The following is a 72,089-nucleotide window of genomic DNA, read 5'->3' on the forward strand; positions in this document are numbered from 1 at the left end:
TGAAATACTGTGATGAACAATGAAAGTCTTTTATGAGATCAATCAAAAAAACACTGTGGATCACTAACATATTTATAGTCAAAGAGCCGAAATCTTGAGAAATTTTTATCCTTCACAGATGCAGATGTTCAAAAAAGATATCTCTTTCATTTATTGAGGAAGCTTTAATGTTTTGAGTACACATATAATGTTTTCACACAAGGCACTGTTATGAGGTAAAATTTGAAAAAAATATGTAAAACACATTTGAGTCTTTAAAAGTTTACACACAAAGATATGAAAAATTATGCTCTATATGTGTAATAAGAATTGTAATGCATCCCGCTGTCATGTATTTAAAAAAATAAAATCAATTTAAAAAAATAATGCTGATAATTTAAAATAGTGGAATTAAATTTGATAAAACAAAATGTAAAAACTAAAAACAAAGTAGCATATGAAAGAGTGTTACAGAGAGAAATTATGGGCAATTACATGGAGGTAGTCTCTAATTGATGGTTGCCTTTCATGATCATTGATCATATTTTGAAATCTTACATCATATAAATAGGTACTTTTTAAATTTAGGCCATTCATGAGTAGGTTTAGGAAGAGGAAGGGGTAAATAAAAGATGATTCATCACTCTTTGTGGGACTAGGAGTAAAACTGCACTCTCAGTTGTAATAAGATGAATATTACGAATAGAAACAGGATGAGTGGAAAAGATATTTACCACTGGAATATTTGTAAGGAATTAATATTTAAAGGAATGTTTACATATTTATGGAATGAACTGGTGAGAAGACACATATCCAGCCAGTTATTGAAAATGTTGATTTGGTGTTCAGAAGCAGGATGAGTGTTTGGGTTGTCCTCCTGTGAGACAGGCATTAGGAGGGAAGTATTTGATGATTTTCATGGTGTAGAGAATTTCACCATGGCCAGTTTAAAACTGCCAGTACTTGGACAAGTGTTTAGGTTAATTTGTCTAAACACTTGCAAAATTCATGAAAATATTATATTTGGGAGCTGATAAAAGTTGGCTTCAAAACAACTTCAGGAAAGAATAATTATTATGGTTAAAATTGCAAATACCTTTGTGAACTCATCTTTATGGATATACATGTATTTGTAAATATGTAAATGCATTTATATTATATAGATTATATTATATAGCTTATGTAGATTATATTATATAGATTCATGTTTATGTATAAATTTATATATTTATAAATGTGCTGTAAATATATATTTGTAAATATCTGTGTGTATGTATCTATACAGATACTTCCTGGTTCTTTACATTGACTGGGCCTGGTAACACAATATCCCAATAAGATGAGTTTACTTTTTGTCCAGATGTTGGTTTCCTAATTCCACCTAACATTAAGGAATGAGCAGTTCTCTGACAGATGTTTGATTCGGGAGTTTGGGCCAAAAAATGTACAAGATGATTCTGGTACCTTTTTGATCCATAAAATAAAGCCATGTCTACAGGATGAAAGGGATATGTGAAAAATCCCCCAAAGCCAACTAAAAGAGGCTCAAATTAGTCAGTTCTGGGATGATTTCAGCATCCTCTAAAATGACAGTAGCCATATTACAACCCATTGAATAAAATAGGGAAGTATGATTTGATTCTGATATAAATAAATAAATGAGAAGGAGGAGATGTTACCATAGTTTCAAAACAAAGTATTTATTAAGTGCAAATAGCAAAAAGCTAACCTCACTGTAAATGATCTTAAAAGTAAGATCATTAGTTTCGTTGGTGTAGTGTGTCCCGGGGGAAGGCCACGTGCATGGCATTCGCGGGAGTTTTGGAAATAAAGTTTGTTCCTGCTTGAGTGGCTCGTGATTTTGTGCCCAGCCAGACTGTGGCACATTTGCAGGATCACTAGGCAATGCTGAGCTGACGTGGATCTGGGGCGAACAGTCTGGACCTCTCAGAACACACACCAAGCCCGGATTGGCTGAATTCAAGCTCCCGTTTGCCTGTGTCTCGCAGACAAACTGCTGTGACTCAGCACTAAAAGACCCCGCTGAAACAACTTGTCGGCCCTTCTGAACCTGCGGAGGTTAATACCAACCGAACCTTCATAGGCAGTGGCCACAGGATTGAGACGGGGCTTGGGAGAGCAAGTCAGGACCCACCCGTTGCATTGGACACCTGGCAAATGGAACGAACTGTCACCATTTGCATGGGATACCACCATGGCAGAGAACTGACGTCATCAGAATGTGGCGGAGGAGATAACTTCATTGAAACCGGCGGCAACAGGTGTGTAACCCCCTAGCCCTTCCTCTCCACACAGCGGGGAAACCTTAAGGGCCCCTCCCAGCTCTCCCATGAGCGCGATAGTCAGACCGAGGGAATCAGGAGTGGCGCAGGACCCGCAGCACGGAACCCGCGGCTACCACTCCCACCGGTGCTGACAACTGAGGTCTCTTGCACCAGCTACCAGGGGGATGGCTACTGGAGGGCAAGCAAAATTTCGCTGAGGGTTCTCAGCCCCAAGCTCCACAAACTTAGGGTCTGAGGGAATGGCAAATGGGGAGAGTGTGCCCAGTTGTTCAAGAAAATAGGGCTCCTGGGAGCAGCAGACCTGGTGTGTAGCCAGTATTGTGGTGAGCATCACCGGTGAGCGGGGCCTGGCTTGAGGAAAAGTGGAGAAGTGACTAGACACAAGAGAAGGCCCTAGGCACTCAGGACTGGAGACGGGCTCAGTCTGGGAGGAGGAGCTGCTGCACAGTGATTGGTTCCCGCGTATTAAGAGGAGAAGCTTGGCCCAGTAGGCACAGCTCCACCTACTGGAAGAGAAGTTAATCAAACTCTAAGACTGCATTTATTAATTTTTTTTGGGGGGGGGGTTCATTTTCATTTTTTTTATTTTTTAAATTTTTTTATTATTATTTTTTTAATTTTAATTTTGTTTTTGATTATTTTTTTAATTTTTTTTTCTTTTTTTCTTTTCTATTTTTTTTCTTTTGTCTTTTCATTTCTTTTCAATTTCCTTATTCCCCCTTCCTTGAATTCTACCTGCTTACTCTCATTCTCTTTAGTGACTTCTTCCCTTCCCTTCTAATACCTTTCCTCCCAAGCATCAAATAAATTTATAGGAGTAAACAGTAACTCAGCAGTCAAACAGAACAAGAAGTAACATGAGCAGCATGAAAAGGCAAGGAAGAAAAGGAGTACAAACAATGCAGGACAGCCTAAATATTCAGGAGGACCTCGAGGCATCAGAAAAATGGCCAAATGAAGAACTCAGGAATACCTTAGACAGATGGAATGGAATCTTAAAGAGGATATGAGACAGCAAATTCAAACAGTGAAAGAACACATAGAAAATGAATTACATAAACAGATAAAAGAAGCAAATAAGCATCTTTATCAGGAGATAGAGATTATAAAAAAATCAAACAATAATTCTAGAAATGCAGGAAACTATAAACCAAATTAAAAACTCAAATGAGAGTATCACTAACAGAGTGGAGCAAGTAGAAGCCAGAACATCAGATAATGAAGACAAAATATATCATCTTGAAAAGAGTCTAGCCAACTCAGAAAGGCTGGTAAAAAATCACTAGAAAAACATTCAAGATATATGGGATAACATTAAAAAACCAAACTTAAGAGTCATCGGGATAGAGGAAGGTATAGAGGTTCAAACCAAGGGAATGAACAACCTGCTGAATGAAATAATTATAGAAAACTTTCCAGAAATAAAAAAGGAAACGGATATACAAATTGTCAATGCATACAGGACACCAAGCATACAAAATCACAGTAGACCAATGCCAAGACACATTGTTATGAAGATATCCAATATACAGAACAAAGAGAAAATATTAAAAGCTACAAGAGAAAGGAGGCAGATTACATTCAGGGGTAAACCAATAAGGTTAACAACGGATTTTTCGTCACAGACGCTGAAAGTGAGAAGATCCTGGAACAATGTATTTCAAACACTGAAAGACAATGGATGCCAACCAAGAATTTTGTATCCAGCAAAATTAAGCTTCAGGTACGACAACGAAATAAAAATCTTTCATGATAAACAAAAGTTAAAAGAATTTGCAGCCAGAAAACCAGCACTGCAAAGCATCTTGAGCAAAACACTACACGAGGAAGAAATGAAAAACAATAACCAAAACCAACAGTGGGAAGTACCTCAGTAAAGACAGAGGGTGGGGGGAAAGCTAATCATGGAGAAACAAACTAAATTTAAAAAAAAAGATAAATAATCAAACATGGCTGGAAGTACAAACCATATATCAATAGTAACTCTAAACGTTAATGGCTTAAACTCTCCAATAAAGTGACATAGGCTGGTAACATGGATTAAAAAAACAAATCCAACAATATGCTGCCTCCAGGAGACACATCTGATTGGAAAAGACATACACAGGCTGAAGGTGAAAGGTTGGGGAAAAATATACCATGCACATGGTCCTCATAAGCAAGCAGTGGGTGGCCATCCTCATATCGAATAAAATCGACTTCAAGACTAAGTTAATCAAAAGGGATAAGGAAGGACATTATATACTGTTAAAAGGAACCATTCACCAACAAGACATAACAATTATCAATATTTATGCACCAAATAAGGGTGCTGTGACGTTCATAAAACAAACTCTCCTCAAGTTCAAGAATCAAATAGACCACAACACAATAATTATGGGTGACTTCAACACACCTCTCTCACCATTGGACAGATCCTCCAAACCAAAGTTGAATAAAGAAACTATAGAACTCAATATCACAATCAATAACCTAGACTTAACTGACATATATAGAATACATCAACCATCATCAAGTGGATATACTTTTTTCTCAGTAGCACATGGATCCTTCTCAAAAATAGACCATATATTATGCCATAGGGCAACCCTCAGTAAATATAAAGGGGTGGAGATAATACCATGCATTTTATCTGATCATAATGGAATGAAACTGGAAATCAATGATAAAAGAAGGAAGGAAAAATCCTACATCACATGGAAAATGAACAATATGATACTGAATGATCAATGGGTTACAGAAGATATAAAAGAGGAAATCAAAAAATTCTTAGAGATAAATGAAAATACAGACACAACATATCAGAATCTATGGGACACAATGAAAGCAGTTTTAAGAGGGAAATTCATCGCCTTGAGGTCATTCCTCACAAAAAGGAAAAAGCAACAAATAAATGAGCTCACACTTCATCTCAAAGCCTTAGAAAAGGAAGAGCAAAACAACAGCAAATGTAGCAGAAGACAAGAAATAATTAAAATCAGAGCGGAAATCAACGAAATTGAAACAAAAGAAACTATTGAAAAAATTGACAAAACTAAAAGTTGGTTCTTTTAGTTTTAGCAGGGAGGAAGAGCAGGAGGAAAAGATTAACATTAAACAGAGACATGAGGTGGGAGGGAAAGGGAGAGAAAAGGGAAATTGCATGGATATGGAAGAAGACCCTCATTGTTACACAAAATTACATATAAGAGGTTGTGAGGGGAATGGGAAAAAAACAAGGAGAGAAATGAATTACAGTAGATGGGGTAGAGAGAGAAGATGGGAGGGGAGGGGAGGGGAGGGGGGATAGCAGAGGATAGGAAAGGTAGCAGAATACCACAGTTACTAATATGGCATTATGTAAAAATGTGGATGTGTAACCAATGTGATTCTGCAATCTGTATTTGGGGTAAAAATGGGAGTAAAAAAAGTAAAAAAGTGGGTAAAAAAACCCACTTGAATCTAATGTATGAAATATGATATGTCAAGAGCTTTGTAATGTTTTGAACAACCAATAAAAAAAATAAAAATTAAAAAAAAATAAAAATAAAAAATGGAGATTAAAAAAAAAGTAAGATCATTGTTGATAAAATGGTGGAAATGAGCATCTCTAGTAGTGGTGGAAATTGAAAACATGAACCACTTGATAGAATATGATGAGAAGCACCCTGCCACTCCATAATATTTCTGTAAGAGACAAATTAACCTAAACACAATTATAAGGCAGTGTTAAGAAAACCGAACTTAACTGTGGAACAAAATTGGTCAAACTAGATTGTTACATCGTGTATATGTACTAATATGTAACAACAAATCCCACCATTATGTACAACAGTAATGAGCCAATAAAAATGTGGAAAAAAAAGAAAGCAAACCCAATTTGCAAAATTAAATAGCTTGAAAGTTTCATGAATGTAAAGGTCATAAAAGTCAGTGAAAACTGACAAATTTCTTAAAACCAAAGTCAATTAATGAGACATAATTAGTAAATGTAATGTGTGATTTTGGTTTGGATTCTTTTGTTATAAAGGATATCATGAAACAGTTGGTAAAAATTGGATGAGATCTGATGACTAGACAGGAGTGATATCTTTGTTTGAATTTCTTGATTATTATGAATGCTTTTTATACTTTTAGACTGTCATTTTTGTTGTAAATATACACAAAAGTATCTGAAGATAATGGAGCATTCAGTTAGCATTCTCTCACGCAGTTCAGAAAAAAAAGTTTTTTTGTTTTTTGTTTTTTGTATCGTATTTGCAACTGTATTTCTTTTCTTATATGTTGAGAATTATTTTAAAATACTCATTGGTACTTTATACATCTAGTTTTTATAATACAATCATAATATACTAAATTAGCTTTGCAAGTTAACTATTTTATTGCACATAACACTTTAAATTAATATTATTCTTTACATATAATTTTAAATTTTTCCTAATTTGCCTTCCTCATTATAGTTATTCTCACACCAACCAAAAGTAGAATGTAAATCAACTCACCATCCCTGAATAGCTAAAATTAGTCAAAAACAGTTTACAAATGAACATTCACTATATATATATAATTAACTGTTAATATATAATTAACTGTTCAATATATAAGGGACACAGATATAACATAAAACACCATACCATGCATCTCAGAGTTGTGAGCATCAATACTGAACAAGAATTTGAGGCCATCCAATATTCATCTTGTGTTCTGACTACTTGTTATCACAAACAGGTTCCACATCAGCTACCAACTGCATTCAGTCGTCAGTGACTGCCTAGGAGGGCTTCCTTAGTAGGGATAAAGAGCCTGAGTAGTTTCTTGGGGAAAAATGCTTTGTCTGATCATCCAAAACTGTGGGAGGCTGGATGGAAGCAAAATACCTGCATTTTGACTACAAAATGTTACTTTCTTAAAAATTAAATCTAACCTCAAGTGAAACTAAGGCAAAAGACAGATTTAGGACCACATCCCTGGATTCCTATGAAATCAATTCAAAAGGACAGCCAAATAAATCTAGCACTTAAAGAAGCTTGTAAGAAATATAATATCACCCTCTATTATTGCATGTTTATTGTCTTCCAATCACAATATTAGGCACCAAGTAGGAAAATATTCCTATAACCCTCGCCCATGAATTCACAATGTAGAAATGAACCCAGGAGCCATATGCAAGAGATGGATAAATCATACAGGGAGTAGTAGAACATGGACACTTCTTGTCAAAGACAATTGGACAAGGCAACCAGTCATTCAACCTGTTTCTGAAATGTTGAATTTGTCAGTTGAAGGGGGAGACAACGCCTGAAATAGAGGAAATCATATGCTACAGGCAAAATCATGAAAAGATCTAGCATGTGGGAATGTTGGTATGTTACAGCAGTGTGTGTGAGTGTGTGTATATGTGTGTGTGTGTGTGTGTGTGTGTGTGTGTGAGAGAGAGAGAGAGAGAGAGAGAGAGAATGGAATGTGTATGCAATGACTCTGACATGGGAGAAAAAAAGAGGCAAGAAGTTAAAATAGATATGGACGAGAATGTGAAGGGATTTACTGCCAAGTTAAAAATTTTTTAATGTTATTCCAAAGACAGAATAACATGGGAGCCCACAGGTTTATTAGGTACTAGAAAAGGTCAATATCTTGATGTACATTGAAGAATGGCTAGATAGAAGAGGGGAGAGACCAGAAGTAGGGCTGTCTATTCAGTGCACAAGGAGGCCAGAACCAAGACAAGTTTAGAGGTTTAGAAGATAGTTAGAGGCCACAATGAGGTTTCATTGAACATCAGAATTATGTGTTAACTGACATGATAAAAATATAAGAGAAGAGGAAGAGCAGAGAATGACATGAAGACATTATCATCTAGAGGGAAAGTAATTTAAAATGGGTCACAAAAAGGATAAACATGTTAAGGGATGATCCATAAAAGCAATAACTCTCAAGTAGTATGCTAGGCTCCTTAAATTCAATCTCAATTCAATCTCATTATAAACCCATTTGACACCCGAGGGAATGGAAACTTGGGAGAGTTGAGTTCCCCTTTCTTAAAATCATAAATTTGGTAAGTGTGAATATTTTGCAATATTTTGAACATATTAAATGTGTGATGGCTCTTAGACAAGCAGGTGGGGAAACCTAAAAGGAAGTTAGAAATGTGGATCTGAAGTTAGAGTGAGAGCTTGGGGTTAGAGATATAGGTACGGAGTCCCCAGTTTGAAGCCATAGAAGTGGGAGATCACCCAAAGAGAGAATTAAAAAAAAAAAGAACCAAAAGGAGCCTCTACATTAGGGGACCAACAATGAAAAAGTCATTGAAAGAAACAGAAGTAATAACTTAGAGAGATCAAAAAAAATCAGATTAGAAAGTCCAAATTCTAGAATCAGGGGTTAAAAAAAAGAGTCAAATGCTAGAAAAATATGGAATGAAACAGGGATTCTGGAATTTGGAAATTAGAACCCTGAGAGAATTGGTGAATAATTTTTGAAAACTCTTAAATATACACATCCATAGCATGACTATAAAAATGTTGAGGCAGAAGGAGAGACCAATCCAACACATTCCTTTAACAAAATAGTCAAAATGGAGCCCAAACACCATGACTATAAAATGTCTACAAAGGAACAGCAATAGCTCTGAATCTAGAACATTCAAATTTTATGGGAAGGTTCAGCTCTACTTTCTGAACACTACCACTATGGTGGTGTGGTACGGGAATAATAGCATCAGGAAGAACTACGTTTCAGTCTTGAGCCTTCAGGTTGATGAATATATCACAGCACCTCTTGGGTTTTCAGTTTTCACATGTATAAGATGATAATCTCTGAATTCCCTTCCAACAATAAAAAGTTTTGATTCCATTACAGAAGTAAGACAATGTTAATCAGCTGTCCTAAAGAACAGTTGATATTTCACAGGATAATTAGGAAGCCTGAAACAAAATGTCTTTTAGCTACTATTTTAAATTAATGTCATTTTCATTTGCCAATTTAAAGACTCTTTTTGACTTACCTACAGATTTATTGCTCTTGAAGTGAAACTTTTTAAGAGAATCCTTTGCTTCTGCCACCTAGTTTTATGCTGGAAACTTCCATTTTGAACACTTCTTTCTTTCTCCTTATATGATAGAGAAACTGGCTTAATACCTAATGCCCTAGGGAAAGGCTTCTACCTTTCATGGACATCTCCACTCAATCTTTCAATTTCAATAATTTCATTGGCAAAAGAAAGCATATTAGAAGCTGCCAAAATTAACATGTAACTAATATGTCAAGCGTATCTTTAGTTTCTATTGGACAAGCCAACATCTGTGTAGAAAAAAATTGGGGTGGGGAATATAGAAGGAGACAGAAAATGAAAATGGTGAATTTTAAACTAAAATAATACCATGTCTTTAAGAGTACACAATAAAACAACCAACAAAACACCAATTATGAATTAGGCATAATAAAAAAAGAGTGAAGTAACAAACTATTTTGAAATGATCCTTAAAACAAATTTAAAATAAAATGTAAAAGCATCAGATTTTCTCACAACTTCTTAAATGAAAAAAAAAAAAAAAGCCCCAGAGGCTCTGAACTAAAATTATTGGCAAAAACATAAGTCTCTTATGGGCATTTTGCCCAAACTATGACTTCTTCAAAACAGGATGTCCACTACGCTTCATAGAACTATTAATTCTATTCCCAGTATAGACATCACATATGGTTTCACAATCAATCCAAAACAAAAGGTCTAAATAATAACACAAGGTAATGCACATAACTAGAGGACAGTGCAAAGAAGAAAAATATTTTAAAATAATACTTTACATTTTTAAAAAGTCCACTCCATGTTTCAAATGAAATTTCTCAGCTATGTTCTAAGACACTGAGAAATCAGAAAGGAAAGGATAAAGGATTCATAGGGGAATTAATAGGATTTGCAGGAAAATGGTAGTGAGCATGTTGACCAAACTGTATAGTGTTGGGGCCATAAATGGTTTTTCACCTTATTTCTTCTTAATGAGGAAGAATTAGGAAAGTGATTTTAGTTTGGGGAAAGAGGTCAAACAATTATCCAACTGGTCCAGTTTTTTGCTAGTTCTCTTCTAGGAGGGAGGAGCTTGGTCTGCCTAAGTCTTAGTCTCCATCACCCTATCATCACTAGTATTAACACTCTCTGGGTGGGCAGCATGTAATGATTATTACTGTGGTTTGAGTGCATGTGTCCTTCCAAAATTCCTATGTTGGAATTTAAATCCTGAGATGATGGTATGAAGAGATGCACTCTTCTGGAAAATAATTGTTATGAGGGCTCTGTTGAACAAAAAGAGGTTGAGTCAAGTCTCCTGGTGACTTTTGCCCTCCTTCTTCAAGCATATGAGATGGAACAACAAGGCATGACCTTGAAGCAGAGAGCAAACTTTCAGCAGATAATGAATCTGCTGGTGCCTTGATCTTGGACCTCCAGGTCTCCAGAGGTGTGGGAAGTGAATTTCTGTTGTTTTTTTTTTTTTATATTCTATCTGGTCTATGGTATTTGCTACCGCAGCAGAAATGGACTAAGACAACTGCACATGCATTTTCACTGAGTGTTAAAGAAAGGAAATTCACAATTCCTGTTATCAGAGAAGAGGTAAATCATTAGAGGTTTGGCTGGTTCACTGGGAAGATCAGAGAGGAAGTGTGCATCGTACCACTTAGGGAAGAAAAGCAGCAGCTGGGCCCTCCTGTAGTATATCATGCCAACATAAAGCCATTGGAAGATGGCAGTAAAAGGCCTCAAAGCTTTATTTCGCTTTGTGATGTTTTCTTTACAGTGTGTCCTGCCTTCTTTCGGGGAGCTTTCATCCTTCCTCAGGGGATCTCCGGGAACAATTTTCCATGGGAAACTATGGATAGAACATTGACTTTGATTCAGGCTTATATTGTCCTAGATTGAGTTTTCAATGCTGATGAGGCTGATCTTCTGAAGAGCAAGGAACTAACCCTCCAAAATCTGAACTAATTCTTGTAAGAAGCTGCCATGAAGCTCAAAATGGAAACGTGTGGTTCACTGCATGGAGGTTCCCCCCTCCCCAAAGTCCATGATGCTGATTCATTCCTCTTTCTCTCATGGATATTAACTGGATTAAGGAGAACAATAACTAAGGATCAGGTGACATCTTTCTCCTCCCATGGGGGAATAAAGGTCATACATCTCTCAAATATTTTGAGAAATGTTGGGAAGGGAAGGAATTCCATCTTTTGTGGCTCTGGTGCATACTGGAACCTGATTTACCATCCAACTGGGTCCCAAGGGATGATAGTATGCCCAAATTTTACTTATGGGGTTTGGGTAGAGTTCACAGGGGTAAGGGAATGAGGGTTGTGCCCTCTGTGTTGATTCAATGTTTTGTTGTTTTGACTTCCACTGCTAAAAGCATAAATGGTATTGATGTTTGACATTCCTATACTGTGAATGCTTATAAATATGTGGGAAGAGCCAGATGTAGACAGGCACTAATACAGCTGGGGCCCTACTTCTTCAGTGATTCCTTTGAGTTACAAATCTCTATGACTGATAAGATAAACCATGGAAGACTTTTTCAAAGGGAGGTGGTTTCCCATTTGGACGTGCTCCTCAAGATTGGATTCTGCCTCTTTGATGCAGCCTCAGTTACACTTCTTTTTAAAAATAATTGTTCATTTACTGTTGGGTTTTTGCTGAAGCTGAGCACCTTGCCCCAGAGGAACTGTGACTTTCTAGTCTGTTGATCCCATTTTTAAGGGATCAACTCAGATTCAATGGCTAATGGTATGAACAAAGGGTCCAAAATTTCTCAGTATCAAAATGCAAATAGTAAATTCAAGAATACAGCCAGCTTTGCCTCAGTAGCATCTTGGTGCCCCATGACAAAATGGTAACTTGACCATTCATACAAAAGCTGGTCCCTGATTTATAGAGGTTACCCATAATGTATGGGCCTGACTCATCGATGATTTGGCTAAGCTGAAATCTGATGGTATGCCCTGAGTGGCTCAGGAGCAACAATTTAGGACTGAAAATGAACATAGTCACTCCACTGAGTGGACAGAACTAAGGCCATTTTGTAGTTATGTCAAATACTACCCTTGATAAATCTTATTATATTTTTATCGATGTTTGAGTTGTGGCCATGACCTGATTTTTTGAACTGTCACATGGAAAACTATAGACTGGCAGATTTAACAACATTCCTCTTTAGCATTGCAAACCAAGGAAACACATAATTAACTGTGAATTGAGCCATTTGGGTCATTCATACAGATAAAACTGACTGGAATCAAGTGCTGATGGAGATTGCACATCCCACATTACCACCACTGCTAACCTGAACTACCAGAGATGGTGACTCATTGACCATCATATTGGACACAAAATAAAAGACTGTGTTTTTGATGCATAGGCTACTACCACTGCATGCCAGATATTTGATTCCTACTAAAAGTTGACTTTTTTTGCAGTAAGGGCAGCCACAAGACATGGAGCATTCCCTGTACCTGTTCCTGACACATTAATTGTCTCTGTTCTTTGACTTATAAGGATTATAAAATTGGCCTCACACTAGCAAGTTACATGTTGCTATTCCAGACTGATAACCTTATTTTAACCACTATTGTTTTCCATGAAGCTAATCTGTTGTATTTTTTACTTTCTGAGCCATTTAGAGTCTAACAACAGTATGTCTTCAAAACACCTCAATAATGAGCTCATATTCAGGTATTCCATAGGCCATTCATGTACTCTGTAACTCACAGGTATCTAGTATTGTTGATCCCTGGCACATTCCCCTCAAAAATTGATTCAAAAGATATCTGGCTCTACCTGCCTCACTTCTGGATTATGTACCTTAGTAAGGCAGATGGGCTAATGAAAGCAGCTGTCCCCAGAAAGGAATCATCACCTTTTAGCTATTATTTGGGTAAATATCAGAATGAAAGTATTGGGAGATTATATACAGCTATTTGGAAAATTTAGTATTCCACCTGACTATTCCTGGGAATGATCCCTTTTCTTTCCTGAGGCTGATCTGGTTGACATATCTTCTGGAAGCCTGCTGAGCCACAAGGAGGAAGGTTATTCAAACTTAATCCTGGTTTACCCATATAAATTTACTTGTTGCACTGACATGATCATAGATCAAGATGATAATGGCCAATTGATTGACTACATTGCTTATACATTGCTTGTCACATCTCCCTACAGTGGTCCATGTGGGCCAAGGTGGGGTGGCATAATAGGTCTCTAGATTTTATAAAAATTACCTTGCCCCTTTTGTACCAAATCCTTCTGGATGAAGGTCTAGATTGGTATGTGAATGAATACCTTAAATTTAAGCCAAAGCACTTCGAATTTGACTGCTGGGTCTGCCAAACCTCAGCAGATGATTAAATATTTGCTCACCATTCTCTTTAACCTGTCTGAGAAGCCTATAGGATATACAGCAAAGGATATCTCTGTCTTCTGTGCCCTCCTTCCCCATATCTATTCCCATAGACATCACTTATTCACACTTATTCATTCTTGTTATGGACAAATGTAATCCAGTTGGTGTGTCTGGGCTGACTTCCTCTGGGTTTCCCTGCAAAAATGAAGGACTAGACTTCATCGTTTGACCTAAACTTGGAAATCTGAGGCTATCAGCTGGCTAGGAGGTAAATATATTGTCACCTGTTCCCTTGACTGACATGGGGCTACTTGAGGGGACTAGCAAGTATAATGTATATGAGACCTTTATATGAGTCTCATGTTTTGGGAAATACCACAAGTAGCTCATGTAGACTTCGGGCAACTGCAGGGAATCTCTCAATAATAAGGCTTCCTTTGATTACTCAGGAAGGCTTTCTGGAGAAATACATCTAAATAACCCAAGATCTCTACAATGAAAATCATTTAATTAAAAAATTGGTTTTAAGTCTGTGCCTATCTTTGGTTAAAATGATCAATGATAACATCATGGCTCTAGAAGCATTCAGCTCCATTTTAATTTACTTGTCCTAGGTGTTATGGATGAAACATTGTCTTAGACTCACTTCATATGGGCCAAGGTGGAGTCTGTAATTGTTCATACATGGTGGGATGCCTAGATCAATGTTTTGGATTAGGAAGGAAGGTCAATACGGAAACTTTTGGAGAAAGGAAGCTGGCCTTCTAAGGTACATCCTAATAGTCTGTAGTATTTATTCGGTTGAGGGGGACCAATACTTTGTGGGACAAAGTTGAAAGCAGTGCTATAGGTTGGCCTCATTCTGGTAGTTGAAGACCTGTTTGTAGTATTCTTAATTTTATGCTACATGAAACAAATTGATTTTATTTCAGCTACATGGCAGAATTTAGAAAGAAGAGAAATATCACATGCATGGGCCTACACATTACCCTTATAAAAAGGATACACTGAGGCTACACATCTGCTTTGGAAGAGTTTACATGTGTGCAAGCACATAAACACCTTTCTAAAGGGTACATTAGAAAGTAGAATCAAAACATAGATAACAGCATATTTATTCTCTGTGTTAAAATTAATCAGTCTGTTGAACTGTAGTCTTATTGTTCATATAATCTGAATTTTCTTGAAATATTTATATGCTTGAAAATAAAATGTTTGTGTGTCTTGGTAATTCTGTTCTCTTATCGTATATAAAGACATTATTTTTCTAGAACATAGACTTAATGTTTAAATATAATATCTGGATATATCAAAGTACTGAATGTTCTCAATTATAACAAACCTGCTTCACAGTTTGTTCTAATTTATTTTGCTATACTTCAATTGAAATACTCAATTGCCTACAGAGAATAGAGTTAATGTTTTTTTAATCAGTTATGAGCATCTTCTATTCTAAAAAAAGTATAAACATATTCTCTTTAAGAATTATAAAAGTAACAAAGCTTGTTATAAAAATTCAAACATAATAAATGTAGAACAAAAAGTGAAAGTCTCCTGCCACTCACATCTGAACCTTTTCTCTCCTCTTTGCAAATTACAGTTACCACAACATATAAACATACAAAATTTATGGTGATATTGACTGATGTTTTCTTATTACTGCAATATTTCCTCATTTATGTAAGAACATATCAAGACTATTTCAACTTCCTTGCCTTAGCAAATTTTTTATGGCAAAGCAACATAAAAGGATTAGAGTGGGACATGAGGAGAATGACTGAGTGTTCCAAGCCTTAGCAAAGATTTTTCAGGCTTATATACCTGGTTTGAAAGGAAACACACATATGGACGATATGCATCTCAAGATGAATGGATGAGTACTAGATACTGGAAGATCTCTACTGAATATATTTCCCTCTGCAAAGGGCCCAGACCTTGCAGAATTTAGAATGAGGTAAAAAAGCTCCCATTATTGAGACTGGATATTCTATTACCAAAATGAAAAGGGGACTGGAATTAAGAATAGCTATACAAAATATTTTGGTATATCTTCCATGCATTAGTCAGTGAACAAAGATTTATAACCATTATATTACAAACACATCTCTACTTTTGGTAAACAATACTAATAATACCTTGAATTTGTTTAACTTTACATTTTCTTAAAGGCTTTTATATACTATATATGTAAACTATATAACTTGATCCTTACACAGCAATTTCACGAGTGTACTATGTCAGATGTTAAGGTTTATGCCAAAATACACAAGTTTTAATTGACAGACAAGCATTTATAAAGATTAAAAAAAACCCTAGGTTTCCCTTAAATTCTACTGTATTGGGTATATGTGCACTGAACACTTCATAGACCTAATACGCTTACCTATGAAACATATTTGTGTTACTCTTATGATAAAAGGAAGCATAAGAATTTTAAACATGAGGGATAGGGTGCACATTCCAGCCAAAACACTTAGTTTCAAGAAGCAAAATCATTAAAAGCTAAAGATAATTAAAACACTGCATGAATTATATCTTCTCTGATTCTGGATTTAATTTTTTTTTGTCTCTCTTTCCAATTGAAAGTTTATAACTATAAGTAAAAGAGGAATGATGGGACTTATCCTTTTGACCAAGATGAGTAAGACAGAGTAACAGTGGCTAGAGTCATTCTTTAACGCAAAGAACAAGAGAGCAGGACCAAATATGTTTTCAGATATTGAACACTGGCAGCAGATGATCATACCTTAAGAAGAGAAAAAAATGAGGTGAGCACCAAGGAATGTCTAGCTTATTGTCTGAAGAATTTTCAATCTGAATATGGGGATAGAGACTTAGCTGGAAGCCAGTGAGGAAAGCAAGCTAGGAATCCATAGAATTTGAGAGTATATAGTTCATAAAGTAGGGTATGCTGCACAAGGTGTCCTAGAAATCTCCACAGAGTTCCCCTCAACTCTTCAGTAGAGTTCTAATATCAGATGTGGGTAAGGAAACCATTAACCTGGTAGCAGAGATAGGTGATCACATGGGGATGGTGAAAGTTTTGTGTTCCCACTAGCTAGACTAATCCTCATAATCTGAGGGTATCAGATACAGAATTCAAAAAATGCATTGCTTGAATAATGGTACAAAATTAGTCCTGCAGTAAACACTGCTCTGTTAGCATCTAAAAAATCTTTCAAAGAAGACTGATTTTTCAAATACTTTCAAATAATTTAATCACATTCCATGACAAATTTGTGAATATATATAGACATGCAAATATATCCTGCTTACCTAACAAAATAGAACACACTGTCTGGTAACTAATCAGAAGTCACTAGGCATGAAGAGGAAGAAAGAAAACATTATCCTTAAAGAGAAGAAAAAATAATCAATATATAAAACTAAAAAATAACAAAAGATGATATATTAAGAGAATAAGGGTATTAAAAGTTGCTATTATAACCCAATCAACAAATGGACCAAGGACCTGAACAGACACTTCTCAGAGGAGGATATACAATCAATCAACAAATACACGAAAAAATGCTCACCACCTCTAGCAAAAAATCAGAGAAATGCAAATTAAACCTACTCTAAGATACCGTCTCACTCCAGTAAGAATGGCAGCCATTACAAAATCAAACAACAAGTGCTGGTGAGGATGTGGGGGGAAAAGGTACACTCATACATTGCTGGCGGGACTGCAAAGCAGTATGGAGATTCCTTGGAAAGCTGGGAATGGAACCACCATTTGACCCAGCTATTCCCTTTCTCGGACTATACCCAAAAGACCTAAAAAGAGCATACTACAGGGACACAGCCACATCAATGTTTATAGCAGCAAAATTCACTATAGCTAGACTGTGGAATCAACCTAGATGCCCTTCAATAGATGAATGGATAAAAAACAATGTGGCATTTATACACAATGGAATATTACTCAGCACTAAGAAATAACAAGATCATGGCATGTGCAGGGAAATGGATGGCATTAGAGCAGATTATGCTAAGTGAAGTTAGCCAATCCCTAAAAAACAAATACTGAATGTCTTCTCTGATATAACAGGGGTGATTCAAAATGGAATAGGGAGGAAGAGCATGAGAAGAAGATTACCACTAAATAGGGAAGAGAGGTGGGAGGGAAAAGGGAATTGCACAGAAGATGGAAGGAGACCCTCATCGTTATACAAAATATATGTATGATGATGTGAGGGGGAAAAAAAGAAGGTAGATTGGGTAGAGAGAAGTGATGGGAGGGGAAGGGTGGGGAAGGGGGATAGGAAGGGCAGCAGAATAAAATAGACACTAGTATTGCTGTATTTATATACGTGACTGCATGACCAATGTGATTCTGCAACCTGTACACTCAGAAAAATGAGAAATCATACCCCATTTGATTCAAATATATGATATGTCAAGATCATTGTACTGTCATGTGTAACTAATAAAAAATAAATAAAAGTTGCTATTATAACCACATTTCATACATCCAAGAAGGTAGAGAAAAGATTTAGTAAATAAAAGTACAAAAAATAAAAAGAACTACTAAAGGTGCACACTATCAAATTGATGGGATTAATGATAAACACCGCCAAAGAAAAGATCAATGAACCTAACAGCACTATAAAAAAAATCCAAAATGAAATGCAGGGTGAAAAAGAATAAAAAGGAAAAGAAAAAAACAAAACAAAACTAAGCACCAGTATGCTATAAGACAACTTCAAACAGTATCACAAGAAAGGGAAGGAGAGAAGTAAATACTTGTAAATATAATAGCCAAATGCCTCCACATTTCATGAAAACTTATAAACACACAGATGCAAGAAGCAGAAGCTCAATAAATTCCAAGAATAAGGAGAATGGAGAAAATAATCCCAAAGCACATCATCATCAAATTGCTTAAATCTAATAATAAAGACATTGTAAAAACAGCCAAAGGAAGAGAGACAATGAGATAAAATTTTTAAGGTACTGAGAGAAAAAAAAGTCAACTTAGAATTCCATATATCTTTTAAGAGTAAAGGCATAATAAGATTTTTTTCAGACATAGAAAAGTTGAACGATTTATTAGTGGCAGACCTGTACTATCATAAATGTGAAAGTATTTCAGGCAGAAGGGAAATGACATCAGATAGAAATCTGGAATTGTATTAAGGAATGAAGACCATTGAAAAATATAAGGGTTAATATGCATCTTTAAAAATTGGGAAAAAACTCTTTAAAAGATAATTTGTTAGCTTCAAACCATATATGAGAGACTACATTACTTTTTTTACATAAAAAAACAATAAAGAAGGGGCACAACGTTAGAAACAATGCTTTATTTTTTGGAAGCACTTGACATTAAGCAATGAAGGATGGTGATTTCTGAGAGACAGGAAACAAATAAGATGAGCTTTATGACCATAACCACCCCAGCTTATTGCCTTGGAATTCCCCAGTCCATGGCACAGGAAGGGAAAACCATGCAATGTCTGGTGGACTCCCTCAGTTAAGAAGCAAGGCCAAGAGTCTGGTTTGAGTAAATCAAGTTGGCTAGAGTTTATAGGGTAGAGTACAAGAGTGTGATGCACAAGGAAAAACCTCCAAAGATCTTGGAATGCTGTACCCCAAGAAGTCAGCAGAGTGCTGAAAACTACACATATGAGTAAACTCTCTGAGGCTGGGGAGAAGAATCACTCCAAAATGCTAGAAGGACCCTGGTATAATATGGATATGAAATGTTACCCAAAGATTCATGTGCTAAAGGCTTAGTCCTCAGCTTGGCTCTATTGGGAAGTGATGGAACTTTTAGGAAAAGGGGTCTACTGGGATATCTTTAAGTCATTAGGGGCATAAACAAGAGGGTATGGAGGGACCCCAGGCCCCTTTATTCTTCTGCTTTCTAGACATAAGGTAGGATACTTCCTCCATGATGTGCTATCTTGCCACAGGCCTCAGAGCAATGAGGCCAACCAGTCATGGATTGGAAAACTCAAAAACTGTGAGCAAAATAAACGCTTTGTCTTTAAAAGTTACTTATGTCGGATGTTTGTTATATAGTCAGGGAAAGCAGATTAACAAAGGACCTCAAGTACAAAAACCATGAAACTCTATATTAGGATACATCAAAATCAAATTGCTCAAAATTAGTAATACACATAAAATAAACAAGAGTAAAAGGAAGCAATAGACAAAAAAGACCAAAGATAAAAATGACAGAAGACTTATTGTCTTAAATAATTTGAGGAAGAAGATGGTAAAACATGTTTAAGGTGTTGGAAGGAAAAAAGTGTTCAGAATTCTACACTCAGAGTGCATGACCAATGTGATTCTACAACACGTACACTCAGAAAAATGAGAAGTTACATCTCGTCTATGGATACCAAAGTACATAAATGTATTCTACTGGCATGTAGAACTAATTAAAATAAATTTAAAAATTTTTAAAATTAAAAAAAAAGAATCCTCCTCAATGAAACGTACCTTTCAAAAACAACTGCAAACTACAGACTTTATCAGTCATGCAAAACCTAAAATTCATCAACAGCAGATTTGCACTACAGGAAATGTTGAAGGCTGACCTTCAGCAGAATGAAAATGACACCAGGAATTTGGAAAAAATATTGCACAAAATGCCACACAAAACATTTGAGTAACAACAGAAGTTAACTACATGAATAGATATGTAAGTTTTTTTAATTTAAAAATTTTAAAGGAAATGTATAAGACTGATAGCACATGCTTATGTTTATAAATAAAATGACAAAATAGCATAAAGGCCTAGAAAGAAAAAAAAAGAAAGTTTCTTATACTAAAACTGAAGTAGCATGTTTGAAAGTTCATTGTGATAAAATAAAAAGGTAAACTTTAAAGAAATTTATTTTTCACTGAAAAATCTAGCCAAACATTCAAAGAATAGCTAATACTATCAATTCATTTTATAAATCCACTATTATCCCAATACCAAATCTATGCAGATTGTATGAAAATAAGGAAAATACCCTTTATGAATATAGATGAAAATATTCATAACAAAATGTTAGTGAATACAGTTCAGCACTATACGAAAAGAACTATGCAGTGTGACCTAGGGAGTTCATCTTAGGAATGCAAAACTAGTTCAATATTCCCAAACTGATCCACATAGTAACTGGCTAAAGAAGAAAATTCTCATGATTATATCACTTGTTGTAGAAAAATCATTTGATAGAATTCAACCAGTGTAAATGATAAAAATTCTCAGAAACTAGAAACAGAAAAAAAAAAAACTTCATCAACTTGATAAAAGACACCTGTAAAAGAAAAAACTGCGGTTAAATCATATTTAATGATGAAAGATTGAATGCTTCCCTCGATACTGGGGACTAGGCAAAGATGTTTGCTTTCACCACTAGTATGTAGTTCAGGACTAGACGTTCTAGCTAGTGTAAGGAGCAAAGCAAAGCCAAGGCATACATCTGGAAAAATAAATAAATAAAGGTGTTCCAGTTGGCAGAGGGCATGAGAGTCTTTCTAGAAAATCCTAAGGAGCCTACCAAAACCCCCCTAAAATTAATAAATGAGCTCAGTGAGATCTTGACCAATATATAATATAATGTTTCATTATGCTAGCAATGAACACTGAAAACTAAATATAACAGATACAACCACTCATAAAATGAAATTATAAATCTAACAAAACATACACAGATTTTGTATGTTGAAAGCTACAAAACATTGGTTTAAAAAAATCAAAGATATAAATAACTTAAGCAACATATTGGTTAATTGTTAGTGAGTTGAAAACCTCAAAATAGTAAAAATATCGATTTCCCTTATACAAACAACACAATTCCTATCATAATCACAGCAAACTTTTTTTCTTCCTTTTTCTCTTTGTGGAGCTAGGTGTGTGGATGCTAAACAAAAATAGATAAAAACAATTTTAAAAAGAATACATTGGAAGGACTCTACCTAGCTTCAAGACTTATATAACTATGGAAATTAAGTCTGTGATATTGGTTGAAGGACTGACACGCTGATGAATGGAACAGAATAGAGAACCCAGGAAGAGACTCACACAAGTAAGAGTTAGCTGATTTTTGATAAAGATATAAAAATAATCCTGCGTAGGAAGGAGTTTCTTACCAAACAATGCTGGGGTAGTATTAATAGCATGTAAAAATTGATTAACATCATTGTGGATTAAGAGAATGAAAATTAAATCATAATTTAATTTCAACACCATAACATTCTGCCCCTGACCCCCAAAAGGTCATGTCTAACTCACAATGAAAAATGTATTTAGTTAATCTCTAAGAATCCCATATCCTTAACAATTTAAGCATTGCCCCAAAGTTAAAGTCCAAAGGCTCTTCTGAGACTGGAGTCAAACTCTTGGCTATGAGTCCCTGTAAAATATCAAGAGCAAGTTACATATATCCAACATACAGTGACATAAGCATTCCCATTCCAAAAGTGAGGCATAGGGGCATTAGGAAGAAGGAATGAGGTTAAAGCAAGACCAAAACCCAGCTGGGAAAATAGGTCCTGTAACTACTTGTACAGCACCTATGACACTTAGATATGTGGATGTCTCCAAAGAGCTTAGGCAACACTGTCCTTTCGAAATTGTCGGTTGTAGTACATATGGCCTTTTAGTCTGGCTTCCTCTGTGACCAGCAGCTTTACTTAGTAGACAGTCCATATTATTGGCATCTTTTAATTCTTCCAGTCTCCCCCAGCTTCAGCTTCAGTATCACCTTCAGCATTTCATTCATCACCATCTCAGAGGCAGCACATAAGGTTTCTCAGGACTTTCTTTGAACTCTTGGTGGAAGCCAGCATGACCCCTTAACTAGAGAATGCTGCATTCATGTAGAAGTGGGATCATGTGAATGATGCCTAGGTCTGCTGCCTGCTCATGCAGTAGCTGAGCTCCCTGGGATCACAGCTGCAGTTTCCTCTGAGTGCCTGAGTATTGTGAAACAAGTTTATAGGCCCCACTGTGCAACCAAGGAAAGCCCATGAGCTTTTCTCAAAGTTTTTCCTTTTACATACTGGAGTCTGCAATGGGTGTGGTCTTGAAAATTCCTGAGATGCCCTAGAGTTATCTTTCCTACTGTCTCTGTTCAAAGTACTTACCATCTCTTTAGGGACTGAAATCTCTTCAATAAGACTTCTTGGTCCCAGCTATACATGCACTTTTCTGACCAAACTGCAACTCTGTAAAATGCTTTAGTTCTGTTTTCTACTCCTGACTCTCATGGTAAACCTAGCTAAAAGCTGCCAGAAATATACATGCCACTGACTGAATGTTGTGCTACCTTGAAATTTCCTCTGCTAGATTAATTAGTCTATCACTTCTGAATTCAGCCTCAGTCTCAAGACATGGGCAAAATGTCAATGATGTTTCTTTTTTTTCCAGACTGTAACATTAATGGTCAATAGTCCAATTTCCAACTGAGTCATTTATTTCTGAAATCTCATGAGCTTGGTCTTTAACTGTCTGCATTCTGGTCTCTGAACTCCTACCAGAATTTCCCATTAAGCTCCACTTACAAAATTCTAAAGCTTTTCCACTTGTATCTCCAGGCTTCCTAGCTCCAAAGTCTTCTGAACCACATGGTCAGGTTAATCATAGCAATGATCCCACTCTTGGTACCAATTTTTATTTTAGTTGTCTTTTCTTTGCTGTGACCCAAATACCCAAAATCAACTCAGAGAAGGAAAGATTTATTTGTGGCTCATGGCTTCAGAGTTCTCAGTCCACAGATGAAAATTCCAGTGTTTTGGGCCCAAGTGAGGAAGCACGTCATGGGGAAAGGTTGTGGTGGAGAGGAGATGTATCCCTCATGGCAGCAACAAAGCAGGAGTGTGAGGAAAGGGGCCACGAGGAAGATGCACACTTCCAGGGCACACACCAGTGACCCACCCCTCCAGCTGTACACCACCTACCTACAGTTCCACCAATTACTCCATTCAAAGTAGGATGGATTGATTAGGTTATAGCTCTCACAAGTCAACCTTTTCACCTCTGAATATTCCTCATATCAAAAACCAGACTAGTGCTGGTAAAGAACTGAAGTGATTATAACTGTCATGCACTGGTGACTGGAATGTGAAATGACAAAATTGCTTTGGGAAAGAGCTGGGCAGTTTCTGGTAAAATTATACATATACCTACAATATAATCCAACCATTCCGCATCTACTTATTTACCAAGGAAAAATGATATATCTAGACTTTTACATGATATTTATAACAGGCTTGTGATAGCTTACTACTGTAAACAAATTATCAATGGTGAATGAATAAGCAAATTGTGGTATATTCGTACAACGGAGATATGCAGCAATAAAATAAATGAACTATTGATATATAGAACATGGATGACTCTCAAAATAATTTTGTTGAATGAAAGCTGGTAGATCCCATGTGTTTCCATTTATAAAAATGGGGTTGATATATCAATTTGCCAAACTTAAAATGTTGTTGTAAGAATCAAAAAAGAAAATATTAGATAATGTATGCATGAGAGATTATTGATGTAAGTTGCTATTGAGAGCATTTTCAATAAAGTAATATAATTTCATTTTCGGTCAATATCTGACAAATTATTCTTGGAACCACATTATGACCATCCTTTTATCTAATATTCATTGAGTGCTTATTACATGCTGTTTTTTTGCTATTTGTTTTACATAAGCTTCAACAAAACCTTGTAGGACAGGTACTATTACTCTAATTTTAAACTGAGACGCAGAATAGAATGGCAAATTTGTCTAATGGAAAGAAAATTCCACTGAGAATTGGAAGCGATAGATTCTAGTCTTGCTGTTTAGGCTAAGGAAGACTAAATTTTTGTTATGGTTTGGTCCCTAGGATGGTGATACTGGGAGCTGCTATGAATCTTAAGAAATGGGGCCAATGGAGAAGTTCTTAAGTCACTGGGAGCATGTTCTTGAAAGGGATTTTGAGACTCTGTTTTTTTTATGCTTTTGTGCTAATAACAAGCATATACTCTTGTTATACACTCCTGTCATGGTATGCACACTCACCACAGGTGCAGACCAGTGGCATTGCCCAATCTTGAACTTGAACCTCCAGAACCATGAGCCAAGGTAAAAGTTCCTGTGTAAGGAATTTCATGGTAGGTATACAAAGCTAATGCACACTTATATCTCTGTTACCAAATACCAATAATAACTATTTAGCCTATTTTACACAGCTTTTGTGCAGGTCAAGTGAGTAATGTGAAGCTTTATAAACTTGAAATATTAATGCTATTCTGTCAAAAGCTACATAAAAAATAATACACAAGCCAATAAATTATTAATACTTTATTTATAATTATAATTTAGCAATAAAAATCACTTTTTTCTTTATCTGTGAAGTGTCTGTTTCATTCCTTAGCCCATTTATTGATTGGGTTATTTGGTTTATTGATGTTAAGCTTTTTGAGTTTTTTTTTATATATCCTGGAGATTAGTGCTCTATCTGAGGTGGATGTGATAAAGATTTTTTTCCCATTTTGTATGCTCTTTTATTGCATCATTGTCTCCTTTGCTGAGAAGAAGCTTTTTAGTTTGAATCCATCCCATTTATTGATTCTTGATTTTTTAAAAAAATTATTTATTCTAATTTGTCAGGCATGATAGCAGAATGCATTTCAATTCATAGTACACATGTAGAGCACAATTTTTCATGTCTCTGGTTCTACACAAAGCAAAGTCACACCATTCGTGCATGCCTTCATACATATACTTAGGGTAACACCCCGTGTACAGCCAGAGGAATGGGAAGTTGTGCTCCATTTGTGTACAATGTGTCAAAATGCATTCTACTATCATGTATAACTAATTAGAAAATTTAAAAAAATTAAAAATAAAAAAATCATTTTTCTCAAAAACATTATATATTTGTATTAACAAGTAAACTTTGATTCATTCATTTTGGCCTTCCACTTCTCTAGGTAGCTTGGTAAGAATCCATGATTTCAGTTTTTCTAACTCAGATTTGCTTAGCTCATGGTAAAGATTTGGAAAACTATAAAACTTTGTGTTCACTCCTAAAAATTTTAACATTGAATTTGTCTCTTCACCCCAAGAATGAAAAACTAATTCATCTGCAGTACCATGACACTGAAATAATTCAGGAAGTACACCATCACTTTTCTGAAGAGTCTAGGAAAAAAAAACACATAAAAATGGAAAAGTGTAAGAAATTCCATTTAAGAAGACCATTCTTAGAAATCAAAGACAGAGGAAAAACTTACAAAGCTCTTATCATTAAAGGGAAAAGGAGTCAGAGGTACTATCTAGGTATCCACGTGGGGGTAGGCCTGAGAGCTTAGCCAGTGCTGGCACCACCAGAACTGTGTTGTTTGTGCCCTGCATTAACTCTATAGAGGATTCCCTCAAAAATGGCAAATGTGTTTCCTGAAGAAACTGAGTGACTTGGGAAGACAGATCTCTCACACAGAGTGAAAGAAGGAGAGGGCCAGAGCTAAAATAAAATCAAGGGGAAAATTATATTCTGCTTTACTTTAATATCTGCTTTATTAATCTACTTTTGGTAATGAAGATGCAACAATTGATGTATATTATCCATAAATTAGGATATTGCTGTAATACATATCAGCTTTATAACTGATCTTTCATCTTGAGAATACTCTTGACATAATAAGCAAAGCTTGCTATAATCATCTATATTCTCAATATGTATAAAGGATACAAGTATACTATATTACACATACACACACTCACTCTCTCTCTTCCTTAACACTCTGCTTAACAACATCCTTTTTACAGGGCACTTCCTGAACATTAATGATCAACTGGAACTAATCAATATGAATCATTTGGCCATGAATTCCTAGTAATGCTCAATTTATATTAATTGTACATCCATTTTTATTGCTTATCAACTTTATTTTAGTTTCCATGTTTATGTTTCATCGTGATATTTTTTTTCCAGCTTAGCTTTCTTTTTTTAAATCTGGAATTTACCTGGTAAACAGCAGAGGCTTTATTCAAAAAACTAGACAGAACAAATACTCCTGCCAAATCTTGATGATTTCTATATGCTAAATGCATTGCCATGCATCCTCCCATAGAAAATCCTCCTGAAAGAAGCAAAAAATACACTTAAAGAGCAGAATATATACAGCAATCCAGAATAAAGTATACCTATGCTAACATTTCAAAAGTATTTTTTAAAATATTCAGAAGCCTATAGAGCTAAAAATAAATGTAGCCTACTTTGGGTCTCATACAAGACCTGCTTAAGAAATAACAACGTACCACCTATGTCATCACAGGTAAAGAGATGCATGGAATAAAAGGAGCTAGAAATGAACAAAGAACTCATGTTCACCAAGTAAAAAATGTTTATCATAATTCAAAATATGAGCCATAGTATAATCATTACTTATTTAAACTTCTTTAAATATATTTGGTTTGTATTTATAGGAATCCTTACATTGTAACTATAATTAATACCATGTACATTTTTGTTTTGTTTGCCAAACTGTGAGCTCCATGAAAAGTTAAGTTTCTAGTGGAAATCATATAATAGGTGCTTAGTGATCTTTGAATTAGGAAAGATAGTAAAAAATTTGATGAGCTAGATAAAACATTTTTGTATTACACTATTACTTTGGAAATTGACTTACAAATAAAACACATTTATCTACATGGAAAATCATTTACCTAGGTGATACATTTTTATAATTTTTTATGTGCCAAATTCTGAGTCAGTTATTAGAAATATGCAGCTTAAAACATATGGACCCTTAGGAAACACACATGTCACAGAGTATGGATGGGAGCATGGTATGACAGGAACAGAGAGGCTGGTGGATCCAAGCCTCCCCATAGACCAGACACTTGGTATGATATTCCCAAACTTGAGTCAGAGCTAAAAGACAACTCATTTATATTTTATGAGAAAATAAATATGGAAAGTAAATCATGTAGTTACATACGTATAGAAATACAAAAACATACCTTAGTGTATTTGGTGGATTTCCTAATTTCCAGTCTACTATTTTATTTCACTTACCAAAGTATAAAGCTAAGCCCTGAGAGACTACAAATTTAAATTTATAATATCCTTCTTTTATACATAAAGGGAACTGAGGTTCATGGAAATTAGGTGATCTGCTTAAAGTATTACACCTAATTTTAGGTGTAAAAGTAGGACTTTCAGAATCCAGATCTCTTGTAACAGAGTTGAATGTACTTTCTATCATCATCTGATATTTATTAAAATAGGATCAATTTATTTGGGGCAGGCAGATATTACTATTTTGGATCCAAGACAAAAATATATGAAAGAAGACTATTAGTTCACCAAGTTTAGATTTTTAACAAAAGGTATAATATATAAATAATAACCAGGCACAGTAAGTAATCAATCTGTAGTTTTTAACATTCCAGAAAGAAATAATAAAAGTCTTATCAGTAGCAGTAGTCAATATGGATGGAACTGAAAGTCTCTTTTGAAATAACATCCTCAACACCCCCAGCTCCAATACATCTGATAAAGGTTAACAAATAAGCTTGGTCAGGGAAGAAGGAAAAAAAAAAGAAATCTTAAAACTGTATGTACCATATGCATTTGTGCATCGGATTTCCCAAAAGGTTAGAAACCATGGGGGCTATACTATCCATGATAAATCTTTGATACATCCCATTGGGAGTTGAAGCACAATACATAGCCAAAATTAATGTTTTTGGTATTTAAACATTCATCATAACTATGCAAAAAGAATTCTGAGCTTTATTGTTTTTTGCCACTAGTTATAGACTTCTTTTTTGCTTCTGAAGATCTTCTATGTAATAACATTATTTTGGTTATAAAGTAAACACATTCTGAAATTCCTTAAAAAATCATAAATTTCAATTGAGTGTTAGGATTAGCTGAACAAAGTGTCTCTGCCTCTTGGGACTCAGGTGCTTATGAGCAGACTTTATCTTTATATTCCTGGTGGTACCTGGCACATAGTGACAACCCAATAAATACCTGTTCAATTGAATTTTTAGAATGACATATTATAGGATGAAAATAATACAAATGTATAAATATCACTGAAACATTATAAAATCACAGGAAGCATTTTCTAACTTAAAATTTGGTAGAAAGAGGATTAGGCTGAAAATAAGGGATCCTAACTTCTAGTTCTGCCAGTGACACTCCTTAGCTGAATGTGTTGACATAACATTTCATTTTCTAGTATATAGATTGCTAGAATAGATAATCTCTATGATTTCCGTCAAGCTTTTAAATACAAATGCTTAATAATTTGTTATAAAAATTGAAATTGCAAAGGCTTTCAAAATTTACATAATTTTTATAAATACAGAAATCCAGTTTATAAATAAAGAAATATGTTTATATAGTTTGTAAATATAGAAATTCAGTTTAGGAGTAAAAATCCTCTCTCTTAGAATACAATTCTAGCTTTCTTAAAAGTCCCCAGAATTGATCTTAACAAATGCTCACTTCTTCTCTTCCAATTTCCCTTCTGTTCCTTATAATCCATTTACTTAAAAAGTGAATTCTATGTTGCTTATTAAAACCAAAACAAAAACAAAAAAAAATTGTTGGCAACAAAATCACATCTTTAAAAATAGGGGAAAAATGGGAAGATATAAGGGAGAGATGGGATTTTGGGGAAAAGAGTGAGATCCAGAGTAGAAGAGAAAGAGTTTTTGCAGTGGTATCTCTAAAAGAAGGAACCATAACACACCATACTAGAAACTAGTCCTAGCACTGAATTCCTTGATGGGATTTATTAAGTATACTTTTAAAAAATATAAAACTGAAAGTCAGACATTCTACATCAGCCTCTTCTCCAACTGACTCTTTCATAAAAGTCCAGGACACGAACACTTAACATCCACTAGAAAATAAAGGTCCCCCTATGCCTCTGAACAGTGTCTGGCACACAGAAGGAGTTTATTAAATAAATATTCATTCAATAAATGAACTTAAATAAATTAAAGTTTAATAAAGATATTTCTGTAAGGAGAGAAATTTGTCATTGGGAAATGTCATTTTGGGTGATTTGATACAAAAGTAAAGCTTAGAAAATCTAGAAATGAAAGATTAGCATGCTTCGGGCCAATCAGTCCTAAACTGACTTCTTAAAAATAAAGATTTTCAGACTCAATTCCAGAGTAACAAAATCTCACACATAAGTCTAAATTTTAAAAGCTTTTATGCCATAAATCAGATGCCCGAGAATCATAGATATGTAGCAAACAATTCAAAACAAAATATAATGGGTAAGAACAAAAAGTGAAAATACGGTCATGATTTAAAAGAAATCCATACGCTATAAATACCAAGGTGGCAGCAATGAAATTATTTTTCTGAGAGATTTAGGAGCTTCCATTACATTTTTGCCAAATGAAGCTCCTAACTATTTGCAATATAGTATGAGAAACTAAATTTTAAATTTTATTTAATTTTTAACAAGTTTAAATTTCAATTGAAAAAACCATGTGTAACTACCACATTGGTCAGTGAAATTCTAGAGCATCTACGATGTACCAGTGATTTAAAAGAGCATCAAAATTCATAAATGGAGTAAAAATAAAATCAATATTTCATAAAAAGATAATTCTTAGGCTAAGATAAAAATCATTAAAAGATGCAACGTAAAAATAAATTAGTAAGCAAAAATATATTAAAATGACTTTAAAAGCGTACCTATAATAAAAAAATTGCAAATACTAAGTGCTTCTGAACACCTTTTATCTTTGTTGATCAGGGAACCTAATCACTTTATGTATTAATTTCATGTTCAATTTTCATAAATTATAATATCAGCTTTATAACTAATATTGTGACTGAAAAGTAGTGACTGAAATCTTTTTATTTACTGGTTCAATCCAAGTCTCTACCCATTCATAATCTTCTGAGGTAATCTGCAATTTCTCAATGCTTTTGTCAAATAATCACCTTTAGCATGGTACACTACTATGAAAAGGGACTTTGTATATTTTTCCTATAAAAAAATTTTACACAAAGGACTAGTCACTTGAATTCAATTTTCCATCTAAGATTCTAAGCTCTAATATATAATACACTGTTCAATAAGTAAACAGCAAATAGTAAATTCATTGTAGGTAATGGTTATAATGGATATTTATAGCTGCTGGTGAAGTATTTAAAATGTTAAGAGTTAACATTTCAACATATACTTAAGATTAACAAGCTGAATAAAACATGTTAAAAATAATAAACTTGGCTTTATGAACTCTTTTTTATAAAATAAAATAGAAACAATCTATAAAACAACTATACTGGGAAAATTTAGAACCTCTAGCTGAAAGCAAAAGCCTAAGGAAAAAAACAGCTTGCTATCACCTAAATAGGATTCTAAAAATGTAACAAATTCCACTATCATAGCAAACTTCAGTTCTTCCATTTATTCGCTACTCTAATTTCTTCGTATTGTGATGAAGTCTCAAAAGATTGAGAATATACAAATTGTGATTATATTTATTTATATATTTCAAATGCAAAATTTGCAGGATAAACAAAATATTTTCCTGTATGGAAAACTGTTAGAATGATAGTACCAAGCTTTTAATGTCCTGTTAATTGTTATTGAAGAAACATAAGTTGTTTAATAAACTGAAGTGCATATGTATTTAAAGAAAGGAAAATAATGCTATCATTCCAAGTTTCTGCTCCTAGTAGAGCTTCAGAAGAAACTTCCATAGGTTCAGGTAAAGGCAGTCTGAAAATTTTGGTGTTAGGCTTTTATCATGGGAATTACACTATTCCTTCATTTTATATTTATTTTAAATCTTATTATAAAATTAACATTAATATTCACCTTCACTGTAAAGTGTTTCTACCACATAGATACAAACAAAAAAGAAAATGGGTCATCTAAAATCTTAATATTGATATATAATTTTGATATATTTAAAGAAATTCATTTTAGCAACTAAATTCACTCTTCATGTACAATTTTATACTTTGCTTTTTCTTTCGTGTAATACTAATTTGAAAGAATTTCCAGAGTCACAAAAACTTTAAAAAACTTCAATTATTTTTTTAGTTGAACACATACTCATTGGGTGTCTTTTATGTGAGTATACACAGCATTTAAAAGCTATGTAACATTTAAGTAAATGAATGGACCATAATGCGTTCAGCCATTCCCCTCAAGCTGAGTATTTAGATCACCCATGTAAATGAATCATATGGTTGTAGAAGTACTTGCTTCTCCCTGACTCAAAATTCTGATAATATTCCCAATATTATCAAAATTCAAGTAATCTGTTCATGTCATTTGTCAGGTTCTATACATCCTAAATCAAAATTAAACCTAAATTATATTAATATTTTCTCTTAACAACAAATTATCACCACCTAGTGGTCACAAGTAAAATCTGATCATGGCATGAAGCTCTTAACTAAATTGAGGGACCTGGGTTCTAGTCCTAACTCTATTATTAGCCAGTAATCTTTTTGAACTTTAATTTGTCCATCTCTGGAATGTGAATAATTATATCCCGATTATCCTGTTACAAGGCTCGATATAAAAACAACTTTATAATTTAAACACTATCTAAATCCAAAAAGTATGATATATAATGGCAACTTAAAAACTGTCAAGTATATTATAAATGTCAACTAATTTAAGAATATTACCATCATATATACTTTTTAAGCACAGTGGTACACAAGGGATAAGTTATTTTTCTTTCTCCATTTTCATTTCTCACATTATGCAGAAAGTCACTAGGGGAAAATAAAGTTTCAAGGTAAACTTTAACAAGGAGAACATACTGCTTACGTTCTGCACATTGGACACTTTCAGTGTTGACAAAGTTAAAAGAAGACTGGATAATCTAATACTATTGATAATTTTCTTATAATACAAGGTTTAAATCCTAGTTTGCCACTGACTACATTGCCAACTTTCAGAGAGCAATTTAAAAGTTACTATTTTATGTGTATGTTTCTCCTGAATTTTATCATGTTTCTCCTAAATTTCTCCTACAGAATCATGAGACATAAGTATACAAAAATTAACCAATGAACATTTTTCTTATATTCTTAATGTACAAAGTATAGGATTCATGTGTACCTCTAAGAAACACCCTTTCACTGAACATCTCCTGTATCTGATATGAGATGGGAAGAGAAGCTTCTGCCTAGTTCTTCCTATTTAACAAAAAGTTTATTCATTTTTTTTCTATATATATCATTTGCGAAAACCTTAGAAAACATTTTTATAGCCAAACCCTTTAGTCAACTATAATTTGCTTAAGTATAATCTTACTCCTCTGTGTATTCTCAAAATCTTAAAATAGTATGTGTCAGTTTAGTCTTTCATCATTCTACTTTATCTATTGCATTTGCCTTCTTGCTGTTTTCCTGACCTAAATAGACTAGTCAGCCCCCACAGTGTTGTTGGCATTATCCTTTTGAAACGTACGTTCCATCACATCTTAAGTTTGTTTGGGGGTACATACCAAACTACTACTACCTGGGAGAAAACGAAGTGTTCTTGCTTTCTTCATGAATGTATTTCTCTTCTTATTTACCAGGGGAATTCTTATTCATTCTTTAAGGTTCAGCAGGAGGGTCCCCTCTAACTACCAAAAAGATTTATCTATTCTTTTCTTACTGCTGCTCACATTGTAACTTTTACATACTTTACAATAATATGTGCATTGCATTAGAACACTTGACTTCATTATCTATTTCATTAGACTGTATTTCTTCTGAGAATTTTTTTGTGCTCCAGTGCCTAATTTTTATCAACAACTTGGAGATAAAATTTAGTATGATAAGTGTCATCTTAGAGGTGACTAAATAAGGCCAGACAATCTAGAAAAGATGGCAGACCATATGCAGTACACATATATATAAATATGTAAAATTTCCAAAACAGAGTAAAATATGCTATGCTTCAAAAAAATCAATTCAAGTTTTAGGAGATGCTGTTTATTATTCTAGTATTTTTAAAAGTCTCAATGTATAGTTTATCTAAAACTATGAATGGGACAAATGATTATACAAATGCTCCCAAACAATGTTGCAGGTAAAATTAAATGTATGGAATTAGACAAAAGTGAAAAAATATAAATAACCAACATTTAAAGTTCTTACCTACTAATATTCTCTTCTTCCTGATGCCACTTTTTACTTCTTCATCAATCAAGCCAGTAAGTACCTGACACATTGCATCAATTGATTCAAGGTGTTCTGGGCAGTCATTAGCTATTTTAAATCTGTCAAACCACACATTGGAGATTCCTCCCTTCAAAGGAGTATATGGCCTGTTTAAAACAAACATATAGAAATAAAATAGTTGCTTTAATTTTAAAAGATTAGTGCTCTGAATAACTTATGCTGAAGAATTCATATTAAATTATCCCTAAGCACACTGCATTAACTTTGCTTTACTTAATATTGATTTTAACATTCACTAAAGCTAGTTCATCTTTATCTAACTATCCATATTTAAGAGGTAGCATAATTACAGTACTAATGAGTCTTAACCCATTCATGGCACATTAATGCTTTGGAATGTACTATTACTTAAAAAAAAATACACACACACACACACACACACATATAAAACCAAGCATTTCAAATACTCTATTTTAACCAACTTTAATGGAGTTAAGAGGCCCTGGGTTCAAATCCTGTATTGGTAAAGGTAAATGAAAGGAGAACAAAACAATTCCAGAGATCCTTGTAGGCAAACACAGGGAATATATTTGATTAACACAGAGAACAAGGGTTTGTCAAAGATAAAGGACAGGAGAATTTGACAAAAAATATTGCCTATCACTAGGCAAGCCTAATTTTCTTCTTACTACATGGATAATAACTGGGTAATTTTATATAGGATTGCCATAGAAAACACAAAATATTAAAATAACACAGTAAAATAAAACATTAGAAAAACACAGTGACAAAGGACGCATCATAATTAAAAGAAATCTAAACTAATGACAAGTAACTTTTCCATTTAATGACTAGAGATACAGAATTCCTACTATGCCAATATTTCTTCTACTTTGCCATCTCAGATTTAGCTGTATTCTCTTGCTCTTGAAAGACAGTGAAGTAAAAGCATGATATGTGAAGCTGAAAACAAAACAAAACAAAACTAAACGAAAGTGTAGGGCTAGAAGAACTGAACACATTCTCCTGCAAATTCTCTGGGGAAAAGCCCATGTGAAACAGCAGCAAACCAACCCAGCCCATGGGGCTAGGAATAGGTGATTCTCATTGCCCAAATCCATAGGGCCAATGGGTGGTGATGAAGGGATCAGGACTACTCTAACATTCTTTCCTGTATGCCACTTCAAAGAAAATGAGGGGCCTGAGTCAAGAGAACTGGATTTGGAAAGATTTCTCAGAGAAACTGAAAGAAACCTGGAATCAAGAAAGGTTCTCTGACACATGGGATCTTCTGCTTATTTACACAAACAGAATCATGGCATACATATTACTTTGTAAAAAGTTTTAGAAAACTTTACATTTCTACATTTGAATGTTTATGATGAATATTCCTGTAAATCAGTAGTTTCCTTAACCTACATAGCTCTAGAAAATTACAGAAATATACAATATTTTAAAATTTTATCATGTTAATGTTTTTCATATAAATTTTATTATTTTTTGCCAGTCTCTCCATTCTCTCTCTCACATATCTTATCCTCTAGACCAGGTAAATCTTGTTAATGATTGAAAAATATATCCTTCAATCAAGCAATATATGTATGCATATATATATTTATTTTTGTAGTACTGGTGGTACCACAGAGACCAGAACCAGGCATACTCTATCACTGAGTTATACCTCCAACGCTTTATATTTATTTTGAGACAGGTTTCTTGTTAAATTTCCCAGGTTGGCTTCAAACTTTTGATCCTCCTACTTTAACCTCCCAAGTAACTGAGGTTACAGGTGTGCCACTGAGCTGACTCCTTAAATTCTGCTTTTAACATATACATTAAAACATACATTTAGGGTTGGGGTTGTGGCTTAGTGGTAGAATGCTTGCCTTGCACGTGTGAGGCACTGGGTTTGATCCTCAGCACCACATATAAATAAATAACCATATTATGTCCATCTACAACTAAAAAAAATTAAAAATTTTTAAAAAACAAATATATATTTACAGGATTTTAGTATTGTTGCTTTTCAAAAATGAAGCACACCTATATGATTTTCTTATGTTCAATGTGTTCTTCTCCTTTAACAATACCTCATATAAATCCTTCCATCTGATACAGTTCTCACTCATCTTTTCAAACAATTATATTATACTCTAAAATAAAAATGTTTTTCAATTTAATCAGATAGTCTCCTACATTCATTTGGCATCATTTGGTGCACAGGTTCCAACCACTAAGAATAATACTGTATTAAACATCTGCATACATGTTTTTATATGTACTAGGACTTTTATTCCCATAGAACACAGACCAGAAAAGAGGACTGTTAGACTGAAAAGTGTCATTTTTATCTTAACAGAAGTTTCAAAGTTGATCATAAAGACTGCAAAGGCAAGAGAATATCCTTTTGTTCACGACACTAGCAGCAATAGGTACTAACAAACTTTTAAATGTCATCATTGAGGAATATCAACTAAAATTTTAAAATCAACTTTAATATGTTGATTTTATGTGTTAATATACATATACACATACACATTTTAATAATATAGTCCAAACACTTTTGATAATGCAACCATCATCTCTCCAATGATACAGAACATTCTCATGTCTCAGAAAATACCACCATACCCCTTTGCAGGCAATTCCCGTATACTTGCTAGGCTACCCTTGAGTGTTTCCATCAATATTGATTAGTTCTACCTATTCCAAAACTCAAAAAAAATGCAAACCATGACTCATATTATTTACTATTTCTTCTACTTGACTTTTAATACTTTTGTTATTAATTCAAAAGAGTACTCTGCCTATTATTAATAAATATCTGTCATGTACTTTAAGTATTAATTTTCAAATCTATTTTTCCCATATTTTTATTGATGCATTATAGTTGGATATATACATCACAGTGGGATTTGTTGTTACACATTTATACATGTGTACAATATAACAATATAATTTGGTTAATATCATGCCCCAGGTTTTTCCCTTTCTCTCCTCTATTCCCTCCCCCTGATCCCTTTCCTTTAGTGCTCTCCATTTAAATCCAAACTGTTTTTGGAATATTGATATGCATTTAAGGTATCCTATTTATCTGATAAGAGATTTTTGGCATTTGATATAATGTCTTCTTTAAAAATTAAATGTGTGGTTTTCCTGATACGTTTTTTCCAGCCCACATATCTTTACATAGCGAATTCCAGATATCCTTCTAAGATTTTTGTTTGTATTTTTTAAGTCTTAAATTCTGAGAATTTTATTTTTTACATGGAATGACCTAAAGGTTCATATTCAATTTCTCCTAGATGAATAGGCAACTGTGGTTGAGGAAGGAAGGAAGAAAGCCAGTTGGATAGCCACTCACCCTTCTCACACAAGGTGAAATGCCACCATTGCCAAGCCTTATTCTAGGTTATCTAGTCTCTTTCAACATGGATCCTATGACAGAATTAAGTCCTAATGCCTAAGGCATAGATGATATATACAATGACTTCTCTCCAATATATCTATAATTGTCCTAATTCTATATATATAATTCAATATATCTATAATTGTCCTAATTCTTTGTTTATCCAAGAAATTAATCAAACTGTTTAGCAAACTCTAAAATATTTTCAAATAATTCTCTTCAAAAATCCTTTTGGAATTCTAATTAATGCTGCATTCCTGTCTGAGAATTAATATATTTTGGTGGGGGGAGAGACTGAACTCAGGACACTCAACCACTGAGCCTTTTTTGTATTTTACTTAGAGACAAGGTCTCACTGAGTTGCTTAATGCCTTTTGGTGAGGCTGGTTTTGAACTCACAATCCTCCTGCCTTAACCTCCCAAGTTGCTGGAATTACAAGGAAAACTGAAAATTTTGACAAAAACTTGAGGGGAAGGCATCTTTTTGCAGGCTGAACTCCCACGGCTTCTTCTGCACCGCTCTCCATTCAAGCTTTCACGTGGCATAAGAGGATAAAAATCTGCACCAGCTCTTGATTTGGACTCCTACACAGCCCAAATTCTCCTTCGTTCCTACAGGACTTCTGATCCCAGAAGCTATTTGGTTCAAGAGAGGTAGATCAACTGGATTTAGGAAAACAAAGGCAGAAAGCATTTAAGCCTTCCTTCTTCTGGAAATCTGAGGATTAACTCTCCAAAGATACTCAGAAAATGAAAGCAGGTGCTTCCTACATAGTCAAAATGAAATCTCAAATTGTATTCAAATTGCTACTAAAACCACAGTGAAGTTCTAAATCAAAATGCAAAATATAACACTCATCTAAAGTTCAAATTAGACTGTACCCTTTGAATTATTTATACTTCCATTTCCAGTTTTGCTATTTCTCTCAGTGTTTATTTGTCTGTCTAAGCACTTAAATAAGGATGATATCATAGGCTAAAATGTGAATCATTCTGGGAACTCAGCCATTAATGGAAAAAAATGACATTTACTTAACTTTCTTCCCTTTGACAATGCCTTAACTAATTAATAGATGCTCCATGGTGGTAGAATCCCAACCAAGTATTTTACTCTCTGGTAGCTTTTTATTCTCTCATTTCTCAAAGAAAATTAAAGTTTTCTGTTCAAAGGAGATAATTAGGAAAACGTAATAAGATTGAGACTAATTTAGAAATTTTGGGTAAGAAAATGTAATCAAGAATACATGTCTCCTAAGATGTAAGAATAATCTTTAAATAAAGTATGAAAGATTGTTTTTAAACAGCTAAAAAAAATACTGGCACATATGTTATACTCATTCACCTTCCTTCTCAAATAAATCATTTTATTAGCTGGTATAAAACAGCTCAGACATTACCACAATAAATAAATATGCTTGGCAAAGAACATCTGTGTGGCTCCTAAATCAATCAATCAATTAGTCCATTACACACTGGTAAAGCATTAAGCTAGAATAAAATGTTCAAGGTTAGTTAAAAATAAAAAGATATTCAGCTTAAAACCAAGTTTTGTTTTGATGTGTGTTCCCCTAAAGTCATAAAATCAAAAGGTCATTCATAACCTTTATGATAACAATCTGGCTCCAGTCTTCCTCTCTGCCCTCATTGCACACCAGTTTCCTTAGCATTCACTAGGTTCCAGTCACACTGGTTTCCTTCTTTTCTCCCAAGAGGACCAGCTCATTATTGGTCCAGGAGCTTTACATCTGATATCCTTCTACTGGGAATGCTCTATGTCAGCATTATCTATGGTGGGTTCTCATTGGTCATTAAGGTTGAAACTCAAAAGTCACCTTCTCAGGGGAGCTTCTTTGACTCTCCACTTTAAGTATACCTCCCCTCTGTCCTGTAACATACACAGACTTTCTATCCTAGTATTCTACTTAACTGCATTAACACCATTCATCATTATTTGAAATTATAATATGTAGGTGTCCTTTTATTTTCCATCTCCACGTGAGCTCCCTGAAAGCAAGGGCTTTATCTTTTCCACAACCAAAAGCAAAGCCTGATATTTGTAGATGCTTCATAAGCAATTACTGAATGACAAATGTCAAAAATCATTTGTGTTACTTGAGAAAGATTTGTGTCAGCCAAAAACAACAAAATATCTAAACTATTTTTTATTTGGTGCTCTGAACATCATTTAACTTTAACACTTATAAAATTCACTTGCAATTTCTAGAAAAATGGTCAAAATTTTCTGTGACTTAAAAAATACTCCATATTTTTAAATAACCAAGTTTTTATATGCCTATTGGCTTTTAAATTCACCATTTAAAAAACTTACCAAAGAAGTGAATTATTTCTTCAAATAGCTATTTTTAGTAGAGCTCCTGACTAGAATACCTGTATTACAGACCTGCTGGTATCAGGATAGAGATCTCCTCACATACTTCAGATCAGAATCCTAAGCAGTGAAGTAAAGACAAACCTACTGTTTACTATGCCTAAATAACATGTGCCAACATCTCTTTTATAATACATATTTAATGAAAAATATAAACATTCAGTTTATGTGGAAAAACAGTGAATCAAAAAGTAGAAGCACTATTCAAATATTTCAGAATTTTCAAAACACTAAGAAACTTTATCATCATAAAAAGTATAAATGGCTTGTTAAAACATTATTTTTTCTAAAAATGGAAATTTTAATTGTAAACCCAAATTAAGAAAACCTCTAGTTGTAAATATAGCTTAAACATGTCAGGAATAAAAGTCTTTATTTGGTACTTCTATTAAAGAGTCCCCATTAACATAATAAAAAATATAACTCTACTTTCCATTTTAATTAACACAGCAAACTGCTAGCTTCCACTTAATAAGTTCTTACTTCACTGATTAAAAACATCTATTAAATATGATTGAGGAAAGGAATATTTATAACCAAAATAGTAATTCTGAATTTAATCAAAACATAACAATATTCTGTAACAGAATACTCAGTTGTGATTGAGTAAACACAAGAGAGTATAGTTCTCCTTTTCTGCTCTTTATGTATGACTATGACAAAAATGGTGGCGTTTTCAACATTTGTAGATGATATACATATGATAATTATAAATGGGGGAGGAAAAAGGGAACTTTGTAAGTTAAGGTTTTATAACTCAAAAGAGAGGAAAGGTTTGCAATGTATATTCTATCCTAGTACAATCAAGAATAAAAAAATAGACAAATTAAAATGAAGTATTAAAAAGTTCAAATAATTCAGAAAAAGGGAAAAATGGGATGTAGAATAACAAAAAAGCAGTAGAACTAAATTCAAACATATTTGTTCAATGTTACACTAAATGTAAATGGATTAAACAAATCACTTAAAAGCCAGAAATTGCTAAAATTCAACTATATTTTGTATATATAAATGTATTTTAAATATAATCAATACAGGTAGGGTTAAAAGTAAAAGGATGAAAAAAGACCAATCATCTAACACTAACCAAAACAAAGTAAAGGATGGAAAAAATATAAAGTATTCCTAAGAAAGTTGATGTGTACTCTATGATTATTAAACAAGCTACATCTTAGGGTATCACTTGAAATTTTCCACATCAGACTAAAACAACAATTCCCATGCCCTTCTTACAATGTGACTCTGGTACTTCCTTAGGAGAGAGGGTCCATGTCTTCTCTTGAGACTGACTGGTCTTTTAACTAACAAAAATATAAAGCTATGTAACTGCTACTAGTTTTTTAAAGGCAATACAGTTTCCTTATGCTTTTCTGAGGACACCTGCTCTTAGAGCCCAACCTGGAAGCCCAAGACTCCATATGAGGAAGCCTCATACAGATGTTACAGTAATAGTAAGTATGAAGGAAGGTCCCATCTAATATCCAGCATTAACTGCCAGATAGTGAGGCTTCTGATGGTTCCAGTTGCCAGGAGTAAATTCATGAGTCACACCCAGCCTTCAAATTTTCCCAACAGAGGTCCCACATACGAAAGTACAAGATCAAGTCATCAGTATAGTATACTTTCTGAACTTCTAACCCATGAAATTTGTGACCATGATAAAATTGTTGTTTTTGATGATTTCTTACACAATTCTGAGAACATGGGACAGAAAATATTTCAATATAAATAATAAAAGCAAGAGAAAAAAAATAATGAGATGTAAAGTAGTGATTAGGGAGAAATTTACAACTTTAACATAAATCAGAGGAAGAAATGTATGAGTAGATATAAATGAAACAGAAACAAAAAATAACAAAGACCAATTTAGTTCTATAAAAAATTAATAAACTAATAATACTTAGCAAAATGAACAAAAAAGAGGGAAGATAGAAAGTATTGCTATCAGAATTAAAATAAAATATATCAACATAAACCATAAAAGCACTAAAAGGAAATGTCATGAAAAACACCATACTTAATGGTGAAATATGAAATGCATCTCTTTCAAGAGTGCATAGGAAGCATATCTTGCTTCTATTTAGCATTTCAAACAAGTGCAAGAAGACAAGACAATGCAAAAAAATGGCATAGGGATTGGAAAGGAAATCATAACGCTGCCTTTATTCACCGACAATATGATTGTTCACACAAAAATCATAAGGAATACATTAAACATAACTAGAAATGACATGTAAAAATATGAAGATGCAAGAATGAGTTACAAAAATAACTTATTTCCATATACTAGCAACAAATAGTTGGAAAATTAAATATTTAAAAATCCCATTTAAATTAGCATGAAAAACTTTATGAACAAACTCAGCAAAAGTCCTCTCCACTAAAAAATCCAAATCATTGTTGAACAAAATTAGTATATACCTAAAAACAGCAAGATATACCATGTGCATTTTGGAAGACATCAATTTCTCTACATTAAACTGCAGATTTCATATAATTCTAAACATAATTCAAACAGGTATTTGTAAAATTGATAAATAGATATTTAAATTTACATGTAAATGCAAAGGATCTGGAATGAACAAAACTTCAACCACTTGCTTTCACAATTTCCTATAAGGCTACAATAATCAAAGGTTTTTTACTGGCAAAGATTAAGTAAACTAATGGAATAGAGTCTACATGAGAACTTATTAAAATGTGTTCAAAAAACAACTCTTGTACAAGAGTATTTATAGCATCATTATTCATTTGATCCAAAAAGTATAAATAATCCAAATGTCCGTCAACACAAGAATGGAGAGAAATTGTGGTGGCCATACAATATATTTACTCAGAATTTTAAAAGAAACTATTGATACACACACATGCATGAACCTTAAGAACTCTAGGTCTAAGAAAGAAGTCAGATAGAAAGATTAAATTATTCTATTTAAACACAATTCAAGAACAGGCAAAACTTTATTGTAGTGATAGAAATCAGAACCATAGTTGCTTATAGGAGTTTGGAATTGACAGGAAAAGAGGTACAAGAATACTTTCTGGGGTGAGAGGAACATTCTCTATCTAATTTTGGTAGGCAGGTGCATAAGTGTATCAAATTCACTGAACTAGCAGGGCATGGTGGTGCATGCCTGTAATTCCCGCAGCTCAGGAGGCTAAGGCAGGAAGATCGCAAGTTCAAAGCCAGCCTCAGCAAAAGTGAGGTGCTAAGCAACTTAGTGAGACACTGTCTCTAAATAAAATACAAAATTGGGATGGGGATGTGGCTCAGTGATTGAGTGCCCCTGAGTTCAATCCCCGGTATCTGAAAACAAACAAACAAACAAACAAACAAATAAATAAATAAATAAATAATAAATGAATAAATAAATTCACTGAACTATACTCTTAAAACTTTTGTATTTCACTGTAAATGTTACTTTTAAAGAAACATACTAATACTTATGCCCGTAAGATATCATCAAGAAAGTATTCAATTGGATTTGAAATAAATGCAAATCTCAAACAATGCAGGTGAGAGTGTAAATTATTATAACCTGTCTAGAAAAATGCCTGACCTTATATACCTAAGCAAATAGAAAAACTTAACCTGATTTTGCTTTTCATGTGCATTCATTTCCATAAGTATCTTGCTTGGTGAAAGCTACATAATAGTAAGCATCTTTTCAAAATGTGAGACTAGATATATTCTAGAACAAAACTGGTTAACAAATATATGCCATTTAATCCTACATAACAACTAAGCAGAATTGACGGAAAGATGATATTTTCACTATGCCCTGGTAGATATAGCACAGTCACTGAAGCCTTTATAGTGTAGAAACACACAAGGGTTCACAAGTGATAAAAGCAAAAAGAGGTGAGATACACAGTACTATAAATTTGGACAATGTCACAAAGTGTGCAGGAGAATGTCAATGGATGAAACCTCCTTGATAGGCTTTTTAAAAGGTTGTTAAAGTTCACTGTTTTTAAAGTATTAATTACATTAAAAACAATGAGTTAAAGAACTCATATATCTACCAAATGCCTCCTTTGGATGCCTTTTGAAAGATTGTGAACAAGGTAGCCCAAGTGAATCTATCAGCATCAGAAGAAACACTGTCAAAGCAGATTGAAAGAGCAGCTGTCTTCAAAGTCAGGTTAATAAAATCTATGCCCAAACTCCTTACCTAAACAGAATAAACAGTTATTTACAACATCAGCCAGCAGACTTGAAACAGTAGAGTTTACTGTGAATGCCGGATTATTCTAATAAAATACTATCCAATAGTATTGTACAGTTTGGAAACCATGTTAAAAGTTGGGATTAATGATACAACCCACCTTCTGAATTGGAGGTTCCTCAGTTAAAAGTGGCCCAGCATGCTTTACATACTTTAACTTAAAAATTCTGTGCTCACTCTGGATTTATTGTCTTACTACTCAAGACCTAAAAAGAAAAGCTACAAATCCTTGGAAACTATAATTCTTATGTTATTTATCTATAATAATTTATACTTTTAAAAAACTGTTCATATCAGCATAAATCACTACACAGATAAAATATCAACATTATATACAAATATCCACAGTTACTCATTCCTACTATATTACTGTAAATTGCAACAAATTCTGCAAGATATTTATTCAATGTTCATTGAAGGTCTTCTACCTGTCAGCTTCTGGTGTTAAGCATTTATGTATAGTGAAGTGTTTAGAAGGATACAATAAGAATTATGATCTAAGACTGTTCTAGAAATTAATCCAGTAGAAGGTAGAAAAAATATAGCTAATTACAATATAGTATGCTAAGTTTTCTCTCTCAACTAACCTCCACTTAATTGACTCAACGGATTAAACAAAGCTCTCTATTCTCTTTTCTTATGCTCATGGCATGCTAAATGCTCCCAGTCAAGATAAGTCATTCTAGTACATGTTTTTGCTTTTATACATTAAGTTTTTGCTTTTTATGCTTACCAAATTCAATGAAGTTCATTCCCAGGTTTATTTATAAGTTTTAGTTTTTTATTGCAATAAAATAATTTATTATTACTTAAAATAAAACCTTGGAAACTTTTCGCTGTTTGCTAACTAGAAGTGAAAACTTGAGTAAATCAATATAACGAAAAATGATAATTTGATCTAAAACAGTAGCTATCAATATAGTCTCTAGGGGAACTTCTTTTGAGGATTTAAAACTACATATCCAAAATGAGCCCCTAGGGGCTGGGGATGTGGCTCAAGCGGTAGCGCGCTCGCCTGGCATGCGTGCAGCCCGGGTTCGATCCTCAGCACCACATACAAACAAAGATGTTGTGTCCGCCGAGAATTAAAAAAAAAATAGATATTAAAAAATTCTCTCTCTCTCTCTCTCTCCCACTCTTTCTTAAAAAAAATGAGCCCCTAGCCATGTAAGAGAGAAAGAGCACTTAAAATGCAGCTAGTGCAACTGAGAACTGAATTTCTAATATTAATTTAAATTCAATTAATTTGCATACCAAATGAGATGTGCTGTATGTGTAAAACATACATAAGATTTCAAAGTTTTAGTATAAAAGTAAGAATGTAAAATATCACTTTAATAATGTTCATTTTGATTATATGCTAAAATAATATTTTGAATATACTGTTAAATAAAATATATTAATAACATGAATTTTACTTGTTTTTTCTTCCTTTTCTTAATCTGATGCCATGAAAATTTACGTTTATATATAATATCTGTTGTGCTACATTTATATCAATCAGTATGGTCTAAAATGTTTGATGATCTATGTAAATACTACTGATTATAAAAACAACAAAAAGTTACTAGGAATTCAATGAATCATTTCAATGATTTTTTTACTAAATCACAATAGTATCCACAAACAATACTTATTGCATATATTTGAACTCTGAAATGTTTCAAGACTAAAATTTGAGAAACACTGATCTAGAATTCATATCACAATCAGTGACGAAAAACGAAATTCAAGATAAACTTATTAATCCCTAGAATTATCTTCCCAATGCTCTTCCTTGTGATATATCAAATACATTTATATATAGAATGAAATGCACTTATCTTTCCCACTCTTCTAGAAATACAAGAATTTTTTCCCTCTCAACTTCACATAACCTAAAACCCAATAACAAATAATGAGCACTTATGATATTTTCAAAGACATTCAATTTACAGGACAAAAACAGCCCACTGGTCAGCAGGTTTCTTATTTGTACTACCACACTTCTAAACTCTTAATTATATTAAAATTGTACTTTTTTGAATCTTCAATCCTATATTGTCATTTTTGTTCCACCTCTTTCAATGCTATCAACTAGATAAGCAAATTCTTACTGGTGAACATAAAGAGATCCTTTAAGTCCTGGTTCTTTTTCTTCTTAGTAAATACTAAGTTAATGGAAAAATGAAGGAAAAAATTTGTATAAGTACATAGTATATTTAATAAAAATAAATCAAGAACAGATAATGAAAAATCAGTTTGGGTTGCATAGCTCAGCACATTATTTTGCTTACACAGTAAATACTTGCCAACCTCAGTTTAAAGCATATGTTCAGAATAAAACAGTACAGATACTAAGTTAATATTTTAGATAAGCAGTTTGACTTTAAAACTAGACTAGTATAGTTTTACACTAGTAATAAGACTATACTAGTCTTATTACTGTGAATTAAACACACCTACAAGTTATATAATCTAAATATTTATTAAAACAATACCATATTTCTCTTATGGTTTAGTTGTTCAAAAAGTGTAACATTATTTCTAAAGAATCTTTTGAAATTTGGAAAGAATGTCATGAAATCCTTTCCACAGGAACTCTGGCTTAACTTAATTATTAGAAAGATTAAGGTATATTTGCCAAAGTTATAAAATTGCCTCTAAGAGTGAAAGGGGGGAAGAAAGTGTGAAAGACGAGCAATCTGCAAGAACAGAGGAAAGAGAGTCTGACTGGTCATGCTAAGTAGACAGTTTAATTCAGAGTTGTAGGGAATGCTTTACAGAGAGGAAATTACCTGATGTTATGGTTTGGATATGAGGTGTCCTCCAAAAGCTCAGTGCAAGAAGATTCAGAGGAGAAATGATTGGGTTATAAGAGTATTGACCTAATCAGTGAATTAATCGATGACGGGATTAACTGAGTGATAACGGGGTGTGGCTGGAGGAAGTGGTTTACTGGGGCATGGCTATGGGGTATATATTTTTTATCTGGATAGTGGACTCTCGCTCTCTTTCTCTCTCTCTCTCTCTCTCTCTCTCTCTCTCTCTCTCTGTGCTTCCTGATAACCATGATGTGAGCTGCTTCCCTTTGCTGCTTCCTCTGTTGTGATGTTCTGCCTCACCTGGAGCCCCGAGGAATCGAGCCAGCCTTCCTCTGAAACCATGAGTCCTCAAATAAACCTTTCTCTTACAGTTCTGGTACAGGCTTTTAGTCACAGCAGGGAGAAAGCTGATTAAAACACCTGGCAAAACCTGGCCCAAGTGTCTAACTACAAAGTAAAGAATACATTCTAGAAAAAGGCATCCTAATTTAAAATATCTTAAATACAGAATCAAGCTTAAAAAACATCTAGCTGGCACATCTCTATATTTTATGCCACAAAGTTAGACAGAGAAGTGGAACACATTACTGCATACCTGGAAGGAGCTGTTGGATAAATAATTTTTACATGTTGGAATGCTAAATCTTGATTTAAAACCTGCTTGATCCACATCCTGAGTCCTTGTCCAGAATCACCTGATGAATCACAAAATCTAGAGTAAGATGAACATTTTAATACAGTGCATTTAAAAGCAGTCTATAACTTTCATGTCAAACAATGCTGGAATAGATTTTAAAACTCTCCATATACAAAAATAACTGTCTAAAAAATGATTCGGCAATGTGACTTAGTAGGCATCAATAGTAGTAATAATTTTGATTATTATACTTCAGGATTCATCACTGATCTATCTCTTTGAAGACCTTTAAGCTTAAATTCTGTTTTCCTCATTTGTTTATTGGATATATTAGAAATAAATAAAATAAAATGACTTTTCTAAAAGGAAATTCTCTATATCTGAATTTTAATACCATTATTTCTTATCTTACTCTTAAAAATAATAAATTCCTAAAGTGAGTGTTAAGCCTAATTGTATTTAGGTTGGAGCAACCTAATACAATTTTCTTGGTTAAGACAATAGCAAGTCTTTAAAAGGGTATTCAATGCACCTTTATTTTAACTTGAAGAAATCAGAATTTAATTTTGATAACGTTTAAATGACCTAAAATCATTGACTATATACTCTAAAAGTGAAAAACTACCCAAACTCATGTAAGAATATGTGTGTATTTCCACACAGAAAAAAATGTAGTGAATACAGGTCCATCATGTGTAGTCCTGAAAAGGAAAATCTCAAAATCAGTACTTTAATTTTAATCAATCAATTCATTAAAACACAATTCAAATATTATCTATTGAGTAACTACTAATGTGCCAGGAACAGCATTTACTACTAGAGTGGCATTGTTGGGGACATTCTTTTATTATTATAAATAGGCATTGGTCAAGTAAAATAAATATGTAAAACAAATGTAACTACTACAAAGATAAGGAACTTGGTGCTATGAGGTTACTCCACTCAGAACTGATCTAGTTAATGAGTTCCAGGGCAACTTCATGAAAACATAAGCTCCACAGGATGAGTCTTATTTTATTTTGTCCTCTGAGTTGTTTGTTAACCTAATTCCTAGAACAGCACTGACACAAATAGAACATAGTTGTTGAACAGGTTAAGTTAAAATCTGCAGGATGGTAAGCAGTAAAATGCGGAAGGGAAGAACAGCTGAAGTAAAGGAAAAGAATATCTTCTCGGATATCTTCTACTCTTCTCACTCCAGGCACACTAGCCTCACTGCTGTTCCTTGAATGTGTTAGGGAAACTATTTCAGAGCCTCTCTTATCTTTTTCATTGTCTGGAACAGTGTGACCAAACATCTGCATGATTCACTCACCTAAGTGTGTTATTTATTTCCTACACTAGACTGTAAGCTCTGGGAGAGCAGGTTTTTTTGTTGGTGTGTTCATTGCTATATATTCAGAGCCTAGAACAGTGACTTGAACATAATGGCTATGTGATATATTTCTTGAAAGAATGGATTGATGAGTGAATATATGAGACACTTAGGTAAACATGTCTAGAGCTCAAAGTAGGTCCAAAATGAAGACATACGTATGTATCACCAGTATGTTGGCAGAAATAGAATCTATGAGCTTCTATGAAGTTTACTTAGGGGAGAAAAATGTTGAGTGAGAAAAAGACCCAAGACCAGATTTTGAGGAACCCTATCATTCATGGCCAGGTACAGGAGGATAACAAACAAAAGAAACCAGAAATAACAAACAAAGGATAGAAAAACAGTTCAAATAAGAAGACTGAAAAATGACAACTATATTTAGGACAGAGAGGTTACTGGTAACTTTGGAAAGACCCTACTTAGTTAACTCATGGAACTTGCTAGATGGGGAGAAAACCATAAACAAGACACACATGGTTTGGGCTTTCGTGAACCTTTCATTTTAGTGTAGAAGACCAACATTAAATTAGGTAATTACAAGTATGATAAGTACCACTGAAAGGAGAACTATAGAATCTTAAGAGCAAATAAGAGTGAATTAACTTAATCTAGGAGACTGAACAAAGCTTACAAATTTATCTCATATTTTTTATCCTAAAAGAAGGTATTTCTTTAGTATTTTAGAAGTGGGAAGGGCTCAAATTAAATTAGCAATATATAACTTACATTCCTATATGGTGTTCTACAGCTGCTATATTCGAAAAGAAAATCTCAAGTTTTTAAGATTTTTTTTAAACTATCTATAAAAACACATTTTTAGCCTTGGAAAAAATTAATATTCATCCACTAATCCACAAAGTCCTCTTTTTAAAAAGTCATCTTATTCCAAAAATATAGTACAACTGTTATATTTAGTTTGTACATGTTTGGATTAGCCAGAATCAAACACCTCCTATAACACAATCATATATGTTAAAGACTAATATAATATCTTTAGCTTCTAAATGGATGATAAAAGCCTATCCCCAATCTGAGCTTTATGTGGTTCAATGGAGATTTAAATATTTAAGAATTACATTATTATTATACTTACACAATCAGCAGAATTACTTAAATTCTTTATCCAAAGTATAAAGGGAATACACACACACACACACACAAACATATATATACACACACACATACTTAACTCACCAGAATATTAAGTTTGGAGTAAAAGATTTGGGCTCAAATTCCAATTTCACCACCATTCACCTAATAGCCAAGTGACTTACGGACAACAGTGGAATCTTTCTGGCCTCATTTTCAAAATGAAGAGAATATCTCTCATTACTGCTCACAGCTAGTTCTCCATCTTGTATCTTTCCAATCATTGCCCCCCTTAAGACTACACATCTCAATTCAAAGACTACTTACTTAAAAAAAAAATCTGACAAGCTCTTCATCTTCCAAATGGCTTAATAAAGCTTAACCACATTTTTTTTCTTCCTTTCTAGTCTCTTGGCAGTAAATCATGTACCATCTTGTGATCTCCCATGCATGCCGACTCAAACTAATGAATTGTTTTTGTTTTTAAATTTAGATAGGCCCCCTGAGGATGCTGGCTGCATCTCATTTCTTAAAAGAAAGCTACTTGCACCGTGAATGCAAGAAATAAAACAAGGGTCCTTACTTTGGAGGTGCTCACAAACCATTGGAAAAGAAAGGCATAAAAGATTTCAGAGGAGCATAAGAAATGCTATACAGAATGAAGGGCAGGCATACGAAGAAAATACCTACCCTTGGGCCTCAGAATTAACTTTGTATTTTATCTTGGAGGCTTGATGACAGAGGGAGAAAGGGGAAAGGGAGAATGGAGAGTAGGAAAAAGGAAAAGAGGATAAAGCATTCCATTTCTGCACAGTGCCATATAAAAAGGAATTACTCTGTAAATACTATCTGAGTTAACTGTGAGTCTCACTTGTCTACATTCCTATGGGAGACTGGAGAAAGAAAGTAATGGCAAATAATCCATCCCGGTGGGAAAAGGCAAATCACTAGTAGCTGACCTTGAAAAGTATGAAATAATCGATGTGATTCTAGCACAAGATTTACCTAACCTGCTGTTTAAATGTGCGGAGAGGAACGGGAGGTGTCAAGGGTTGAGCTTGAGAGAATGTTGTGGACGGGAGGACTGCACAGGGACACTGGCACAAGGGACAAGGGACAGAAAAGAAGATCGTGGGCCAGCGCACAAGACAAAAGGGAGACCAAGAGGTGACAGTGACCATGCGTCCACAGTCACGGGCTAGCAAGGGCAGAACCACCTTTTCCGAACTCTGGGACCCGGCGCCTCCTCCACTGGGAAACACTGAGGGAATCAAAGGGAAGATGTTTCCAAATTGCAGATAAACGGGACATAAAACTGCAATCCACCTGAGCCATGCAGGAAGATCAGTGAGGCGCTGTGCCTCCCAGCCGGCGATACCACACAACGCCGCAAGCGAGAGGAACTCGACGCAGCAGCCATCACGGAAGCCCGAACAGGTCCTGCAACCCGCCCTTCCGCCACAGCGGGGACGCGCACGTACGCACGCAGACGCCGTGCGGGAGCGCGCCTAACAGCGCGCAGGCGCAACGGGAGCTGTCCTGCCTCTGAATCCTTTTTGGTGTTTGGGTTCATGTCTATGACAGTTGTAGCTGTACAAAGCGTTTGGTTTTGCTAAGCATGGGACTTCACAGGTGTCAGTCTGCACTGGGCTATTGTAGTAACTAGTGAATATACTTATACCCTAAGCATCTGCTGTAGGATTTTAGACTGCAATTCTAAAATGCAGTATTACCATCTTCTTTTACTTTTTAAAATTTAACAGCTATGACCACTTTGGGACTTGCACCATATGTTTGCAGCTTTTTACATACAAGGTAAATCAGTCATGCAATAATTTCTTTTTGTATTTTTTAAAAGCAGATCTAACCTATTTTTTAATATTTATTTTTTAGTTGTAGTAGGACACAATATCTTTTTTTTTATGTGGCGCTGAGGATCGAACCCAGGACCTTGCACGTGCTAGGTGAGCCCTATATCACTGAGCCACAATCCCAACCCCCAAAACAGATCTAATTTAATGAGACAGAACTTCACACCCATTAGGACAGCAAATACCAAACAAATGGAAAATAAATACTGGTGAAGAAATGTAGAAACTGGAGACCTTGTGCATTGTTCATGGGGATGTACAACAATGTGGCAGCTGTAGAAACAGTTTGGTGGTTCTTCAAAAAGTTAAACATGGAATTATCATATGATCCAGCAATTCCCTCAACATATCCTCGAAGAAATTAAAGCAAGAACTCAGATACTTATACACCAGTGTTTATAGCCTCATTATTCACAATAGTCAAAAGATGGAAACTTTTTTGTGTGTGATCCTAGTATGGCAGTTTCCAGAATGATTTTGCAAGTTTAAGCATGGAAGCAACAAGCATATGAGGTCATTTTTATAGGTCTGCCTGATTTTAAGAATGTATAATTTATATCCCAAAGGCTAAATTTACAATATAAATTAGACAGAGTATAATTTATATTTCAATGAGTTTCTATTTCTGTGACCTTCTTACAGGCAAACTGGATTTTTTTCATGTTCATATTACTAATGCCTAGATTATGAAAAAATATTTTTGCAGAGTTGCTTTTTAAAAACTCTGTCTTTACATTGACTCTAATATAAGGATTGACACCAGTTCTCTGAAAATTCTTCAGGAACACATCTCTATTAACATTCACTGTTTTAAAATTCTTCAGGAACACATCTCTATTAACATTCCCTGTTTTATTTCCAGAGACATCCATTCTAACCTTCTGACCATGTTGAATATCAAGAATTCTCCAAATGTGCTGTGCTGCCTTCTACCTTCTCCTTTGTCCATTCTAGCCTTAGTCAGGTGTATCTCCATCTAGTCCCTCCTTTTCCTGCATATTTATTTTTTCAGAGTTCAGGTCTATCTTTTTTTTCTTTGATTAATTGTAGTCTGCCTGCTTCCAAAACAAATGTGGCTACTATTTACATACTATTTGCATATTTGACTGATGTTCTATCATACCTTCCTTGTGCCTGACAATCATCAACAAAAACACTTTCCACGTAATATTGGAACTGTGTTAAGTCCTTCACAACCATTTTCTCACTTGAAGGTAGGTGCAGGTTTGTGTGTGTGTGTGTGTAGAAAGAATTTTTGCTTATTTTTTGTCTTAAATTCTCCATTAGTTTATCATTATGGTCATGCATCATCTAATAAAAGGGATGTTCTGAGAAATTAGTTGGTAGGCAATTTTGCCTTTGTGTGAAAATCTTAGCAGTATATTTGCACAAACTAAGAGGGCTACAACCTTCTTCACTAGATGATCTAATCTTAGGGAATTGTAGTAGATAGTAGACCAAAATGTTACCCATGACTATATGTGGTCATTATAAATTATATAAGATACAAAGGACATTGGAAAATATCATTAACTACAGCTGTTTTGACAACAGAAGTAAAAAGAGACCAGAAATCTACTCAATAATTTAAATTATTTAAAAAACACACTAAACATCAACTTTTTGGAATTTTAGCTGACAACTTCAACTCCTTGCTTCAATTTATACCAATGACAGTCTCTGAAAATTTTTATACAGGTATTTTATTTCTTTCTAACAATTTTTATATTCTCCTTACTAGTATTGAAATCTAAGTGAAAAAAAAACATTAATAATATTTTGTTTATGAATACAAGTGGGTTGACTCTAATAAAAATATTCATTCATGCTTTGCTTCTCAGTGAGAAATGCCACCCATGAAATATGCTGGCACTTGTTACTAATAATAACATAATTTTAAGAAATGCAGGAAAACAATATACCTTCACTCACAAGAGTGTGAATTATTTATTTTTCTTAATAGAAAATGTAAAGTGCATCAATGTTCAGTTCTTGTAGAAAGCAATTTAATAGCATATTTTTATGTAAAAATATCAAAAGTGCTTGTCAGACTGCAGGAATGAGTCTCCCTTTCTATAGATCATAGACAAAACTTTAATGTCTTTAAACAAATAAAGCAGTAAAAGATACATTATGATCAGCTTTCATTAATTTAGCTATTTCTTCTTTTTTTAAAAAGGGTTACGTACCGCAGGTGTGGTGGTGCATGCCTGTAAACCCAGCGCTCAGGAGTCTGAAATAGGAGGATCATGCGTTCAAAGGCAGCCTCTGCAACTGTGATGCACTAAGCAACTCAGTAGGACTCTATCTCTAAATAAAATACAAAATAGGGCTGGGGATGTGGTTCAGTGGTCAAGTGCCCCTGAATTCAATCCCTGATACCAAAAAAAAAAAGAAAAAAAAAAGATTATGTTCACATATTGCTATAAGCAGTTAAATCTTGCTCTTCCCCACAGGAAAGCATCCTATCTAGGTAGGCTGTTTACATGATCTAAGTGTACGTGAGAGACAAAAATAAGTATTTTTCGTGGCCATTAAAGTCATCATATATACTAAGAAGTTTTCTCTCTTGACCCTTTGGTCAGGGAATACTTCTGTTCACCACATGGTTAACATCTGGAAGTCACTCAAGATAATAACCACCATCAATTCATTGCTTATTCAGAGGAGACAGAATACAATGGAAGTAAGAAGGTAAATTCCGTATCTCCTTTGATGCTCATAGATTTAAATCTTATCGTGGCCTTTAAGCCAGTAAAAGGATTGAACTATCAATGAGTATGCTCTTTGTCTTAAAATAGACTTCCCCGAAACATAAAAATACATGGCAAATGAAGTCTCTTGATTATTTCAGTTCACACAGGACATGAGTTTCTTTTTGACCCATGGCCTGGCCATAAACACAGGATGCATGTACTATTTATTCCTACAATTTGTGCTTTGTGTAAAGCACAAAGTTTCTCTCATAACTTCATTAAACAGCCCCGTTCATTTCTAAGTACAGATGAAAAGAAAAAAAAAATAGAGCATGATATAAAAGTTCAGCCATACTCTGGACTCAACAACCACCATTTCTTAACTGTGTTCCACAGATCTCTAAGGCATTTCCAAAGGGGTAAATCCAATACTCTTCTCCAGCGGTTTCTTTCAAATAGAGTTTGGTAATAGTGACATGTTTGCTTCTATGAGTATTCTATAGATTCTATTGCATTTTAAATATTCATAGGAAAGAGGAAAAAAAGATAAAAAGGGACATGAATACTTTAAAGAACCAAATGTTTTCTTTTAAAAAAAGTAGTCTATATCAGAAAATAAATTACTGGTTTAACAGGCAAAGATTATGCTAATCATGGCAATTATTTGGTGGACATGTAGTTTAGAATGAAATCCTTTGAAGGCAGAGCTTTCATGGGGTTCTGGCTGTTTTTCTCAGAGGCTGACATCGGTTTTAATTATTGTCTTTTTTGACCTTTCCTCAAAAGATGTCACCACATTCCACATTACTACATTCCTAGCTATTCTGCTGGTGTTCCTTTCCTTCCTGCCACATTATTTGAGGAAGTGCTTATTGCATCTGTAAGTATTTCTGTCACATCTTCTGTCTGCACTTGGCCTATTTGCTTAAATGAAAGCCTTTGGGTATTTTCTGCCTAGTTCAGTGAAGTTATATTGTGATAAACATAATCCGATTTGAAGTACAGAAAAATCTCATTTTAAGTGCTATAAAATTTATCACACACTCAGATATCTCATGTTAATGAAGAATTGTCTAGTATGGACCCCTTGCCAAATGTGAAGTGTCCAAGTATTAAAAAGTTAATTGGTCTTCCCTTCCAGTGTAAAATCAGGAATCAATGTTAGCTCCTTGATTTACTGTGACAATAAGGTAAATTGACCTTCACTTTGTTAGTTATTCATCGACAAAGTTAAAGTGCATGTCAAAAATTTGGTGATTACCACCTAAGTATTGATGACTATCTGAGGACCAGGAATAGAAACTTTTTATTAAACTTGAGGGAAGTTAGTTAAAATGTGAATAGTGCTAGTAGATTGCCAGTTATGGCCTTAGCATTATAACATATAACAAAAGATAAAACTGATAGCAGGGTAGGTTGTACTCTTAAAAAATTTTATCCTCTTTTTATTCACTTAAAAGTAGTGTAGCAGCTGGGTGTGGTGGTGAATGCCTGTAATCCCAGCAGCTCAGGAGGCTGAGGCAGGAGGATCAGAGTTCAAAGCCAGCCTCAGCATATTTTAACAAGTCACTAAGCACTCAATGAGACCCTGTCTCTAAATACAATACAAAATAGGGCTGAGGATGTGGCTCAGTGGTTGAGTGCCCCTGAGTTCAATCTCCAGTAACCCCCACACTCCTGCCTAAAAAAAAGTAGAGTACCAGGATGATGAGAAAAAGATACATTTTTAAAGTTACATGCTTGGTATATGGAACCTATTATAACTAACCAAAAATGTTCTTTTTAAAAAAATATTTTCATAATACTTAACATTGTTAACATTAAAAAAAGTATAATAATGATAGTATGGATTTGTTCCTGGGAATTGACTGAAACTTGCATTTGTGAGGGAGATAGTTCAGTGATACATTTGATTACATTATGGAATATAAAAGTGATGCTATTATGCAACTCTTATAATTATAGTATTCATTTATGTCCTGTAAAACATATTCAGATGCCTTTGGGAATTTAGAAACATTCTCTTTTCTGTGGCTTCTTCATGTAATTCCACATTTTAAAAGCTGTAACTAGAATTCTCTTATTTATCCCATTATTTACTAATCTGTACATGTTTTAAACCATCCAAATTGTATTTCTCTCAAATATTAGTCATGCTTTTTGGTTTTCTCATTTAGTTCTTATGTCTTTTTTTCATATTTATCACTATAATAAGCATTAGTTTATATGGTAGATAGAGTATTTAATTATATATTGCTGAAAACTAAGTTCTGGGTTAATTTTTTTTACAAGTTCAGATGGGAGAAAACATTCTTCTAATTATAGAAAAATCTGGAAAGTCATATGTAGAATAGATACAGTTCTTTATATATTGTAATATATATTGTAATAGAAAACTTCAGACATTGCAAGCTAGCAGCACTTACAAGCACTAGTAGTGTAGCAACTTGAGGCCATCCTCTCTTTTCTGAGGGTCAGTGATCCCTGCGAAGAAGGGAGTACTAACACACTCCTCTGCCTCTCTTTTCTGGCTTGCTGTATTCTGGTTCCATCTAATTTATTTCAAGCCCGGGAGTAAAGGCATTTCTTATAAATTTTGGATCTCTTGCTATAATGGTACAGTTCTCTGGGATTTATTAAGTGCATGGAACTTGGATATGGTAAACTTGCTATTTTTGTTTGCTGATTTAATATTGAATGAGTGACTAGTGAGTGGGTGAGAAAGTGAGTGAGTGAGTGACCATCAGCTAGGAAACAAAGCAGCTCAAGAGAAGCAGCTGGGTCTTGATGATGTTATTTCATGTAACTTGCACAAGAGCTCTTAGCATCATTCTTTGAATCCAGTTATAAGTTATTCGATAAATATTTGTTGAACATGATGTTCCTCAAAAGACTCAAGTTGTACACTCATGCTACAGTATTTATATTGTGAGGGAAAGCTATCTCCTTGTAAAAGGGATAATCCTATTTCACTACTGGATAAATAGATCATTATGCAGTGTTTCCAACAGCTTTTCTAGAAATGACCCCTTTGAGGTTCAAAAAGGAACCAAAAGTGATTAGATTTTACAAATGTTATGCCACTTCTTATTACATGTAGTATTCAATAAAAAGAAAATCCCATGAGACCATTCTGTTTACCCCATGGGTCTGATACCATAAAGTCTCATTCTTACGGCATCTACATTTTGGCATTTGTTTGTCAAAAACGGGGTGGAGTTAAAAGTATTCTTTTTGCCAGTTTATGTGATGCCATAAAGCAGCATTTTTCATTTTTCAACACTTATTAGCTCAGCTCCCCAGCTGTGTAGCACCACGCCCTGGTGTGAAATTGAGAGGGAGAACTCTTGACAAGTTTATATTGGCTTAAATTTATAGGTTTTCTTTCAGATGGGGGAAGGGTTTTTTTTTTAGGGCATTGTAATTTTGTGATTTTTGTGTTACAAAACCTCTATAACATTAACTAAAAGCTTATGGGGAATGGTAACCATTAAATCATGTTGAGCTTTTCTAAAGAAATATTAACAGTTATGTAATTAGATGAAAACTGAAGCAAGAAGTTAATTGATTAATTAGTTAATGGGTTGATTGACCTAGGTAACCTAAGTTACCACATTTTTATACTGCCAAATATATAGCTGAGGACCTTGCATGAAAAATACATTGAAAGGTGTGAGCCAATAGAGAAAATACAAGCTCAGTCTCCACTTAGATAGATTTTGATATAATCATGTAATTGCTTCAAACTCTATTTATTGTACTTTCTGAAGAGCAATTTACAAAAAAAGCAAAAGTAAATTGATTTCGTAGAAGGTTTGATATGTCCAGAAAGAAATGAGTTAAACAATTACTGTAGCATGATGTAGCACACTGAAGAGAAATGATTGACTACAAGCTAAAATTTTGAAGATAAACAAATTTAATCCTTGGCTGAGTTTCCCCTTTGACACACACCCTAACATGTGACAAAAGGGGGAGATTCTTGAAGCATTTTTAATATTTGTCTTGAGCAAGACAGTACAAGTGAATTTTGAGAAAGCTCCTTGTATTTATGTTGTAAGAAAGGCTTATATAGCAACACCAAATCAGAATTTTTAGTTCCATGCTTTATGTGGGAAGGTAGTGTGGAAGAAGAGGCTTTATTAGTCCTAAAACATGACTTGTAAAATAGGTCCCAATTCTCCCAGCCATAGAGGGAAAGGAGATTCATCCGTCAAGACTTGCCAAATGCCCAGGCTGGTACTGACAGTGAATAAGTACCTTCAAGAATTGTCAGAATAAACTGGAAGCATATTTAACTAAAAGCAAATTTAATTGGCTCAATGGCTTTGTTTGAAAATGTACAATGCAAAGTAACAACTGTAAATCTTTTAAAATTATCTTGAAATTCCAGGGTCATCTTCAATTATCCACGTTTTCAATCCATAAAATCATACTCTTAGTCCAGACAGAAAGCCAAGACACTGGGCATTTCAGTAGGCATTTTTAAAAGTACCAATATTAATTTTTAATGTCAAGTGAAATGATTGGGACATTTTTATAAAGCTCAACGAAGCCCCAATTCTGTCTTTTAGCCATGGCTGTGAAATGCAAGGAAAGAGTAGCCACAGGCAGATGGGGTTGGTATGCAACCCTGACAGGAATGGACCTATTTTTGAGCAGAGCGATTGCATCTGGAAAGATCAAGAAATGATTTCACAGATAACACATGATATTTTGTACGATAAAAGAGAATATGGATGATCTTTCAAATGAAAATCACATGGGCCAAAATTATATTATGCTCTTCTTATCCAGCCTTTAAGTCTGCAACTACTCAAATGTGGAAAGACACAAAAGACAGATTAGCATTTAGAAACTTCTATTAGATCAGAGATTTTTAATTTATTCATTTATACAAAGGAGTGACGCAATCTTGTATATAACAAAATAGCTCTGGCAATATAGGAATAACTTTTAAAGAAGATATATAGCTGGGTTGAAAGGAACAAGAAGAAGAATCATTAGAAATCTTTTTCAATAGACTAGGATGATAAGAAAAAAAGGCAGATTGGAAAAGTCAGGTTGGGACTCGGTCAGGAACTGTACTTAGAGGTGAGGTTTAGGAAATGGGTTAAAAATGACTGTTTCAAAGTGTTCTGGTGAAGCTATTAACAAACATAAATCAGTAAAGAATGGAGCAAGTCTAAAGATAATGAGTTCAACTTTTGGTGGATTGTTTGAAGTTTCAGTGAAAATTGGGTGTTAGCTGGAAATTTGGGTTTTAAATTTAGATTGAAGACGTAAATAAGTTTTGGGAGTCATTAACGTAAGTGAATTGGATAAAACTATGGGAATCAAAGGAATCATCTTGGGAGAAAAGTCACAGGAGAAGAATAAAGAACCTAGGAAACATTTTTTTTTTTAAAGACCCACATTTAAAGGCTGGGTCAAAAAAGAGAAATCAGTGAACCTCTCAGGAGCAATCATGGGAGTAGACAGAAATAAAGGAGAACAACATGAGAGCAGAGGAGACCATTGTTCTGAGATGTGGGTAAACAAGTGGTAGGTACTAGGACAGGATGAAATGGGGCCATTGGATTTGGCAGGCAGGAGAGAGGTGACCTACAAAGCTTTCCTGAGCAGTTTCCCTAAAGCAATGAGGTAGTTGCTGTGAATCAGAATCAGACTGTAGTGGTTGAGTCAAAAAGCTAGAATGAAAAAGTCAAGAATGCAAAAAGAAAATTTAAAGGTGCTAAGCTAGACTGTCATCAAATGTTCACGGGGGTGGGGTGTGAGGGCGAAAAGAAAAAATAAAGAAAAATATTTATTGACTTGTTTTGGAGCTGACAAGACTGAAGGTCAACATGGGGTGGGGTCACTGATCAGAATGGTCAGATTATAGTACTGTATAGGTTACTCAGGGAGATATGGAAGTCAAGAAAGGGCAAATATAATAAATCATTTTACAAGAAAGGAAAAATAATGAGGGGATAAAACCTGTAGGTCTCCAATGGGGTTTCTGAGCCAATTTAGCAGGAATGAAAGAGTGAGAGGGATGGAAGGTCAGGAAGTTGCAATATAAAAAAGGACATCGAGAGTCAATTATTTCAGAAGTGGGATGTTAGTTTGCAGCAGTGTGAAAAGGTTCCCTGAGCAAAAGGGATCAAGCTGCTGGACCTTTAAGCACAGGAAAGGTTATTAATGGTGGGGAAGAGGGAAGATTTTCTGTGGCCAAAGTCAAAGAACAAGTACAGCTGAAAGAATAGTCATGAAACCCAGAATAGAGGAAGGTCTAACTAAAAAGGAAGCAGTACGAATCCTGATATATTGGGAACCTCAGCTGTATGAGGCAGTGTAAAATGGATAGATAGATTGAGCTAATTACAGAAGAGTTTGAAATGTTATTATAAGGATGAGAATTTTTATCTAGTGGATAACTAGGAGCCCTAACAAAATTAAGCAGAGGAGCTCCATGAAGTAAGTGGTGGTTTTTATACATTTACCTGGACTGAAAGGAATGCAGAGAGGAGGAATCTATGCCCATGGGTGGCATCAAAGAGCTAGGTAGACAGGACACCCAAACTTTTTTGGAGTGTTAGTTATGACATGACAGGATTTAATGACAAATTAGAAACAGGGGAAATGCATAAGAAAGAATTCAAGTGGTTCTCATGAAACATCAGATACCAAGCCTTCTACTGAGGAATAGGAATAAAGTAAGAGGCAAAGTGTGGCACTGGGGAGACCAGGCGAGTTTGTGATTTGAAAAGAGTAAATTTCTTATGAAGCTACAATATGGCAAAAGCACATAAACAGCTGCTATCATGTTTTCTTTGATAAGACTGATGTGCAACAGAGCTGGACACTGCTGAAAGATTGTCAGGAGTAGGCATCAACCTGGCATGAAGAAATCAGAAAGAAGTTAGATGGCTCATTTGGTCATTTGGAGAAAAGACTTCTGGTCAACAGGCTCTGTTAATGATGGCTGGGTTCCAATTAAAAAGCCTTTAAGAGAGGATAATATGAAAAAGACCATTTAATCACACCTTGATTTTTTTTTTTCAGTCACAGCTGCACACGGGTAGCAGGCACCATGCTGGGAACACTACCTTTGATTGCAAAGCATAAAATTTTTACAGGCTCTTTTTTTCCCTAGTAAGTTAAAATTTAAGGTCTTTCCTATGTTGCATTTGGGTAATAATCCAGCAGAAAATATCCAAAAGTGCATAAATGGGCCCAGTTAAAATATTTTTTTAAAAAATCATTTTTGATGGTTCCTAGTAGTTACTAAGGTTGTGGAAAAATGTAGATTAATGAATACTTTAAATGAAATTTACTGTGTAATAGATTTAAAACTGGGCTAGATAGATCAGTAGTAACTAAGAGTAATGAAAATAATTCTTGAAATGGTTGTTTCATAGCAGAAACTTGACAGTCTTTAATTATATTTTTGGAATTTTTTTTTCTAAAATATTTCCTTCAACTTTATTTTTATTGAAATAGAATGAGTCTTTTAACAACATGCTGTTTTATAATTACATGGAAGTATGCTACACAGTGGGGAAAAAGCATCTTAACAGTAAGTAGATTTTGCTTTAATTATTGGACCATCAAAAATGAGAATAAATATTGCCAGTGATGGCGTGTGTTTCCTCATGTAGAGTGTGATTCACAGATTTTTTTCTCCCCATGTAGACAATTATCTACCAAATTTTTACTTTAGTTCTATATTTAGTATCTCTGGTTCTTCAGTGGATTCTTAAGTCACAGAAATACTTTTTTTCTCACTTTTTATGGAATAAGCAGCAGCAGTGTGTATTAGTTTCTTAGGGCTACCTTAACAAATTACCAAAAAACTAGTGGCTTAAAAACACAAATAATTATTTTTTCATAGTTTTAGAGGTTGAAAATCTAGAAGCAAAGTTTTGGCAGGGCTGCCTTGCCTCACGAAACTCAAGGGAAGAATTCATTCTCACTTTTTCCACCTTTTGGAGGCTCCTGACCATTCATGATGTTCTTGGTTTATAGTTGTCACTTGGGTCTCTGCCTCTGTCTTCACATGGTGTTCTCTATTTTCTATGTCTCCATGTCCTAATCTTCCTGTCGCTCCTCTCCTAAGGACACCAGTCCCTGGATTTAGTGCCCATTCTAATTCCAGGATAATTCCAACTTAAAATTCTGAACTAATAACATCTGCAAAGATACCCTTTCCAAATAAAGTGGCATTCTAAAGTCCTGGGTAGACATAAATTCTGGGGGGATAATATTCAATCTAATACAAGTAGTAATGATGATGTCTCAGCCTGTATTGTTTTACATTTTGAAAACTGCTAGCCAGACCAGCTGCAGAGGGAAGGGCCTACTGGGAACAAATGGCCAAAAATATAGAGGCCTCAGGATATAACACAGGAAGTGGTCTGGCAGTGGAGCTGTCCTTCAGGCTCTGCGTGTTCCATGGAGGATTTACTGGATGGACTCACAGTAAGATCCTTGGCCCTGTATAAATCTCCAACGCCCCCCCACCCCCTTTTTTTTTTCCTGTAAATTAGAACATAATAAGCAAATTCTACCTTGATAGCCAGACCTCATTTACCACATTAGGACCAAAGAAGGGATAAAGTTAGTGTGGCACTTGAAGCAAATCAGTTTAGCTTTCCATTCAAATGCTATCATTTATTTATTAAGAAATATTGTGAATAGCACTTTACACTTGTATAATATATGTTTTTTCTCATTGAGCCTCACATAGACCAGTAAAAGTAGACAGGTGAACTGGGATTCAGACACTCGTGAAAAAACATGTGGCTTATCAGTGAGTTCACTAAGTATTTTGTGAACATATGTTTGGTTCTGGGGTCTGGCTGGGAGGTCCCCGATTCAGAAATAGAGTCAAGGTTTTGCTGACCATTGAGCCAGTGGCTGTCGATTATCTCACACACCATATGCGATATGGCCATCAAGTGGGGCTCTGGGATTGGAATTTCAGGTTTTCCATTTAGCTCTCTGAGCTTCAGATATTTCATATACAGGTTGGGAATAATAATAGTAACTACTTTATATACTTGTGGGAAAGATTAAATCATTTTATATAAGTAAGGCACTGAGAACAGTTCCTGGAACACAGCAAGTGTTCAATAATATTAAATTATTTTTGCTACTATACCCAAGGTATTTTAATTGAATAAGAGCATATATGACCCCTAACCTCTGGGAGAGGATTATTATTTTTTAATACTAACATATTTGTATAATGTTTATAATGTATAGGCATCTTCATACAATCCTTTAACAACCCTTTCAATTTACTCAATACAGTTTTAGGCTGGAAAACTGGAGTTGAGAGAAGTTAAGTGAATTGTTTCATTACACAAAGTGGCATCATTGTGGACTCAAATCTAGGATTTCTGTCCTATAAGCTATGCCTTATGTCTTAGAGGAGAGGGAAAACAATTGGTGGACTTACAGAAACTCTAGTCCAGGTTACAGTGATATGAAGAATTGAACTGAGAAACACCCATGCAAAAAAACAAACAAACAAAAAAAAAACCCAACTATTCTGATTTTGAAGTCAGGAAACTTGCATTTTAGCTTTTTCTCTTTTTTTGCCATTGGAGCTGGAAAATGATGTTCATTCTTTTGGGAAGTCAATTGACTCTTATTGAGATAAATCCTCACTCTTCAAATCCATGTGATGTGTTCCAAGTGGTAGAGCTCTGGGTTGTAACATGCAAATCCTTCTTTCACTTGCTGAGTTTGTCTTTTCTGGAAATATGCAGAGTCTGGCTCGTGGAAGAAATGTGTTTGTATAATGTGCCGGTTGCCATGTGTTTGGGAGATGTTCCCATATGCTGTTGTTGATGCAACAGGGATGGGGCTTTTAAATGTTGATACTGTGAAAATGTAATGTGATTGGACTTGGACAGGTGCCTGAAACAGACCACCCATCATATTTATTTTGCTGCCAAACAGGTCAAACAATTTCACTTGAAGGGCTTTGAACTTTCTTGATAGTGAATAATTCACATTTCATTTTAAATGCACACTGAGTTATACTGAAATATTCCTCTTGGAAACTACTTTTGGGTGCTTTTAAAATTTTTTAGGAGGGTCGCGCTATGTTGCTCAGCCAAGCTGTAACTCTTGATTCTCTTTCCTCAGCCTCTCTCCAGTAGATGGAATTACAAGGGTGTGCTACCAAACCTAGCTTTGTACATATTTTTTCAAAGACCTTTTTCCTCCATTTATTTGATTTTGGGATTTACATTGAAAAAAAAAAAAAACAACTCTACCTTGTTGAGGTAAAGAGGCTATTATTATATTATTATTATCATAAGATTTTAATCAGTGTTCAAAAGCCATCTCTCAAAATAATGATCTATTTTATATATTTTCCTGAGTTCGTTCACCGGATCTGGTGACTGGAAATGCCTCATTTCCCTAGTTCTTGCCCTGCTAGATGCTCTTCCATATCTCTTGCAGGATATTCCCTCCCTGGAGACCAACACTGTATATGACATAAAGAAGGCACTCCAGCAATGCTTGATAAAGTATGGGCCCATCTAGGTAACACGAGTCAATCTGGGTCTTAGCCCCTTTATTCTTTATAAAATGATCTGTTTCCCTATTGAAGTCAAAGTTTCTGTTCTTAGAGTTTAGATCTTATTGAGATAAAGCAGAGCAATGGGAAGCTGCCTCAAAGAAGGACATATTTGATATTATTTCCCTCTTGTTGCTATTATGGTGTCAATCGGAACTATTATGTCAGTCAGATTTTTATTTCAATAAACATCTGTAGAACTCACTTTTTTGTGTGTATATTTATTATAAAGAAGAGGGAGTTTCACTGGGTGTAGTGCACACACCTGTAATTCTAGTGACTCAGGAGGCTGAGGCAGTAGGATTGTAAGTTTGAGGTCAGATTGGAAAACTTAGCAAGAGCCTTTCTCAAAATAAAAGATCAAATAAAAAAGGCTAGGGGTATAACTCAGTAGTAGAGCACCCCTGGGTTCAATCCCCACATGGCACACACACACATACACACACAAAAAAGAATAATTTGTTTCATTGTGGCATATTCATACAAACGTGTAATATTTTTATCATGTCCACCTCCATTCCCTTTCTTACCCTCCCTTCCCCTTCTCCATGACTCTCTCTCTTTTCTTTACTAGTCTTCATTCTACTTTCATGTTGTATTTTATTTTTTTTTCTAGATGAGAGAAAACATGTAATACTTCTGATTCTGGCTTATTTAACTTAACAGGATCTCTACCTTCATTCATTTTCCTTCTAATGACTTGATTTCATTCTTTTCTATAGCTGAATAATACTCTATGACATATAGATACCATATTCTCTTTATCTCCATTTATCTGTTTATGGGCACCTAAGCTGATTCCATAACTTGGCCATTGTGAATTGTGCCTCAATGAGTATATGTGGGCAGGTATTCATATGGTATGCTGTGTTAGTCAGCTTTCTAGCACTGTAAGAAATACCTGAGAAAATTAACTTAAAAGAGAAAGGGCTTATCTTGGCTCACAAGTTGGAAATTTTCAGTCTGTGATTTGTTGACCGCTTTTGTGCCTGTGATGAGGTAGTACAATATGGCAGGAGTGCATGCCAGAGCAAAACTGCTGACCGCATTGCCAGGAAGCAGAAAAAAACAAAAAACAAAACAACAACAACAACCCCCCCCCCCCAAAACAACAACAACAAAAAAGAAGCAGGAATTGGAGGGTACTAGGGTCCCAGTATTCCCTTCAAAGACACATGCCCAAATCACCTAAAGACTTTCATATTGGTCCCATCTTTTAAAGGTTCTATTGCCTCCAAAAGCATCTCCCTGGGGACCAAATCTTCAACACATAGACATTTGGGGGAACATTTAAGATCGAAACTATAGCAGATATCCTGTCCATAGCAGCTATTTTGGAGACAAAAAAAAAAAAAAGGTAAATGGACTCAGCCCTTTGTATTCAGAGAAGACTAATTTAAAAGTGTCTGTTAGCCCCACCCTAGCTATACCCTAAGCCTAAGAGAATGACCTTCCCCAATGCCCAATAAACTGCATTTTCACCACCCCTAGGCTAGTGAAACTGACTTGGTCTAAAGTCTGTATCTCCATATTCCTTTCATTTTGATAAATCACATATAACTATAACATGGGCTAGCATCAAGACATACAGGAAATTCCAATTGATCACAGGGGAGAATATATCAATTTGCACTTCCTTAAAATTACATTTTTTTAAATTTATGCTCCACATAAGAGGAATCTTCCACTTTTCTTATAAATCTATTTCTTTGCCTAAGCCTTCCTGTGACTCTCAGACTTCTATTCCCCTGCACTGAGAACCCCAACTCCCTGAGTGACAGCTCATACTAAGATTTTCCAGGGCCACCAGCTCCAAAAAGTACTTCTGTGACTGGGGTGTGGAGAGGTGGGAGGAAAGGAGCAGTGGTGGTTCAGGAAAAGGCAATCAGATCATTTCCTCATAATTGCTTTTAGTAACTCACAGTTACAGAAGCATGTCATTAATTTCTCAGTTGGAAGTTTTTTTATGGCAATACAATGATCTCTTTCTCCCTTGAACTTTCTAGAGGTTTGTTATTTACCATCTTTTGGTGGGGGATAGGTTAGCCTAGTGGTTGAACATGTGGACTTTAGAACCACACTGCCTGGATTTCAACCCAAGCTCTATCACTTACTAATTGTGAGTTACCCTTCTTGTGCCTCTGTTTTCTTATCTCTAAAATATGCCTTCTAATAGTACTTAATAAATAGGGATTAATATAAGGATTAAGTAACCTAACTATGTATTTATAAATCTGTAAAACAAAAGGTGGAATGTCCTAAGTACTCAAGACACATGGCTCTTATTATTCACTATTTCCAAATAGTCCTTAATCCTTCACTATTACAATAAGATTTCTACTGTAAAAACCCCACAAATATGCAGCATTAAGTAAGTATACAGATGGGATCCTCAACAAAACTCAGAAGCAAAGGGAAATTTTAAGTCACAAAAATCTCTTGGTGAGCTGATTAATATATGGAAGATTTGATAGGTTTGAAGCAGGGCCCAACAGAGTGCATTATAAACAAGATCTCAAATGAGCAAATGATGCAAACAGTCCACAGATCATGTTTTGAGAAAGATCTCGAAATCTCACATTTTGGCAGTTCGGTAAGGTAATATACTCCTCTTGCTCATTTATTCATTCACTTAATTGATCAATCAGTATGTGCTTTGAGCATTTGCTACATGCAAGAAATCATGCTTGAGTCTTTGGAAAGTCCATAATGAATTAAATACTGTCCTTTTTTTTTTTTTTATCAAGAAACCCAAAATATAGGTAGGAAATAATATATGCTTTAATTTTTTAAGGGAAAAAATTAAAGACATTCCATATTCTTTCAGCTGAGTAGTGGGATTAGAGGGAAAAACTTGATCATTATGTTGGGTAAACATAAGAACTGATTTCCTGAACTCATAAGGGTCATATCCAAGAATCTTAAGAAAATGAATCATGATATTTTAAGAAAATGGGACTTGAATAGACCATAACATCTAAAAGATTTTCTATAGAAGAAATGTGAGGGCATAACTAAGGAAGTTTAGAAGAAAACTGATGAGTTAGCTCTCAATTAGGTTAACTATTTTTTTTTACTTTGACAGCTGGGCCTTTATTTGCTCCCAATGTATAACCATTAAGAACTTTTCCAACCACACACTGTGGCACATGGCTGTAATCCCAGCAACTCAAGAGGCTGAAGCAGGAGGATTGCAAGTTCATGACTAGCCTTGGAGACTTGGTGAGAACCTGTCTGAAAATAAATAAATAAATAAAAGGGCTGAGGATTTTGCTCAGTAGTAAAGCACCACTGGGTTTAATCCCCAGTACAAAAAAAAAAAAAAGAAAAGAAAAAAAATTTTCAATTTTCTTTCTTTGTGGCATAAGCTATTCTTTCCCCAAACCCATTACCAGAAAGAACATGAGAGAGCATTGCGTCAAACATGCACCTTAGTTACGTATGGTAAAACACAGCTATTCCTCATCATTATAAGAATTAAAATAGAATAAAATTAAATTTTTTCTTCTGATATTAGACTTCTCTTTGCTTACAACCTGTCTAGTTGCAAGTCACTGTGAAAGTAAATTTACTATTTTTAACAAGCACGAGTAAAAAGTTAAAACTGGCATTTTTTTTTTGGACAGGGACCTCAAGCAGTATCTATAACCATGAAACCTGAAATGGAAATTCAGAGACATAGGCAAGTGCAAGCACCCCAGCCCAGGGTAACAGGAGGTGTCTCAGATCCAGGTTTAGGATTTTTTTTGACAGATTTTTTATCCATTCATCCTTATTTGTAAAACAAAATGAAAGGTGTTTGGGGCATTTACATGTAAAATGTTTGTAGTCCTGATTGAATTGGTGTATTAATTGTATTAGACAATACATCTTTAAAATAAATTTTTAGAAGAGTTTAAAAATAAATAATGTATGGAAGAAGTCTTAGAAATTTCTTTTTCTCCCCTTTTGGAGTAAGACCACTGAGAAGTTTATTTTATTAAGTCAATGATTTACGTAAACAGGGAAATTAAAAGTTCTTAATGATTAAAGAAAAGGGTAAAATCCTTCCATCCCTAGTGTCTTTTATTTTCTAAAACATTTTATTTAGTCCAGGAATGTTTATGAAATGATGGCTTGAAACCCATTTCTGCAGTTTTCTTTCACTGTAATTTTTCCCTAATGTTATTCCATCCTAGTTTGATAAAAGACTAGGACCTTCATTTGTGAAATGCAGAAGGTAGATTTTATGCTCTGGATCTAAAAGTACATTTTCCCCCCTCGACATACCACACATATCTGTTTCATCTCTCTAATTCCTGAGAGAGTTGATGAAAGAGAGCTGTTTTTCTCCTTAGGAATTTCCTTTGGATTATTCTTATTTCAGTATACTAATCCTCTGTTTTTAAGTTTCTTCTACAGAAATTACATATATCTCAAAGCCAGAGGATTTTTATTTCTAATTTGCAATGGGTTGCAGAAAGAAAGGAATGCTTTTAGCCTAAGATCTTGTTTCCCAAGAAGTCCTCAGAAGTAACAGGGAAAGTTTGTAGTTTGGTAAGGAAGGAGGTGGTGGAGGTGGGTGGAGACAAGAGTAGACATCAGTTTAAGCAGATTATCTCAGATGTTTTACAGGGTGTTAAAGGTCTTTATAAATACAAACCACAGGGAAACAGGGATCTGACAGCTGTTGGAAGAATGCCTGTGAGGAAGATACAGGAAAGGTGTGGCTGGTAATGTCCAAAAAAAAAGATGTCAGCAATTTTAATGAGAAAAATAAAGCCCCGTGAGATGATAGCAGAGAGCAACTAGCTGGTGTTCATAATGTTGGGACTAACATCAGATCTTTAGTGGCTGCTCTTCCAAGTTGACAGAGAAGGAAATAGATGGGTCCCACACTTTATCAAAGATGCTAAGTTTAGACTAGATACTTAAGGAATAATTGCCTTGTGAAAATAGTCATTAAATAATTTTCTACTTGTTCGTTCATACCTGAGACAGTCAGGTAATACTTTTTGTTTCTTTCTCTTGCTCTCTACATAAACAAACAAACTGTAGTTGGTAGGTCCTGAGAGAGATGACTGAATTACACTGCTTACTTCTCTTCATTTACCACAGGGAGAGAAAAGCCTTTCTTTCAGAATCCCTGGATGAGCAGGCTTATGGTAGACACAGAACTTACCTCAACTTGCAAAAACAAATAGAACTGACAGGGTGTCATCTAGCCCTTACTTCAACAAGTTCTGCACCATCAAAGGCTTATATCCTCTAAAATAAAAGTGACAAGAAAGAGAGGGAGGTATCAGAATAATTCCTCCCAGCTGCAAGATTTAGAGCAAGGAGCCGTCAAAGGCAAAGTGTGCCTGATCCAGTTAAGAACCCTCTCATTCTTTATGGAATTTGAGTATTAAATGAATCCCTGAGATTTTCTGGGTTCAGATTCCAGTTGTTTACTAACTCAAATAAAAGAGCCCACAAAAAAAAAAAAAATCAAACTGTTCATAAGGCTTTGTGCTTCAAATCATTCTTACCAAACATGTTGATGAGTTAAGTATAAATGAATCAGAAACATACGGTTCAAATTTCTGTGGAAATCCACAGGGTATATTAAGGGAATTAAAAGGAAATGTGTTAGGCCAAACATATTTAAGAATTTTACCAAACCCAAATCCACCAAAATAGTTTAACATTTTCTGTTGAGTCTGTTCTAATGTATTCTCCTTTAATAGTGTGTTTTCACAATTGCCTTAAGCTTACATTTTTATATGATATGACAGATCCACAAATAATTGTAATGTATTAAAATGAAGTTACCAAGTAATCAAATTTGTCACAGCTAATGATGGTACCTCTAGACATAATTCAAACATATTAAAAATCCTAGGAAATTTGGACCAGTTTCAAAGAAGCAGAATCAAAATTCTGGTGAAGTGGTGAAGTTGAAGTCATACAATATATTGGATTTAAATCATTTTGAATGCATGGATTCATTTATCAATATTTAAACTTGTATAAGGCACTGTCTCTAGGTGTTTTGGGGGACAGTCATATTTTAAAATATAAATAAATCAGATGTGAATTATGCCTTCAAGGAATATACCAAACTCTAATTTAGCCTATGCTAAATTATCATAAACTCAGAGATATTTTAATTTTTACTAGACTGTTTAATTATAAGCAATATTATAGGATTTCTTTTAAAGTGGGTTTCCTAAATGGAGAAGAGTCTATTCTCCCAAGAGGCATGTACAGAAAGTGAAATAAATTTATATAGTACTTGTGTAACAGTATATTTCAGAAAATAACTGTTTCTCACTGTAAAAATAGATGTGAATTATCTCTATCTGAAATTCTTCAAGATAACTTGACTTTTTTTTTTTTTTACTAGTAGTCCTACAAGTGAAAGAGAAGATTGGATTAATTAAATTTTGTTTTTGTTATTGGTAGTTTAGAATTCTCTAGTGACTACTTCTAATTTCACTAAACAATATTATGCAAAAGAGAAGCACAATGAAGAGAGAGGAATTTAGCTTCTTATCTATTTTCTCAAAACAATATAAAACCTTTCAGAATCAGAGTTCATGCAGGTGAAGAAAAGACAGGATGAAGTCTGCACTTTAGGTATCAAAGTAATACATGATAACTCTAAGAAGATCTCAACAAGCTGTATTTATGATTTAAATTCATAAAGGTTTATGAATGGTGCATACACTGAGGCACTGACATTGATACACAAATGCAGTTGTCCTTAAAGGATTTTTTTTTCTCACCTTATCTTTTTTGGAAAAGGCAATATCCTGAAATGACAATATCCATGAAGCAATGGCCCTTGAAAAGGGCAACCCCTAGGATTGAGGTCCTTTGGGGGCTGTGGTAATTAGGGTCTCTTCCCACAATGGGCCCTGGGAGGGCAACCCCTTCCCTGAGAGAACCAAGGCCTGGTGTGAATAGGACAAAGTATACCGGGTGCTTTCCTAAGTCCAGAAGGCAGATCATGAGTCAAAGAACATCTTAAAGAGCTTACCATGCTAGTTTTTGGACTTGTTTGAGCCTCTCCTTTCTTTCTTATTTCTCCCTTTTGGAATGGGAATGTTTATCCTATGCCTCTCCCACCATTGCATTTTGGAAGCAGATAATTTGTTTGGTTTCACAGGTTCACAGTTGAAGAGAAATTTTGCTTCAAGATGAATCCTACTGAAATAGGAACAGGAATTTGGGGATACAGAAAAAGAAAGACTCAGTCTCAGAAAAGAAGTGCCCAGGAACCAT

General features: G+C 34.5%; 1 protein-coding gene across 2 annotated transcripts; it reads right to left on the minus strand.

Annotated features, from left to right (window-relative positions):
• Window positions 1–24,918: 24,918 nt before the first annotated feature.
• Window positions 24,919–51,151, minus strand: Lyplal1 (lysophospholipase like 1). Of its 2 annotated transcripts, none has more exons than XM_027934814.2 (5): window positions 51,022–51,151; window positions 47,187–47,286; window positions 33,737–33,906; window positions 26,602–26,717; window positions 24,919–25,776 (listed from the first exon to the last, which is right to left on the minus strand). In XM_027934814.2, exons 1-5 carry the CDS (start codon window positions 51,113–51,115, stop codon window positions 25,537–25,539), a joined length of 720 nt encoding a protein of 239 aa, XP_027790615.2. In that variant the 5' UTR covers window positions 51,116–51,151; the 3' UTR covers window positions 24,919–25,536. The 2 variants fall into 2 exon arrangements, with proteins under 2 accessions (XP_027790615.2, XP_071456167.1); XM_071600066.1 differs by lacking the exon at window positions 51,022–51,151 and adding an exon at window positions 50,913–50,992.
• Between the last annotated feature and the right edge of the window lie 20,938 nt (window positions 51,152–72,089).

Source organism: Marmota flaviventris, chromosome 12 (assembly GCF_047511675.1).
Source record: "Marmota flaviventris isolate mMarFla1 chromosome 12, mMarFla1.hap1, whole genome shotgun sequence".
Taxonomy (NCBI): Eukaryota; Metazoa; Chordata; class Mammalia; order Rodentia; family Sciuridae; genus Marmota; species Marmota flaviventris.

Excerpts from the sequence above, each read along its gene's own strand:
- Lyplal1 (XM_027934814.2), bottom strand. The coding sequence starts at position 51,115 with ATGGCTGCTGCGTCGAGTTCCTCTCGCTTGCGGCGTTGTGTGGTATCG. Across the intron at positions 26,718-33,736 it reads GAAGAAGAGAATATTAGTAG|GAGGATTTTCTATGGGAGGA; the intron begins GTAAGAACTTTA and ends TGCTTCTTTCAG. Across the intron at positions 25,777-26,601 it reads AAGCCTCTGCTGTTTACCAG|ACTCTTCAGAAAAGTGATGG; the intron begins GTAAATTCCAGA and ends TTTTTTTCCTAG.